General features: G+C 41.4%; 3 protein-coding genes and 1 long non-coding RNA gene across 4 annotated transcripts; all 4 read left to right on the forward strand.

Moving 5' to 3' along the window:
• Window positions 1-10,354: 10,354 nt before the first annotated feature.
• LOC310930654 (kunitz-type serine protease inhibitor bitisilin-3) lies at window positions 10,355-13,250 on the forward strand (the record flags this gene model as incomplete). Its single annotated transcript, XM_083893696.1, has 5 exons — window positions 10,355-10,418; window positions 11,597-11,788; window positions 12,622-12,798; window positions 12,923-12,967; window positions 13,165-13,250. 5 exons carry the CDS (start codon window positions 10,355-10,357, stop codon window positions 13,248-13,250), a joined length of 564 nt encoding a protein of 187 aa, XP_083749822.1.
• Window positions 13,251-14,964: 1,714 nt separating this feature from the next.
• On the forward strand, window positions 14,965-21,639 carry usp3 (ubiquitin specific peptidase 3; the record flags this gene model as incomplete). Its single annotated transcript, XM_083893697.1, has 15 exons — window positions 14,965-15,055; window positions 15,299-15,359; window positions 16,070-16,207; window positions 16,353-16,436; window positions 16,597-16,678; window positions 16,998-17,077; window positions 17,516-17,629; window positions 17,930-18,043; window positions 18,150-18,299; window positions 18,700-18,806; window positions 18,976-19,056; window positions 19,147-19,265; window positions 19,363-19,476; window positions 20,749-20,816; window positions 21,171-21,639. 15 exons carry the CDS (start codon window positions 14,965-14,967, stop codon window positions 21,637-21,639), a joined length of 1,872 nt encoding a protein of 623 aa, XP_083749823.1.
• Window positions 21,640-24,593: 2,954 nt separating this feature from the next.
• On the forward strand, window positions 24,594-38,730 carry fbxl22 (F-box and leucine-rich repeat protein 22; the record flags this gene model as incomplete). Its single annotated transcript, XM_083894055.1, is given in 5 exon segments — window positions 24,594-24,641; window positions 24,643-24,690; window positions 24,693-25,054; window positions 34,168-34,561; window positions 38,634-38,730. Coding segments are annotated over 4 exon segments (807 nt in total). The 3' UTR covers window positions 34,517-34,561; window positions 38,634-38,730.
• Window positions 38,731-39,338: 608 nt separating this feature from the next.
• LOC310930986 lies at window positions 39,339-40,862 on the forward strand. Its single transcript, XR_014592904.1, has 4 exons — window positions 39,339-39,474; window positions 39,551-39,648; window positions 40,595-40,644; window positions 40,726-40,862. It is a non-coding gene; the product is annotated as an uncharacterized lncRNA (long non-coding RNA).
• The last annotated feature ends 11,249 nt before the right edge of the window (window positions 40,863-52,111 follow it).

Consider the following 52,111-nt stretch of genomic DNA (forward strand, 5'->3'; position numbering starts at 1 on the left):
CATGGTCATTCCGGTCAAATAAGACTTTTTTATAAATTTTACAGTCTTTGTTTGATCCAAAGTTGAAATTTGGGCCACTTTTGGGAAAAGTTCAATTTCCCATCATCCCTCAATAACAACATGTCATCAAGGAACTGTGGTTCTATAGTCTGGAGAGACTTTAAAAAAAGAGCCAAGCTCTCGACTTGTCCACTCTCAAAGTCAGGTCAAACCACAGCACCTAACGAGTGGCTCTGCAGCAGCCGGGGTACAGGCACATGAAACGGCACAGGTCCTAGAAATTACAGCTTCGTCTCACTGTAATTCAATACCAAACGACACATAAAACGCATTGTTGGGACTCCCGATTTTATTTATGTTATTAAAAAGAATCTTCACTTGTGAAGTTGGAGCCAAAGGTTCTGCATTGTTTAAAAATGGCAAAGTAAAACGAGTTAACTAGAGTGTGAAAACTGCTTACGAGGCTCGACACATTAAATAGCACAGACGGGCACGCCTTCTCAGAGCTGGTTGAAAACCAAAGCATATAATAGTCTGGTGACTATAATCCCCTTCAACTATGTCACACCGACAAAGGAAGGCATATACCGAGGCCGACTGAAATTAGCTCTTTGTCTTTAAATGTGGGCAGCACGTTCAAACGCTTGCTCGTTTGACTGCAACGTTGATGATTTAATTGAAAAAGTTTAACGCTCATTCTTTTTTAATTTTAAAGACTCAAACCTCGTTTATTGTCAAAAAGGCCGTTTTATATCGTTGCACTTTACAGTTGGTTACATAGTAAAGTGAAATATGCACACAATAAGTGTCTGGTGGGGAGACAAACTGAATATCTGCCAGTGACAAGAGGGTGTAAGACGCAGTCAGTGACTCTTGACTTCTCTGACAGTCAAATGTTGCACGCATTAACTTATAAACTGAGTATATTATGTGTTTAATTTATATATAAATTGTTGTATAGTGTTTTCAGTAAAAAAAATCAAAGTCACTACAACTGACTGATGAATATATAATGCAGTAAAAAAAAAATGCAATATGTGTCAGTGATGCTGTATGTCAGGGGTGTCAAACTCATTTAGACTGAGGGCCACATCAGCATAATGGTTACCCTCAAAGGGCCAGATGTTACTGTCATACAGAATAAATGTAACTAAATGTAACCAAATATAATGTAAACTAAAGGTAACTACTCCGTAACATATTGCTAAATAACTTTCTGTATTTATTACTTACTCAATTTCGCTCGTCGCATGATGCATATACAATGATACACTGCGATCTAGTGGCGGTGCCGTCACTTTGTGGGTAACACAATCACCGTGCATTGTGGGAAATGTAGTTTGTGGTCAAACGCTCGCCTTCAAGCAGCATAGTTAACCTATTTTAACACATATTTTTAAGACCAACTAATCACTTGCAGGCCACATAAAATGACGTGGCAGGGCCACATCTGGCCCCCTGGGCCTTGAGTTTGACACATGTGCTGCATGTAGTGGGGTAGATGTGCAAAGGAGCTTTTAATACAAGAACCACTCTCACTCTGCAACTGTGTAGTACTAGAATGCACTAAGTGTTTCTCCGCCATGCAGACGTTAGCGAGAAGTGCCGTTGACCCCGTTTACCTCTGCTGCGTACTGCTTATTGTTCACTGTGTGCTCAGAGCCAGCAGGTCTGCTGGAAGAGCCCCAGTGGAAGTGAAGCTGAGCGGCAGTGTAGCGATGAGGGAGGCCGGAGATGTGCATCTTAGAGGGCAGAGAGAGCTGCACTGTGGATAAAAGAAAAACAGCAGCAGGGTGTAAAGTTACATCAGTTAATTAATATCTATTATTTCAAACTGAGTGCTGCCACACTTCTCGTGGCATGGACACGAAACAGGACATGTGATGATGGAGTCACTGTCGACGTGTTCGTCAGAGCTTAAAATGCCGGCAAGTAACAAAACGCCAGCTGTTACTTGCTGGTGTTTTGTTACTTGCTGGCGTTTTGTTATTTGCTGGCGTTTTGTCATTTGCTGGTGTTTTCTATTTGCTGGCGTTTTGTTACTTGCTGGCGTTTTGTTACTTGCTGGTGTTTTGTTATTTGCTGGTGTTTTCTATTTGCTGGTGTTTTCTTATTTGCTGGCGTTTTGTTACTTGCTGGTGTTTTGTTATTTGCTGGTGTTTTCTATTTGCTGGTGTTTTGTTACTTGCCGAAGTTTTCTTGTTTGCCGGTGTTTTCTCATTTGCTGGTGTTTTCTTATTTGCTGGCGTTTTGTTATTTGCTGGTGTTTTGTTATTTGCTGGCGTTTTGTTATTTGCTGGTGTTTTCTATTTGCTGGCGTTTTGTTACTTGCTGGCGTTTTGTTATTTGCTGGTGTTTTCTATTTGCTGGTGTTTTCTTATTTGCTGGCGTTTTGTTACTTGCTGGTGTTTTGTTATTTGCTGGTGTTTTCTATTTGCTGGTGTTTTGTTACTTGCCGAAGTTTTCTTGTTTGCCGGTGTTTTCTCATTTGCTGGTGTTTTGGGGTTTGCTGTGCGTTTACCCCTGTCGGCCACCGTAGTAAAAGACCTTTGTCAGCTTTTTTCTGACACCGACGATGCCACGTCAGACATGCATTCATTAGCATTTAGTCTGGTTTTTGCAGCCTGCACATGGCAACAGTTTATCTGTCCATGTACAGGAATGGTAGCTACAGAATCACCACCAGCACAGGGGTATACAGTAGCTGTCGATACAATTATGCTGCAATTATCATACTGTATGTAGAAACAAAACGGAAAGATTTTCCTGCCGCACAGCATTCAAATGTTAAAGTGTGTTCTAATATCAAACGTTAAAAATGAACGTCTGTGTGCTTTTGTTAGCAGGCATCAGGCTCATGTATGCAGAACAGATGACTAACGTCTGCTCATATTTTCCCAGACTAACCAACCACGGAGTTCTTTCTTTGAGTGTAAAGGACAGTTAAGATAATAAGAGAGCGATTGTGGAAAATTGCTGTGGCAAATGTAGAGTGAAGATCCTCCTATCATTTTCTTAAAGTTGACCCAGAAATGAGGTCTCTACGGCAAGAACGGCCTCTCGCATGGTTTACGTGGGGCCACCTCTAATGAATATGTTGACTGCTGCTTTGATTGTCAGAACTTCTAGATCCTGGGGCCAAACTAAGTTTATCGTTGTCATAAGTTTGCATAGATTCGGAGACAAAACGAGGTTGTGTGATTTGATGATTTACACTCACCAGAATGTCCGTTGTTTCCCAGAGTGAGCTGCTCGTTGGGCGACAGGTTGTAGTTCTGAACCTCGATGGGATGCAGAGTCGGGTCGAACCTCAGCAGCTCTGTCTTGATGTCTATTGGAGACTGGAAAGCTCCACCACAGTATGGATAACTGTTGGACCAGTGGTGCTCTCCCTGTGGCCCTGCAACAGCACCAGTGTAAACCATAGACACCGACAAATCTCAGCTTTACTCCGGGTCAAATGAGCAAATACACGAGCCCTAGTGTGAAATAGGGGATGGCTACCAAAGAGCACCGAGGCTTGTCCTGAGCTACTGAACATATTATCCGTAATCAAAGCGAAGTATCATTATCTATATACAACGCAGCATGGGAGAGGCCTGTGGCTTCACTTTTGGCCTTTTCTTAAGTAGTGAGAGTGAGAACCGGGCTGTTGTTTGCGGGAAGAGCCAGTGAGAATGCCGTCTCTCTCCAAATGAGGGGTTTCTATAAAGCACCGGACAGCAAACACACGGCCACATTTTTTGCAAATAAAGCCGTGCAGTGTACGACGTGATCTCAACTGTATTACGGCGTCTTTCTGTGGGGCGTCTGCAGAGACAATGAATCACCGTAGGCTTTGACGGGAGAGAGGATAATGCATGGAATAAATGGAAAGACACGGCATTTAAGGAAGCTGTCGATTTCTGACGCGTTCATTCGGTGTGTTCACTGGATTGTTCACTTGATCGTCATCATATCACTCATCATATCATCTGACAGAAATGACATGCAAAATGGAAAAAAAAAGAAAATCCACGAAAAGCTCCTTAAAATACCAGTGCATTCATCACTTCTGCACATTAACCCACTGATTCATTTACTTTCCAGAATCAATCAGAAAATCCACCATTCACTTTAGTGCCAGCTGACTGTGTCATTACTCGTTTGGAGCAAACCTCTTGGTTCAATTCAGGGCGAACACTCCCTATAATAAGACAGAAAGACACTCTTATGGTTATAAGAACAGAGGAATAATTAAGAAGGAAGAAAAGAGGTGGAGCAAGGTGAGCAAAACAGTCATTAGCATGCACGGTCCTCGGACAGAGGGTTGGCGTGTGTTGAGGTGAAGATAAATCGCATGACTCAGCCGTGCCGACGTCAACATGAAGTGCTACCAAACTTCAAGACTGCTGTGTGAAGAGTTCTCAGAGTTTGACTTTAAGTGAGAATGAAATCCAGCATGCTGTATTTAGGAGCCCCCCCCCCCACCAATATATATATATATATATATATATATATATATATATTACATCAACTCTTTTCCTCACGAGTCATCAGAAAAAAAAGCCTTCCAGTTGGATTCAATGTGATATAAAGATTTGTTCCTTTATGATTATCGTATTTATTTCCTCACCCAGAGCGTTACAGGATGAATCCCCCCGGAGCATTTGCCAAGGATTCTTTCCTTCACTCATGTTAATCCCTGAGATATTCCTAATCAGCGTTGTTCGCCGTGTCCAAATCTGCCTTTTTTTTTTTTACAGCAACCTAAATCATTTCCTCTCACTGCATTTGACCATAAATTACTGGGCAGAGAAAATAGCTCCCTTTTTTTTTTTAAATGTCTGATGTCTTTGTGTGAGAAGAAGCAACTTAAGCAGTATGAAAATGTCAATAAATATGAAGAAAAACAACGTTCGCTCTTTGAAAAGCAGCAGACTCTTGAGTGATGACACGATGACGAGAGGTCACTCTCTGAGCAGTGTTTATGTAAGCGACGGTTCAACAGCATAAATGAGACAAAGTCAGTGAGCCACTTAAGACATGATGTAATTGCAGAGTCTATACGGAACTCTACAATTACATGAGGTGACGGCAGGCAGGGTTGTCAGTGCAATATGTCTTTTAGGGGTTAAAGAGGGGACACAGAGGGTTTTTCTTTTCTTTTCTTAAAGCACAAAACAACATCTCTCTGACGTCTGTCAGACTGTAATAACTGATGCGACCAATTAAGTTATGTCAAATGATTTCTCATCTATAACACCACTTAACATGACAGCGTCTGGACACTAAACGGAGCATTTTAAGTTGTCAATAGCAGGTTTATTTATTTCAAAAAGAAAACAGCAACAACAACAATGCAATAGAACTACTTTAAAAGTGTCATTTTACTGAAGAGCAGTGTTGTGCTGTCAAGTGACTGAAAAAACAAAGGATGATTGTTCAAATTCATTAATTTCAGCGACTGAGTTGTATGTTGATTCCGTGTGATATTAAGGCAGAGGGCAAACGTACAGCGGATTTAAGGGAAGACATTTATAAATAGTAAAAGTTTAATTGGTAGTTGATGGATGTAACTGTAATTATCTTAACTAAGTTCATCTGGACGTATGCTTGCTTGACAAGATATAGAAGGGTTAAAAAGCAAATTCACATAAACTAAGTAACTTAACTGTACAGTATTATCAAGTTGAGTTTAGTCACATTTTTACAGCAGCATATTAACAGCATATTTTGTTTTTAATGTCAACTACTTTAACCCTTTAAGGTACTACTCAACCATTTGGTCGACCACACTTTATTAATAATAATAATAATAATAATAATAATGCATTATATTTAAGTCACTTTATCTCATTTAAAAATGCATCAAGCTGAACTCACTAACACTAAATTGATGTGACTTGTTCTGAATGTTGTACTTTATGAATTATGCAAACCAGGTTTATTATGAACAGACATCTCAACTGTTTGGTAGAGGCCTGTATTTAAAATACTTTTGGTCTAATTAAAAAAATATATATATATTTATATATAAAATAATAAATAAAATAATAATAATAAAAAATGCAAAGAAATAATTTTTCCTTTGCTTTTTTCTTGGTGCGTACCTTGAACGGTTAAATTTATAAAGTTGATAAACTGTGATTAGGGAGAGAAATGAGAGGAAAGTGTAAGACTTACCATTGTATGACCATTTAGCACCTGGAAAAAGACAGAAACACAATATTAGTACATATTTTATGGATAAGACTGCACAGTAAATGCAACATGACTGCATCTTTAAAGACAAGGCAAGTTCATCTCAGAGAAAAAAACAGTCACTTTTAATGTTTCCCTCTAAGATAATTATGAGCAAATTGGATGGAAGTAGACCTTGAACATAGTAAAAATGAGCTTTATTTATCACCTGCCATTACATTATCCACACACCGCCACCACTAACTCTTCCAACATCTTACCGTGCAGTGCGGTGAGCTGCAGTAAAATGATGGATGTCACGCTCAGAAAGTGCATGTTGATGTTCAGCCTGACGATGTTAGGGGTGAACCCGGCTCAGAGTCAGACGCAGCCTCGGACCAGGAGCTTGGAGCTCCCAGCCTTCAAAACGGCCGCTTTTATACTCGTGTTGTCGGGGCTTCATTGTAGCGCGCGTGGTGACGTCAGAGCAACAACAACACAAACCAGCCTCCGGAGTCATCTGGTCACTGGAGAGTGACAACTCAACAGAGGAGAGACCGCGTTCATGCCAAAGCCACTTATTTCAAACTCAGATGTGTGCGGGAAATGTGGCGCGGCACGCACACGTGCGCTGCTGTGATGATGATGTCACGCACACGCACACACACACACAGCAGCAGCAGAGAAAAGGCTGACTGTGACCAAGCAGGTTAACATGTAACTGTCTCCATGTCTGATGGCATCATGAGCAGATGATGCAGACACATGCAGCCTCATCTGTTTGTGCTCACTTCACTCACCACCACTTTATTAGATGCACAATAATAAAGTGTGTGAGTGGCACCTGCTGCTGCTGCTGCTGTAGCTCAAGGTTAAACATGGCGCTATGTATTCTGATAGATACTGCCATTGCAATTGCAATGTATTTATTTCAGTTTATCCAGATTTGAAATATGATGATGGAGCAACAGTGGTGTGCACAGGGGAGGAGCAGGGGGGGGGGGGGGGGGGGGGGCAACTGCCCTCTGGTGCCACTTATGGACAAAAATGTTGCGCATTGTCTTCTTGAGTCTGAAGATGCACATGAGGAAATGCCCTACTGGCTGCCAATCATCATGTGTAGCCTCTAAAGCAGGGGTCTAGAGCCACATGTGGCTCTTCAGCGACTCTGCAGTGGCTCCTTGTAGCTTTAGAGAACAAGGTGACAAATTAAAGTGTTTTAAAATGTTGTGCAACACATCCGACGTCGACGTAAAATGCAATATTAAGTACACATTTTTCTCAAGTATGAACGACACACAATCCAAATGTTTGCTTAATTTATTTCAAAGTGGGTTCATTTTAATTTCAATAATTTGTCACAAACAATGAAACAATGGAAGAACTAGGTCTACGTCAATATGTGTGTTATTTTTGCTCCACTTTATAAGAGGTTGGGTATAAACTGAACATTTTGTAGTTCTTAAAGTTCACAAATGAAAAGAACTATTGCTCTTTTATGCATTATATCTGCATAAAAACCTTTATTCGTGTTATCTCCATTTTGTGGGTTGTTTTGCGGCTCCAAATGGATTTTAATTGGGTGGAGAGGTGACAAAAATGGCTCTTTTCATCCTAAAGGTTGCAGACCCCTGCTCTAAAGCAAAATATATCTATATTTTTTAAAAACCTGATTGTTTCCAATGGCGTGTTTCCATCATGGTACAGTTCGGTTTGGTACAGCACGATACTGTTTGGAACCGTAAAGCCCTAGGTCAGGGCTTGCGTTTTGACTGACTACACTACCGTTACTTGGTAGGCAGGGTGTGTGTGGGCTGTATTCAATGGCCTTGTTGTTGTTGCTGGCGAGAGACGTACCGTGATGTTATACCAGTACGCAGACGACAACAAACGATGACATCGAACAGCTTGTTTTTTTCCTGCTCGGTTTGTGGCCGTCTGTCCCCTGTCTGTATGAGAACAGGAAAAAAAAGCCCGCAGCAAGAGAGTGATGCTTTTCTGTCGCCCCAATCAGCTGATTGTTATGGGTCTAGCTCCACCCCCTACCCTATCAAGACTCTGGTACATCAAGAGATGGACTGGTTGGGGAAGGTTATTGTGGTATTCCTAATGGAACAGTGATGCCTTTATAGTGGAGAAAAGGGACGCAGTGTCAAATAAGAGGCTCTTCCGACTTTGTTTCTCGACCGTGTCCTTCCGATCAAAAACTGTTGTTGTTGTGAAGTTCCCTACTCTACCTACATGACAGTGTGAAATGATATTCAGTGCTGTATAGAATGGATGTCCTGTATAGGTATACACATGAAAATGTGTGAAATGGCATTTGCACCAATGCACTAATACCTTACTCCTAATGAGTAATGTAGTGTATTGTGTTTAGTACTTGGGTTGTTTTTTATTATTTTATTATATTTTTATTGTCAAACAATTTGTGATCTCATATCCGTAAAAGGTGCTATATAAAACTTACTTACTTTACTGTTGCTTTTTATCATTATTATTATTATTATTTATCTTGAACCAGTCTTGTGATTCACCGCTGACCTTTAGCATCAGCATGTCATTTTCTCCTAGAGAACCACTGCTCAATCCATGTTTCCTTCTTCGGTCCATGTTCTCTGTTAAACCTTGAGGTGGCTGTGTGTGAAAATCCCAGGGGATCAACAGTTAAAGCGGAACTAGACCGGAAGTTCCTATTATCGCTGTTTTTTTTGGTGTGTATCTGCGTCATTACCTTGTTTATGAAGCCTGACGGTTCGAAAACAAACAGTTCAGCCATTGCTGAGAACGTTGTGTTTTATTGTAATCTCGGGGCTCAACGAGATCACTGAAAATCCCGTATTAGTTACGTAAGCAGTGGTTCTCCTGAACAACCGATCGTCCTGCTCCGGGCGGTAGTCCGGTGTCCAGTGTCTTCTGACTCTGGGTCTGACTCCGGTTTAAAGTCATAAAAGGGACTGCGGCGGGGAGTCGTGACGAAGCTATTTTTAAACACTGTTAAAACAATGTTTTGATAATGAGGAGCAGTGCATCCACCGTTCCAGAGGGGGGCGCTGCGCTTCTGAGAATGGATGTGCTGGATAGTACTGGCAAATCACAAGACTCTGTCTTCTGGGGGTGAAAGTTCACTCTGAAATCTCGCAGCAAAGAAACACCGTCAGAAAAGAGGATTTCTATCGGCTAGTTTACAGCAACTAGGAGGTTTTTGACAATAAAAACAAGTTAATATATGTAAGTAGACCTCCATAACTAACATTTATGTGCAACAGGACCACTCTATGTGACCTTTAATACTCTGTGTAAACCTCTTATGGCACCAGCAACCAGGCCATGATGAAAGTCACTGATCACGTCTGAATACCTAAATGTATTCAGTTGTTGCCATGTGATTGTCTGATCAAATATTAACATTAACACCGCAGAATATCAGTTGGGCTCTGTATACTGTACATCACCACAATCATACAGTATTTGTGTGTTGTGTTTTGGTACAGAAAACAGAATTTTCCATCCATTGATAGACAACAAAACACCTTCATTACTTATGTTAATGGCTGACTTTTGAGATGGACGTTGTTCATCTGTGATTGTTCATCTAAATCAGTTTGATTTCAAGACCAAGTTCAAAATGTGTCCAAAATGTAAGATTCAAAAACAATGTTCTCAAATACTATAACAGTATAAGGACAACTAGTTGGAATAGAGGAAAGGTAACGGGAAACAAAACAAAGTAGAAACAGATATTTGACATTAAGGCTTCACACAACTCTTGTTAACCTGGACTATCAAGTCGAGAAGTCAATAAAAAAAAAAGCTAAGGTTGCATTTTGATTGTGGTTTTGAATGCATGAGATCTCAACACACTTATATCCTGGCCCTATGTGGAGTAGGTGTCATGTTAACCTGGAGCTTTATTTCCACTGAATGAGGCTTATTTATGAACAAATCCAATACTAATCAACATGGTGCTGCATATTAGGTCACATCCAAATATAAGAAATTGCAAACCTTATTTTAGAGTATAAGACAAACAGGAAGATGTCTGTCTCGTGTCTCGACAGTAGTTTCGATTGCAGGTGCCACCATTATGTAGATGATAAAGTGTCCAAAGGTCAGCAGTGACAACCCACTCCCACTGTAGTTTACAACCATCAGTCACTCCAGCGGAGACAGGACAAAGGCAAGCACCAAGATGAAGCACCTGCTGCTTTTGGGAATAGCGTTTGCTGCAGTCCACGTCAGCTACTCCGTTCCAGGTGAATCAATCCACTTTTTTTTTCATTATATTTCTCTAAAAACCTTAGAAAACCCAAGTAGAACCTTCGCCAAAATTCAGTTTATAGACACAAGGTTAACTTTTAAGTACAGGCCTGACGATCCACACGCGCGCGCTCATATTTAGCCTGAGCTTTTTATTTTTTAAAAAACACAAAAAAACAACGACAAAGAAACAACACAACTGCAATTCAACTGTGTTTTACACATTTTGTTTTATAGTTATCTTGTATGCGTCGTGTTTTAGATTCACTGAAACTAAATCAAGGAGATAACGCTTTCACCTTCAGTCTCTTCAGAGCAACATGGCGGATACATTGGCACAGTTTCTTCTCACATGGGGGACCTAGCAAGGACGGGGGGAATATAAGGGGAAATATATATTCGTTTTAGAAGTCAACAGGCTTTTTTCAGTTCATCACATTAGGTTGTGTCTCTTTGCAGGATGTAATTGTAATTTACCCTTTTTTTTTTAACTGACTTTATAGACATGTTGTAACATGCACCCAAAGACAGCAATGATTGTCTTTAGCCAAAAAAAGAGGGTATTACTCTTTTTTTTTTTCTTCACTGTGCTGGAAATGTTATTTACACACCTCTAATGATTGAACCAAGCTGACTGGACAATCCCTCCTCTGTAATTCCAGACTTTTAAACTCTTGAGATTATTTCTGTCTGAGTTTTAATCAGCACGACGAGCTAAAACTATGTCAGCATGCAGCTGTGTCTCATCTCACAAGTGTGTAGCGTATTGGAAAAGTTTAAATCTTTTACCAACTAGTCAAGAATACCGAGTAAGTTCATTTCCCTCCAAAATCCAACGCCGTTTTTGGGTAAACGAACCGTTTGAAAGGTATAGTGTGGGCGCGGACGCACTGAAAATTAATGACTCTTTTTATTGCTGTCATAAAGCGAGGGAGTGTATCTCTGCTGATGAGGCTAGTTAAGCATTAGTTATGACAAACAGTTGTATTTGTCAATGATTTCGAGTGAAGCTTTTGTCAGACGGTCACTTCACCAGCCGACCAAAAGCAAAAGCAACCTCTCAAGTAAATACCAATATATAGTATAATAATATATAATTGTATCTGTAATATAACAGCCTGAAAATCAAAATGTTCAAATCATTCTCAACTAACTGTTTTTTATCCTCCAATAGATTTCTGTAACTTGCCTGAAAATGAAGGCGATGGCCAACAGTTCCTGTTTGCTTTCTTCTATGATCCCGCTAAAAGTCACTGCAACCCCTTCATATACAAGGGGAACGGAGGGAACGCCAACCGTTTTGAAAAAGAAAGAGAGTGCATAAGAAACTGCTCTAGCAATCCGGAGACTATCTACCCCATGGATGGTAAGACAATTTTATGAATTCAAACTCTAGAGATAAAGTAAGTGCAGTGTTTCCTGAGGACTTTGGATCATCAGCTAAAAACAAACATGTAAGACCAAAGAGACTGTGAAAGAAAACCCTACTTTTGTGGAAGAGGAGCTTTAATGCTAGTTAATTTAATAGATTCGGGAATAATGTTGTGTTACTGGTCCACTTCAGATTTTTCAAAGATACAGTATTTGCTCTCTTGAGTATTAGCTGTACGCCACCAAGTGGTGGAAGAGTAGGACTACAAACAAGTGTGGAAAACAAATAAGACAATCTAGGGGGCCGGTCTAGAGAACAAAAAGTGGGAAATAAAACAACTGTTCACAATATTGCACACCACCGTATACTTAATAATAGTATTTGTGATGCAAAATGAATGTATTAATATCAAAAACAGATAGTTATTTTAAATAACATAAATAATAGTGCGGACAACTGCAATTAAAATTCGTACCAGGAGCCGATTCGGGCAGTGCCATTCCTAATTATGACCAAATGTCTTATTATTACTGTTATAAAAAACATTGCTCGCAAACATATATTATATTCTATCACCTCGCTGGCAGCTGTGCCTCGGCTACACACTGTGTTTAAAAGACAGTGAGGTCATGGGCCATGATGATTAAGGGGGGCCGCATGTGGCCCCCAGGCCGCCAGTTTGAGACCCCTGATCTATAACACTCATAGTCTGATGTCTGAACTGTTTAGACACGTGTGTGGTTTTTTCATGTCTCTGATTATGTATATGCTTCTGTGCTGTGACTGCGTCTGATGGTGATAATGAGGGAGGCGTTTTCTCTTTACAGCATCGAAAGCATGCAGCTTCAAAAAGGCCATAGGTGAATGCGGAAGTCAGTTGATGAGATATTATTATGACTCCGTTCATGACAAATGCAAAAAGTTCATTTGGTCTGGCTGCATCGGGAATGGAAACCGGTTTACCGACTATGGCAGCTGCAATACTACGTGTGCCGGCATTCACGGTGAGCACGGATCCCTCACTTCTGCATACATTTCCCTGGCTGCGTGTCAAAAACATTATGTTCATTTATTGTGGGGTAATAAGCCAATTTTGAACATGGAAATGACAATTTTCCTGGTTCCTAGATGATGGTGATGAACTGGAGGAGGACGAGCCAGACACTCCTATTGGTGAGAACTTATGCAGCATTATTCAAAAGCCATGTGAAGCTACAATGTTTTTATTTTTTAATATTTTCAAGAACCTCCGTTTTAGTTGTGCTTTTACATATTGTGTATCAGGTTCTAACCAGCTCCAGTTGTCCTGTTGTGTTATACTGTTGATCATTTACTATCATTTCATATAGACTGACCCTTGTCTTTAACAGCGATCATCTGTGGCGTTTTGCTCGCTCTTGTCCTCTTCGCCATCCTAACAACGGTGATCGTCTTGGTCGTTCAGTCAAAAAAGTGAGTCCATTTTTGTTTGTCTTCAGTTTCCCATGAACAATGTTAAAACTTAAGGTCTTCACGCGTTGTCTTTATATGTTTTGTACTTTAGGAAAAAGGGCTCAAAAAAGGCACCAAAGAAAGTCAAAGAAGCGAGGACTGATTCATCTCATCAGGATCAGACAATTGAAATGGCATAAACAATCAAGTCACCTCAGCACTTTTGACCAGCTGGGTTTTTTCTTTACTAGTCTTGATGCCAAATGTATCAATGAGGTTTTTTTTTTACAGACATACATACATTTCTGTTTCATGCTCTATTTTGTTTAATCTTGACTACGAGTGCAAAGTGATGTTCTTAAGGTGGAAGAGCTTGTCGATTAAGTCATAGAATAGTAATAGACAGTAATAGAATCCCTCATGACATAATTTCTTAATGCCTTTGTTTCAGCTTTTACTTTTGTAGGAAAATGAACGCACTTAATTCTGCACTCAGCGTTTGCCATTGACCGATTGACGAAATTGGGAATCCTGCAAATGTTAAGCATTGTATAAAAACAGTCTCTTAATGCAATTAATTATGATTTAGATGAAGGTTTGAAGGAGCAGAAATAACCACATCAAGTTCTGACACTCATCTTCTTGTGTGCTGATGTAAACGTGTTTGACTGCATGATTTTAGTCATTTCACAGATTTACTAAAACATGGCTTAAGTCTTCTGAATTCTTGTGCCACATCAAAACTCATATTCAGACCTGTTTTTGTCCAGCTTTGTTTTTTTTCTCCTTGTACAGAGGGACAGTATGCACACGTTATGTTGTTATATTTTTCTCCTCAGCGTTTGTCAATCCCCATAAAGATTTCTACATTCAAAAAAATGCTCATATGCTTTGTATTTGGTAAATAAAACATATAAAATGAAGCGCAATTTTGCTGAATGCTTTAACTGTGGGCAACGTATGGAGATGGACTCTTTTTATTATTATGTTCTATTGTTATAGGCATAAACATTACTATATACATACCAATATAGCTCAGAATTATCTTTTTACTTCTTTAATTTGACATTGGTTTAGTGTGTGTGGGTTTAGTGTTTAGTTTTTCCAGACAGGAAGCAATACAATTTGGGATAGGTTTGGTGAATTTGCGTGTGTGTCAGTGTGTGTCATATGACATGAAAACGGCTGTGTAATGATAATAATAGTAATAAAGTAATTAAATATCTCCTTATTATATGTCAATATGTCAACATGTATGCATTTTGAGCTGTATAACTAATATATAATGGTCCAACAGCGACGCCCAGTGGACAATGGAAACCGGAAGTAGTGTTGTGTAGTAGTTGTTTTCCTCCACGGTAAACGGCCGAGCCGGCAGATAGTACGTCATTTCCTCGTTATTTCCATTAGTTTGTTAAAAACGACAGTCTAGTGCTTTATACACAAAAGACAAAGTAATGGGTTGATTTTACAAGTACGCCAGGTTGAAAAGCACCACTGCTTATTTGCCGTAAACCCTCAATTTGCGAAATTACTCGCGAAACCTAGCAGCTACTCGGTGTGTTAGCGTTAGCAAAGACAGGAAAACGTGTATCCGCAAGCAGGAGTACTTGGTCGGCTAACGTTAGCTGGCTCGTTTAGGTTTAACTGGCTGCGTATTGTTAGCTGCGCTTATTCTCCGGTACCACTGGTGCTGTAACATTGATAGCGTTAGCTCACTCGTCCACTGCTGTAAACCGATGGAGTGCCCTCATCTTAACTCGAGCGTGAGCAGCGCTGTCGAGTCTCCCGGGTTTCCTAACGGTACTCCGTCCTCCTGGTGCTGCACCGGTAAGTAAAGGACACGACTCACACTCTTATTTAAAGTTAACGCCTGGACAACAGTCGTGTGATCCCGTCTAGCTACTTGCACGTCTGTTAGTCTGATGGAGACTATGGTTAGAAACTTGCTCTCACAGTGTCAAATCACTATTTGTTTAAAGACTGTGACACATCCACGAATTATTCATTCACAAATCACAGCAGTATAGTGTCTCACCTCAGGATTAACGCTGTGTCTTATTTTATTTCCAGTTTGCAGGTCTAACAAAAGCCCGTGGATTTGTCTCACCTGTATGATGGTCCATTGTGGACGGTGAGTTGGCAGCTTGGCTTTATAACGATCCTGGAGGGGTTATTATTCAGTGGACATGTATTCGACAGAGCCTTTGTCTATTCTTCCTACTAATTATATTATCTTAAAAGTCACAGAGCTAATTCTTGTTTTCATCATCAACGAATCTGCTGATAATTGTCTCAAATAACTATTTGAGCCATTCAGTGTCAGAGAATCTTGAAAATCATGGACTGGTGTTTACCAAACTTCATAATCGTGACGACCTGTCTTGGTCTGTCCGCGAGCCAACAATATACTTCTTTCTTTTTCGTATAATGGAGAGGGTACTAAATATCCACATTTTATTGTAAAAAAAAAAAAGCATTTGTTATACTACCCATAAGTATGTTTGGTAGTATGTAATCAGCAGAAGCTTACTACAAATAGAAAGAAGAATGCCTCCATCCACCATAAACCAGATGCAAACCAACAAAAAAACTTGACACGGACATCTTTTCTTGCCACTATAGTTCTGTGACACACTTCAGAAAGGGAGGGGTGAGCAGAGGAGTCTTGTGTTTATTGCACTCTACAGTATTACTATGTCACTAATGCTGTCTAAACTGAATCTAATTACTAAGTAATTCATTTTTGCGGCTCAACCTAAAGGGTCAATTTCTCTCCAGGACGACTAAAGTAGGAACCGTGTGTTGATAACTGTGTTGGAAAATGATTTTGTTTTCATCTAGATATGTTAACGGACATGCAAAGAAGCACTTTGAAGAGAGTCAACTCCTTTGCAACAGTCAAAGGAAAGGGGAGAAACAGGAGAAGGAGAAATCCCATCACTCTGTCTGCATGGACTGCAGCAACTTCAGTGTGTTCTGGTGAGCGTACTTCATGACTAGTCTATACATATACAGTAGATCTCATAGAATATTAATCTGCACATGTGTTGTCATTGTTTACATTTTTAGTGCATTTATAAGGTTTTTATACATGTATGTGCCATTTCTAATGTGGGTTTTATAGTTACAGATGTGACGAGTTTGTTGTCAATGACACTAAACTGGGGCAGGTGCAGAAGGTGAGGGAACAGCTTCAGAGTTTTGAAAAGTAAGTCCTAATTTCTACAATGATATGGTCTTTTCTGTTGCTGTTGCTATTTCATGTATTACTTGTGTGATGCCTGCTCTTTGTGTTCTGTGTTTTATTTCTCTGTACAACTGATATTTTCACAGCACTTAACACATTAAATGTTTTCCCTCCTTTCCAGCTCAGCACTGATGGGTGACAGGCAGAGGAAAAGAAAATTCCAGGAAGGACTTGCTTCAGATGGCAAATTGTTAAAAGACAATGTAAGTGAGAACTTATTACTGTACGATAGTTCTGACTTGTATGAAGATGCAAAGGTGCTGTCACAAACTGTGTACTACCACTAACTACTTATACGAACTTTGGCCAGATTTTCCTCTTGCAATGCATTATTCACACTTCAATTTGATGATTCACAGCAGCTTTTAACATAATTTCGTACCATTGTGTGTGTATATATATGTATTTTATGTATGTATGTATGTATGTGTATATATATGCACACGTATATCGCACGTTATTCATTTGAAACTAAAAGTATTTATACCGTATATAATAAACTATGTTGCTCTTCTCTGTCAGGATGGGGCAGCTTTAGGTGCTACAGGCCTGCGTAACTTGGGTAATACATGCTTCATGAATGCCATTCTGCAGTCTCTCAGGTTAGTGCTCTGGTAAAAAAGGATTTGCTGCAGCATAGTTCAGTAGCTCTGCTGGGCTTCATGTCCACTCACCTCTTATTAGTTTGGGGCACAGTCAGGGGGATTACTTGGAAACATGACAATGAAAATCCTTACAAATATTTGCTTGTATCCAAGAGTATTATATCACTTTGCCTTATATAAAGTACATCTGGTTTTACTGCTGACAAGCTGCCAAACCATGTCATAGATAAAAAAAAAAGTGTACACTGTACACTTGTCATTGTTGAAAGTACATTATCTTTGCAGTTAACAGTAAATAAGCATAACAATTTAAAATTTAAAAGTAACAGTAAGTATAATGAGGAGAATTAACCAAGATCATCCTTTTGACATTTGAAGATTGTGATTCTTGCCTGTTACAGTTTTGACATTTGAATTGGTGCGTGTCTTTGACAGCAACGTCAAGCAGTTCAGCTGTTATTTCAAAGAGTTGCCTGCAGTAGCTCTACGCAGTGGTAAGACGGCAGGAAGGAGGATGTACCACACCCGCAGCCAAGGGGACAACACTGTGTAAGGTCCTTTTCTGAAGGGGGATTTGTGGGCTCATTGCACCGATCTGAGATTAGAGATGACTTTTCAGCACATTTAAAAAAACAAAAAAAAAAAAGTAAAAAAAAATTCTCAGAATATTCTCTTTTTAAGTATATAGAGTGTAATATTACATTACACTCTGGCACAAACATTTATTATTGTGTGTTTATGTGTTCAGGAGTAATAAGGCTTTTTCGGTGATTAGCTGATGGTTTAGATATACTTCAGATTGGGGCAAGGTCATGTGGTGTGGTGACAGTGTTGCTTCTTGTTTACCAGATCTTTAGTGGAGGAGTTCAGGAAAACCCTTTGCTCCCTTTGGCAGGGCAACCAGACTGCCTTCAGTCCAGACTCCTTATTTTACGCCATATGGAAAATCATGCCGAGCTTCAGGTATGTCTAAATTGCAGCGTTGTCTTGATACTCATAACAACAACACAAAGAGTATTGTAAGTTACATTTGCATTAGTGTCAATTAAAGCCGTGTTTGTATTTCCAGGGGCTATCAGCAGCAGGACGCCCATGAGTTTATGCGTTATCTGCTGGATCACCTCCACAGAGAGCTCCAGTACAGTTGCAACGGTGCTTTATTCCCGGTCTCACCTCAGGATGGGGTCAGACTCTCCACAGCTGAGACCAAATGCTGCATGTAAGTCTATCCATCAATATAATTCGTTTTGTGTGGTCTTTTTTTTCCATGTCATGTTTCATGGTTGGAAATGTATCTGCTGTTTTAAAGCTGTATAGCTTCTGATTAAATACACACATATAGCGCAGTAACAGTCATGCTTTCAGACTATTTATGTGATCATTGTCATTTGGATTGGAATGATGTGATTAAAAGTTGGTCTCATATATTAACAAGCTGTCAATGAGTTTAACTGTATTTAATAAACCTTCAATAAACCTGTTCTAAAAGACAATATTCACAGCAGATATTTGTTGACATGAGATAGTAGGATAGTAGGATGTTATTTACGAATAACATTAATTAGGCTTCGATGCCAAGGTTTTCACACCCAGGTTTTCCGTGTTTTGGTTCTTCACAGAAATGGGAGCGCTAGTGTTGTCACGTCCATTTTTGGTGGAATACTTCAGAACGAAGTCAACTGTCTGATATGTGGGACTGAGTCTCGGAAGTTTGATCCATTTCTCGGTAAAGACAACTTTTGTTGTAAATAACAAAAACGCAGCATTTCTTCTCTATACGACAGGAGTGAGTGATGCAATGTAAATCACGTCGTTTTGATGCGAGCGCAGTAAATGAAGCGTGGTCTTAATGACGCAAGACATTTGATGATTTATTGTCTTGTTTTCACTCACAGATCTGTCCCTAGACATTCCCAGCCAGTTCAGACAAAAGAGAAGTAAGGACCAGGAACCCGGGCCAACATGCACCTTGCGAGGTAATTTCCACCTTTGATGGCAATGATTAATGATAGTGATTAATGTCAGTGGAATTAATGACAGTACTTTTTTTCTTTTCTTTTTTTAAGACTGTTTACGTAGCTTCACAGACCTCGAGGAACTTGATGAAACAGAACTTTATTATTGCCATAAGTGTAAAAAGCGACAGAAATCCACCAAGAAGTTCTGGGTTCAAAAGCTACCCAAGGTATGAGGTGACATTTAATTTACCAGTTTGATTGATTGATTATGTCAAACTAGTTTTTTTTCTTATGTGTGGCAAAATGTTTTGTTTCCAATTATAGGTGTTATGTCTGCACCTAAAAAGGTTCCACTGGACGGCCTTTTTGAGGAACAAGGTTGACACCTATGTGGAATTTCCACTGAAAGGCCTGGACATGAGAGGCTACCTTCTGGAGGTGAGCTCCAAAGAGAGGAGATGTTGATCACAGGAATATTACAGTGTAAAATGCTTTATATGTAGACTGTGTTTTTTATGTCTCAGCCTTGACAGAATAGTATACACTTACACAGTGAGATTTCCAAGTCTGAAAATAATAACATTTATGAAAATGCACATGCAGCCTAACAGGAAAAAGTCAATAATTAGCAGCATAATAGGTCAGAATTCACGTCAGTTGTGCAACAAAGATTTTTTGTTTTTCTGTCAAATGAGTTCTTTTTATAGGTGTGGCTTAGTAACTTAAAAAGGATCCACTGGTCATATTTTAGAAATATAATGAGCAAAACGACAGACGGCCGAGTTTGGTAAAACATTTGTATATGACAGTGAGCTATAATGACAGCGTTGTAAGTTGGGCAGTGACTGCTGCAGACTGTATATAAGAGAAGAATATAGAAGATATAATAGAAGTCTTGTTTATTTACTGAAATTATAATATCTCCTTTGCCAAACTGGTGATTTAGTGAAACTGGATTTTACCCTTTCGCAGTCAGCTGCTGATGGACTTGTAGTAAAGAAAATAAAACATGTCTTTCAGAGAGATTACATTTAGCTTCTACTCATGGGGGGGATTTTATTGTTTGTTAAATTGACTGTTATTATGGCTCTGTCTTCCAACAAATTCAACAAACATTTCAAAGTCCAAGTTCTTTGTTTCAAAAATGTTTACTGAAAAAGTTCTTTGAATTCAAAATAGAAAAATGGCTGCAATCATGTGTACACCAAAAATTAATGTTTAGTAGATTTAACAGTAGAAACCAACACCAGAGGCTACTAATGTTAAAAAAATAGTATTGTTTTAGACCTTAAGGCATATTTCAGTCTCCTCTGTACTGCTCCTCTGTATAGCCGGTATGTAAAAATGTCAGACTGCCTATAATGATTGTCTAGATATTGTTCAAAACAACCTCAGTGCAGCAGTGCAACAGAAAATGCAAAATCTCATAAATGAGTCTGTTTTTGGCTGCTGGCAAACCCCAGGTTTAGTACTGTATGTTATAATTTGGAAACATATTATGTTTTATTTTTGTGTCTGTTCTCGATTCTGGCAATAAAGTGAACTGATTATAGAGAGAAATGCTCAGAACAATCTGCATAATGATCAAACACATTATGAAACACCCTGTTAACAAACTGTTAACTGACTGTCAGAGCGGAAAGTGGTTGAAAGAGGGAAAAAACCCTGGATTGTTTTGTGCTAATTCTCGTCTCGCACTAATGTTTGCAGCCAGAGAACTCATTACCAGGAAGTTGCCTGTATGACCTTGTGGCTGTCGTCGTACATCATGGTTCTGGGTGAGTAGATGTTCAGCATATTTCTGGCTTGGTATTAGGATGAATAATTTAGAGCTCGTAAAGTAGGAAGACACAGAAATTCTTTTTGAGGAATGGGTTTGATGATGGAGAAACAATCTGCGCAATTGAGGAAAGATATTCATATTCATTGTTTCTGTGATTTAAATTGATTATGTTTAAAAATTGAACAGCAGTCTCTACCTGTAGTGTCTTCAGACATTTATTTTGAAAGCTTCCATCACGCTGACAATCCATGTTTGCTGCTGTTCTACATTTGGCCTCTGAGTGGCGATGTTGCACTGCTGCACGGTGTGAAGCCAGAGAGCAGATTAATGGATGCGTCTGTGTACACAGGGTTGGATCAGGCCATTACACAGCATATGGCAGCCATGAGGGCCGCTGGTACCACTTCAACGACAGCACAGTAACTCTGACCAGCGAGGAGACAGTGAAGAAGGCTAAGGCCTACATCCTCTTCTTTGTGGAGAGGACTGTCCAGGCGTCCTCTGACAAAACTACCAGTCCCACCGCAGCCACAAACAAACCAGAGATGGACACAGCAGCCGCAGACGGCGTCTCTTCAGAAGCAGTCGCTGAGGACGCAGTTGCCGCAGATACAGCGGCAGACAGTTTTTTGAGCGAGGCAACAGCGACGTCACACGTTGATCCTCTGAACGAGGAATCCTCAGATGATGCCGGCGCACCAAACGCAGGCACAGACACTGTGGCACTGGACGTCGCTGGCACGGCGCCCATGGAGGCCACAGCAGATGGTGATACCTCAGAGGAAGCTAGTCAAGCTCCACAAACAGTTACACAATGATTCAGTCTGGCTTCACCTCAGCCACATCTCTCACAATGCTTGATCACAATAATGCTAATAATTCAGTTGTATGTTTAATGTATATGCAACAGTTTTTTTTTTCTTTTCATGATCTGCTTGATCACAACATTGATAATTTGCTGCTTGATTATTATTTTTTTTTTTTAGAATGCTTTTATTTTCTTGATGTTGTACAGTATCCTTCAGTGGAGGTAGACTTCTTCATATCTAATAGATTACAAAGGCGATCGATCAGTAGTGAAGTGAAGCTTTAGCCTTGGAAAACTTGAGTTGGTCCAATGTGTTTCCTGGACTGATGAGCTGCTTTGTGTTGAGAGGGTCTTCTCGATTTGTCTGACTCTGAGCAGCATAACTCAAAAGTAATGGATGGATTATGATGACAGTTTCGCGGGTGTGTAGGTAATGGCCCAAGAAAGAAATGATTAGATGTTAGTAGTGATCCAGACTCCAATAAAAACAACAACAAAAAACACAAAAAACAAAGCAATTGTTATTCATGCAAGATAGGACAGTGTTTTGACACTGTGGGAAACTTGCGAGTGCTTTTTCTATTTTTATAAAGTTTCCCACTTGATATTTCCGTCCTCTAAAGAACCTAATTTTAAGTACATTTTTACAGGGGAATTTTAGGACTTAAAATCTAAGTCATTTTACTAAAAAGTGTTCACTCGGTCTCTAGAAAAGAAGAAATGTGAACTGAATTTCTGTTTCTTTACTGATATTGTAAAAACCTCTGCAGTCGCAGCCTTTAAGACCAGCAAAACCTTGTTCTTGATGTTTTCACTGTTTAAATCTCTCAGTCTATTTGCTGCTGGATGTTGTGTTTTTATATATAATTTTTTTTTTAATCTTCTTTGACAAAATTGAAGAGCAAATAAAAAAATTAAATAAAGACAGAAGCACACTTTTACAAATGTCAAACTCTAGTCTTCAAGTATTGACATTTTTTTGCATCTGTAATTTGAATTTTGAACTTGGCAAATGCTTTCCAGAAGGTACATTAATTATATTTATGTCCAGAACAACCTTAGCAAAGAGCAACATTTTTATCCTATCTTTTTTTATTCTCCCCACACACGAGCTCCCTCGTCGTCCCTCTGACTTAGACGGGAACACGCTCTTCTCTGTGAAGCTGCTGCAGCTGCTCTTCACATCACCTTCCTCACAAGTGGTTGTGGGCTTGCTACTCCTCTCCTCCAGTAATGACAGAAGTGCTCCCATTGTGTTTCTTCACATCAGCTTTGGTAGAGGACATCATGACACCATGAGTCACAGTACACGGTGTGATCAGCACTCCCAGCTGCATTATTTCCCAGCGTGTCATGCATTTTATTTTATTTTTTTTAAAGACTTGCAATAAGAAGTGGAACATAAAAAAGCTGCTAATGCAGTATCGAGTGATGAACAGAGATACAACCGTAATTGTGCTTTTCCATCCGACTCAGAGTTCACCGTGTTCTGTCACGTAAAGTCCTGCGTGTGTGTGTGCTAATTCCTTTTCCAACGTATCGAGATAATAACAGCCAATCTACTTCATGACCTCGATCTGAAAGTCTTATTGTTAGCGATTTTTCACTTTGCGCAAAGTGCAATGAGTGGTGAAGTAGTAAATTGTGTCATTGACTGTTTGCTTTACACATTACATTTTCAAGGAGGGCAAAATACTCGTGTCAAAAGTTCACACAGGCTGGAGAAGTTTATCAACCCCCTGTATGTCTTTGTTATTTTGTAGAATCCAAAAATGTCTTATTCCCTATAATACTAACTTTATTGCATGTCATTAACCTTGTGCTTTCTCTCCCTAGTTTGTCTCTTTCTCTCCGAGTCCTCATTTTGCAGGTTGCAGGATCCAGATCCAGTTTCAAGGCTATTATTTTCTTCTGTCTTTACCTCATCTCCCTCTTGTCCTTTCTCTCCCCCACCTCTTCTTTGTCCCCAAATTTTCCTTTCACCCCAACCGGTCGAGGCAGATGGCCGCACATCTTTGAGTCTGGTTCTGTCAGAGGTTTTTTCTCTCCACTGATGCCAAGTGCTTGCTCATTACGCGAACTGTTGGGTTTCTCTGCTCTCCGTGATGTTGTTTAACCTGTAAGGTTTCCTTCAGTGCGGTGAATTATTACTACTATACAGTTGAGGTGATGTTTGATATGGGTTTTCCCCGCTAATTAAATTTAATTACCTAATTAGAAGTTAATATGGTAATTAAAAATGATGTCTACCCCTCCCTTTATGACTAAAGCTGAATGTGAAGAGTCGAGCTGCAACTAACAATTATTTTTCGTAAATTGATTAATCTGTCGACTATTTTCTCTATTAATCGTTTGGTCCATAAAATGTTAAAAAACATTGATCAGTGTTTGTCAAACCTGGAATTTACAATGTTCTCGAATGTCTTCTTTTGGCCACAAACCAAAATGATTCAGTTTTAATGATTTCTTTGTTATGTGGAGCTAAGAAACAAAGAAAATATTGAATTTTGAGAAGCTTAAACAATCGGAAATCTTGTTTTTTATCATGAAGAAAAAGCTTCAAACCGATCAATCAATTATCAAAATAGTTGACAATTAATTGTTTCAGCTCTATAAACGTCGAACATGTCAAACTGCAGAAACATCATTTTGCACATTAAACGGCAGAGAACAAAAGAGTAAAATAGCCAATGAAACGTGCATTGAAGCCTCAACAACAGCTGCATAATTTAACACGGGGACATATTCATTGCAGTTGCAGGACTATTGTATTGCAGTGCATCACTGTGTGTCTGTATTAGAGAACTGGGCCAGGATAGTGTAAACATCTGGCTGCCTGTTGCGAGCCATGACAGATGGAAAGGGGAGCGTATGGCTCAGACACTACCATCTTTGACCGAACCAACAGTTGTCTTCCCAAAATAGCCCGACACTCCACGGCCTTATATGTGCAGGGCCTCCAGCATGTGTCTGAGAAGGCATCATGTATCTAGGCCACACAATACATGCTGCAGGGCTCATTGTCGCTGCCTACCAGCAGGCCTATCGCTCCCTCAGGCCTCTCTGTCTGTCTTGGAACTGCTCACGATGCACCTCACCCAGCTCAACCACGAGTGCCTCCTCCACCTTTTCTCCTTCCTGGACAAGGATAGCCGCAGGAGTTTGTCCCTCACCTGTCGCGAGCTGCACGAGACCTTCCTGGACCCCCGTCTCTGGGATCTACTCCACTTCAGTTCCCCGTGTGAGCTGAGGAGAGACAACTTTGTGCTGGGACCCTCGCTGCGTTACTTGACCGTTTGCTGGTATTCCAGCCGAGTCCTGCAAGTGTGCAACGTCGAGGACTGGCTGAAGACCTCGTTTCAGAAGGACATCTGCAGTAAACACGAGCGCCTGGTCAGCACTTTCCTGGACCAAGTCTGCCACACGTGAGTGTTGATATGAAATGAATCTGTGTGAAAATGTTACCTTGGAAAGATTGGGTTCAGAGCACGAGGTTAACAGCACACAGCAACAACCTCAATTATGCCCATTATCAGACAGCTATAGCTCAAAAACATCCAGGAATTCTGAGAAAACCAGGCTTGACCTAGTCGGATCACATAAACCGAGTCAGTTTTAAGTCGTTCAGGGTTCAGATTCAGTGTTAATCGTCTTATATGTTGAGAGATGGATGCAAACTTTGTTGATGGTGAAGTGGAGAAGAGGCGCGCTGCTCATTTTATTTCACGAATCCACTGAAGTCACATAAGGAAGTGAAGAGAGTTTATGACCGACACACTGCTGTGATAAGACGGAAGGCAGAAGGAGTCTAACCCGTAACCGCTCCTCTGAAACCAAGCATACACAATCCATGTAATTACTTGTCACATGCACAAATTAATAAATATAATATTAGAAATTAGATTTTATTTCAGCCCAACGGACAAACACTGGCACTAAGTACTGCACACAGAAAGAGAGAGGAAATGTTCAGAGTAATTTCTGAAGTTCACTTTATCTATAACATGTGTGACTACTATCTGTGATTATTTGAATCATTATTTAGAGCAGGGGTGTCAAAGTCAAATGACCTGGGGGCCTATGAACATCTAGTGTGGTCAGCAGGGGACACTTTCGACATCAGTTCATTTACGTAGGGTGCAAATCGCCAAAATGGACGCCGAAATTCAAAAAGGCCGACTTCCTGTTGAGTTGAGGCCACGGACTTCCCACCACGTTTCGGGAAATTTGGTGGAACTCAATCTTTGCCAAAGTTATAGGGCACTTCCTGTATATTGGAAAATGGTCGAAATTCGCCACGGGTTGCCATTGGTCATGCCGTTTTAAATCCGCAAAACCTTTCGACAATCTTGCTAACATTGCTCCTACAGAGAGTTGTAGGAACGGGCATAGATTTCCTACGTAGATTTCTAGAAACGTGCATAGATTCGCAATTCGCCGAAATTCAAAAAGGCCGACTTCCTGTTGCGTTGAGGCCATGGTCTCCCCACCAAGTTTCAGGAAATTAGGTGGAACTCAATCTATGCTGAAGTTATAGGGCACTTCCTGTATCGTGGCAAATGGGTTGCCATGGTCACACCGTTTTGAATCCACAAAACCTATCGACAACTTTGCTAACATTGCTAACAAACATATTATTCTGTCACCTCAGCTACACACTGTGTTTAAAAGACGGTGAGGTCGTGGGCCATGTTTTCATTATGACATAATGTTAAAGCGGAACTAGACCGGAAGTTCCTATTATCACTGTTTTTTTTGGTGTGTATCTGCGTCATTACCTTGTTTGTGAAGCCTGACGGTTCGAAACAAACAGTTCAGCCATTGCTGAGAACGTTGTGTTTTATTGTAATCTCGGGGCTCAACGAGATCACTGAAAATACCGTAATAGTTACGTAAGCAGCGGTTCTCCTGAACAACCGATCGTCCTCCTCCGGGCACTAGTCCGGGCACATCCGGTTACGTACATTGAACCGCAGAAGAAGAATAACGTCCGTTGTGGAGGTGTTTCACGAGCAACAGTGTCTTCTGACTCTGGGTCTGACTCCGGTTTAAAGTCATAAAAGGGACTGCGGCGGGGAGTCGTGAAGAAGCTATTTTTAAACACTGTTAAAACAATGTTTTGATAATGAGGAGCAGTGCATCCACCGTTCCAGAGGGGGGCGCTGCGCTTCTGAGAACGGATGTGCTGGATGGTACTGGCCAATCACAAGACTCTGTCTTCTGGGGGTGAAAGTTCACTCTGAAATATCACGGCTGAAAAACACTGTCAGAAAAGAGGATTTCTATTGGCTAGTTTACAGCAACTAGGAGGTTTTTGACCATAAAAACAAGTTAATATATGTAAGTAGACCTCCATAACTGACATTTATGTGCAACAGGACCACTCTATGTGACCTTTAAGTGGGGGGCCGCACGTAAGCGATTGGCGGGCCGCATGTGGCCCACGGACCGGCAGTTTGACACCTGTGATTTTCGAGGATAATGAACCAAAATTTGTCCATCTCTTCCAAATGCTTACTTAAGTACTTAAGATATTTTAATGTTCATAAGGGGGAACAAACTTAAACTAAAGCTGACCCATAATTCACAGGTTACACCAGGTTAACTGAGCATCACACACATGTTGTTTGACACTTTGCTTAAATATATATATATATATATGTAAGACCAACTGTCAGTCACATTATTCCAATCCAAATACAAAACCGTCACAGAATTTGACAGACATAAAAAGAACAAAGCTGTCGGTGCCCTGAGACTTTGTAATAAAATAACAGCTTAGAGATACAGGGACGAGTGATGAAGTGGAACCACAGCCTCAACACCTTTCACTTTACAATCATTGATGCATGATGATTTAATATAGATATAGAACACATCGTTCTTTATTATGATAATAATAGAACAGGCTTGTGGTCAAAATGGCAATAGTGTAGAATTTTTTTTTTTTTTTTCTCTTTAGAGCATGAACTTTGTTTATTTATTTATTTATTTCGCGATTGGTTTTACCTGCAGTTAATTTTGATTATTTGGATTTTGGATTAATTTGCTGACTGCACAGATGAAGTTATTACTCAAGCCTGAATGTTGACGTGGTCTGGAGCAAGTTAGCTGCACGGAATTATAATCTATAGCGACTTACAGTATGTGCTGGTGCGTTTATGAAACCAAGTCGAGGCTTAATCAAGCCAGGATAAGTGGAACATACCACCTTACTCCACAACCTAGAGCAGGGGTGTCAAAAAATGTGGCCCGCAGGCCAGAACCGGCCGGTCCAAGGGTCCGGTCCGGCCTGCGGAATGAATTTGTGAATGTAATCATAATGTGATATACTATATTTTTTTATTTTCTGTAAGTTATAATTGTGAATTTCATCATTTGTTTTGTAAAAAGATTAAATCTAATGTAAAACAAAGGGGAACATTTGGAGATGTTGTTGTTTATAGGTTATTATGCTATTAATCTGCTGGGCCGGCTCACTTGAGATCAAATTGTCCGACATAGACAATTGATAGAATATAGAACATAAACAAAACATAATACCGTTCAGATTAAATCAAATACATTCAATTGTGTTAAATTTGTCTTGTGCAAAAAAAACCAGCTGCAGAATAATACACAGCAAGACAAGAGAGAACAATATATATTTACATAATATAAATAACACAATATCAAATAAAATGAAAATATAACTGAATAAAAAGGTGAATATTGCACCTGCCCTAAAAAAGAATAGTGTGTGTTGATCCTTAACCTGTTAATGTGGTAGACATTAGAATGTATGAGAGTTTTTAGACGGTATCATCATAAAAGGTTTTATAGGTCATTTTTTCTTCTTTTACATCCATGACTTTCACCGCTGTCCTCACCGTGTATAATCAGAAATACATGCTCATGTCATCTTGTTTTTTCCCCTCTCTCTCTCTCTCTCTCTCTCTCTCTTGAATTCAAGGTTATATAAAACATCCCCACTCCCACTGACAGTGAGAGGATGGAGAAGCCACTTAAACAAAATAAGATGTCGGACTAGGAGAGGAGTAAAATGTTTGATGCAGTTAAAACTGCGTATGAGAGCGTAGTCGCTCATTTATCCAGGCCCTGTAGCTGCTTTTAAGAGGATGTGAAGGAGGAGGAGGAGGCTGGTGCCTGAGGTGTCACTGTTCACTGTGTTACACATGAGGGCATTAAAAAAAAAAAAGGTCTTGGAAAAGGAAAATAATTAACATTTGATCAAATGAGGCTCAAACAAGGGTTTCCAGGGTCATTAAAGCGGAACTAGACCGGAAGTTCCTATTATCGCTGTTTTTTTTGGTGTGTATCTGCGTCATTACCTTGTTTATGAAGCCCTGACGGTTCGAAACAAACAGTTCAGCCATTGCTGAGAACGTTGTGTTTTATTGTAATCTCGGGGCTCAACGAGATCACTGAAAATCCCGTAATAGTTACGTAAGCAGCGGTTCTCCTGAACAACCGATCGTCCTGCTCCGGGCGGTAGTCCGGGCACATCCGGTTGCGTACATTGAACCGCAGAAGAAGAATAACGTCCGTTGTGGAGGTGTTTCACGAGCAACAGTGTCTTCTGACTCTGGGTCTGACTCCGGTTTAAAGTCATAAAGGGACTGCGGCGGGGAGTCGTGACGAAGCTATTTTTAAACACTGTTAAAACAATGTTTTGATAATGAGGAGCAGTGCATCCGCTGTTCCACAGGGGGGCGCTGCGCTTCTGAGAACGGATGTGCTGGATAGTACTGGCCAATCACAAGACTCTGTCTTCTGGGGGTGAAAGTTCACTCTGAAACATCGCGGCTGAAAAACACTGTCAGAAAAGAGGATTTCTATCGGCTAGTTTACAGCAAATAGGAGGTTTTTGACCATAAAAACAAGTTAATATATGTAAGTAGACCTCCATAACTAACATTTATGTGCAACAGGACCACTCTATGTGACCTTTAACATATACCACAGGGAAGAAAACTGTTTTTCTTAACATGGCACACGGCTTATAAGTGTTAGTGGTTCAGCAGGGAACAAGATCATCAGAAGCAGATGGTGAAATCTGGAACCGGCTCTAAAAAAGAGAAAACTGACACATCTGTGGGACATGAGACTGATTCTATTAACTAACATAACTGTGGTCAGAGATAGATATCAAATCATATTCATGGAGTGATGTGACTCTTTGGGATCGGGAAAGGTCAGCGAGACGCAGCTTTATTGGCGTTTGGCCTCGTGTTTGCACGTGGTAGTCGGTGCTGCAGAGACATAATGAGGTCCCTGGGTGATTTTCTTCATCGGAGCCAGTAACTGTCATCAATGTGAGGGAGAAGAGGGCCCGGCTCGTATGGGGTATATAATCGTATGACCCCCGTGAGGATTTCCTGTATTGCGAAAACCGAGACGCACGAGCTCCGCGACCAGTCGAAACTGGATCCACCTACTTTGTCTGGGACTGGTATCGCAACGGGAGGAAGACACACACGCTCGCTGCATACTGATAAACCCTCCCAAAACAGTCTGAGTGGGAAAGCGAAGAAGAAAGCGAGTGCACACGTGACACACACGGTGGGAGGGGACACGCAGGAGCTGTGGGGGTGATAAAGAGTGATTTAGCTGCAGACCCTCCCAGTCAGCTGCAAACTGGTGATTTACACAAGCAGGTGGAGCCTACAATTGGCTCTTTGTTGCCGTTGGAGGAACGAACATGTGCGTCTGTCTCTGCCTGCCTCTTCCTGGATAAGAAGCCACGAAAAACTCTGACGCCAAGCTCGTGTGTCTTGCTCTTTTTCTTTTTCTTTTTTTTCCATCTCCATGGAAAAAACTATAAAACATAATCAGTCAGCCTCTTTATCCTGACACTTCCAGTGTAGTTTTCCCCCCCCCTCTCTCCGCACCAGACGACTGCAGTAAATCCACGATCAAGGACGCGGTTATTTCAATTTTTCCGAGTCTCAAGGTCACATTTTTAGAATTATACAACGTGAATTAACATGCTAAGCATGCCGTGCCGCGTGGGCAGCGCAGGAATCTTTGGACTGGTTTAAACATTTTCTGAGTGGTTTCGCTTCACGTTTGAATAAAGTGATGCTTTTAAGCTTGTGAGTGAACATTTACGTCAAAGTGTCACCAAAGAAGCAAACGGTGAACGATTCCCCAGACGTATGTAGGCATGTTTGAGAGACAGAAACCCGTCCTCTTAACTGACCAAAGGAGTGGAATGTTAAATACATGTCTCAGAGTTCACTGCATAATTTGATCCGATGGAATAACCCACCACGGAAGAAACCAAATAGACAATTAGAGAGATGATTACAGGTTTGTGGTGCCGTGGTCCACATGTGCTCAACCCTGACCAGACTGTGCTGCACACAGACAGTTCTGTGACACCATAGATAGATAGATAGATAGATAGATAGATAGATAGATAGATAGATAGATAGATAGATAGATAGATAGATAGATAGATAGATAGATAGATAGATAGATAGATAGATAACTTTATGCTAACATATCGATACATTTAAGCTAATAGATAGATAGATAACGTTAAGCTAACATACAGAAACATTTAAACAGATATATAGATAGATAGATAGATAGATAGATAGATAGATAGATAGATAGATAGATAGATAGATAGATAGATAGATAGATAGATAGATAGATGGATAGATGGATAGATGGATGGATAGATAGATGGATAGATAGATAACTTTATGCTAACATATCGATACATTTAAGCTAATAGATGGATAGATAACGTTAAGCTAACATACAGAAACATATAGATAGATAGATCGATCGATAGATAGATAGATCGATAGATAGATAGATAGATAGATAGATAGATAGATAGATAGATAGATAGATAGATAGATAGATAGATAGATAGATAGATAGATAGATAGATAGATAGATAGATAGATAGATAGATAGATAGATAGATAGATAGATAGATAGATAGATAGATAGGTAACTTTAAGCTAACATATAGATAACATACATTTAAGCTGATAGATAGATAGATAGATAGATAGATAGATAGATAGATAGATAGATAGATAGATAGATAGATAGATAGATAGATAGATAGATAGATAGATAGATAGATAGATAGATAGATAGATAACTTTATGCTAACATATCGATACATTTAAGCTAATAGATAGATAGATAACGTTAAGCTAACATACAGAAACATTTAAACAGATAGATAGATAGATAGATAGATAGATAGATAGATAGATAGATAGATAGATAGATAGATAGATAGATAGATAGATAGATAGATAGATGGATAGATGGATAGATAAGAGGTGCATTCAGAGGGAGGATTATCAAAGGTTCATTAAAGTTTAATGACTATCATGTTCGCCTTCACATTAGCTGCAATTATTAGAAAGCAACCCAATCTCTAAATGGCAGCAGCACTGAGCTCATGTATCAGCACCTTGCTGCTGCTGCTGCTTCTTTTTTTCTTCTTCTTCTTTAATTTTAATTAATGTCAATACTTCACAGTCACATCCTCTGATAAAATCCCAGTGAAACGGGATCACGTGCACTGACGTGTGCTAACCCGTGTTCAGAGGTTACTAGGACATTTGCGAGCGCCAGGACTACGTGTGGCTCACATGTGGGACAGTGGTAAGATTATGTAAGTGTTTATGTAATCTGCATCAGTAAACGTGAGTGACATCCTGCTGCCATCGGGGCTGCCAGTGTGGTCGCTCTGCACTCACTGATAATGGGCGGAAACACATGCAACTATGTTTTTTTCTTCTTTTTTTTTTGTAATTCCCTGAAAAACTCAAAATGAGACGATGTTTTTACCTCACAAAACCACGTTAAAGCCCAGATAAGTCCAATGGGGCACAGCGTGAAGAACAATAGCTTGATCTACATTAATTTGGCTCCATATCATATTTTATATTTAAGCTTTTATACTTTTCTTGAGGCGACCATCCCGTTTCTGCAGCATTGCATTTCACAAAGAGACACAAAGAAGATAGAGTGAACGGTAGAGGGGAGAGTCTTGTACAAGAGTGTCAACATCCTTTCTGGTATGTAAAGGCCACTGCAGTCCCCTGACACACTCAGGAATGGGAGGGAGAGACGGACAGACAGAAGGATTCCTGCATGTGTTGCACTCTTCACTCTCACCATTAGATGTCACTAATTCTTAGACAAAATCTTCATAGTGTCAACATTTTTTGCAGCATGGATTGTTGAAGCGGAACATGCCTCACCTCACTCTCCCCTTCTAAGTGCATTGTAACTATGTGAGCTTTCAGTGAGCATCAGAGCTCAAAAGATAAACGTGTGGTTTTTTTTCAGCAAAAACTGGGGATTTGACTGACTGTTTTAGAAGGTCAAAGACGTCACCTGCAGTCAGTACTAGCTGTCAATACACCGGTGTACACTCATGTTCTGTGCTTTACCCTATATTTAGCTCTGAATGGGAACATCATTTACAAAATTGACATCATGTTCTATTGAAGAAGACCTTAAACGAGCCATGGAGACATTAAAGCGGAACTAGACCGGAAGTTCCTATTATCGCTGTTTTTTTTGGTGTGTATCTACGTCATTACCTTGTTTATGAAGCCCTGACGGTTCGAAACAAACAGTTCAGCCATTGCTGAGAACGTTGTGTTTTATTGTAATCTCGGGGCTCAACGAGATCACTGAAAATCCCGTAATAGTTACGTAAGCAGCGGTTCTCCTGAACAACCGATCGTCCTGCTCCAGGCGGTAGTCCGGGCACATCCAGTTGCGTACATTGAACCGCAGAAGAAGAATAACGTCCGTTGTGGAGGTGTTTCACGAGCGACAGTGTCTTCTGACTCTGGGTCTGACTCCGGTTTAAAGTCATAAAAGGGACTGCGGCGGGGAGTCGTGACGAAGCTATTTTTAAACACTGTTAAAACAATGTTTTGATAATGAGGAGCAGTGCATCCACCGTTCCAGAGGGGGGCGCTGCACTTTTGAGAACGGATGTGCTGGATAGTACTGGCCAATCACAAGACTCTGTCTTCTGGGGGTGAAAGTTCACTCTGAAATCTCGCAGCAGAAAAACACCGTCAGAAAAGAGGATTTCTATCGGCTCGTTTACAGAAACTAGGAGTTTTTTTACCATAAAAACAAGTTAATATATGTAAGTAGACCTCCATAACTAACATTTATGTGCAACAGGACCACTCTATGTGGGCTTTAAGTTTCAAATATAGTCTTCCCTTCAAATGGAGGCCTTCAAAAGCAGACGTCCCCCAGTATAAGTGCTTCCTTTGTCCTACTTCCTATGACTTCACTTTTGAAACTGGAAGATTATGTTAATTTCTATATACTGTCTTCGATCACTCATCACAGGGACACATAGAGACAAAGAAGCATTCACTCTCACTCTCACAACTTGTTCAAGAAACAAAATAACAAGGTCACATGCCAGAACATCTTTAATGGCTAATTGCTCTTTGATTACGATCATGTGAGTCATCCTGTCACTGGAATAATAATGTCACCTGTGTTGTTGTTGTTACCTCAGGTGTCCCAGCCTGCTCGAGTTAACCCTGTCCGGCTGTGGACACATCACCGACCAGGACGTGATCTCTGTGCTGCGGAGCTGCAGGAGGCTGCGCTTTCTCCACCTGGAGAACTGCGTCCGCATCACCGACTGCAGCCTGGAAGGCGTGGCGGCACACGGGGACAGCCTGGAGGAGGTGAAGGTGGACTTTTGCAGGAACATCACCAGGGCAGGGCTGCGGGCTGTCGGGGAGAAGAGGCCGGGCATCCGGCTGAGCGCCGAGAGAAGCGCTGAGCTCATCCCTGACAGCAAGCCCGAGAAGAAGGTGCCACTTAGGAGGACGCTGCAGAAAGTGCTGCAGTTCTCCTGAGCAAAGAGCTGCACTTGTGGCATGTGGACATCGTTTTAATAGGCTGTGAGTTTGATGTACAATTCTGTTGTGTTTGTGTTTTCTTATCCCTTTTATACCACATATTTTCTCCTTGAATATGAATATGTTTATTCTCTATTCCACGTTGCTCTAAGAAAGGAGTTTATTCCTAAAAAAAAATGTCTTATTGAACCTTAATTAACACAGCATTTTAGTTATATTATTTTTATTTATTTATTTGTCACGTGTGACTAACCCACAAACAGAGACGGCACATGGTTTGTTTCATCCATAAAAATTACAAATAGTGCTCTGTTTTATAAAAGGGGTTATGTGCTGGACTATTTATTGGCCAGTGCAGTTGCCAGGCAACCAGGAAGAAATTGTCTTCCTGTAAATGACAAATCATCTGTTTTTTCCACATACTTTTTTTTTTTTTTTTTTTTTTTGCGTGTGTGTGTATGAAAACAAATGAAGTGCTTTGTGTTCATTTCTTAACTTTGGAAGCATCAGGCCGCTCCAGGTTCTTATTGACTGGTGGTGACAGGCTGGTGTAAGTCATCTCACCTCACGCAATTAAATTGCTTTGATAATTTAATGAAACCATCGTCGGTCTCGAGACAGTGTTTCCGCGCCTCCACGGGACAAAAGAACAAAAGCAACGTGGTTGCACTCATTTCTGTTGTTGTAAAACGTGTCGGTGCAGGGACGAGCCGAGCAAAAAGTGGCACTGTGCCCGAGCTGCGATTGGAATCGTATCATATAAGAGTGTGAGACACGTGAAAATGTGTTGATTCAGGGAGTGTATCTGAATGCCATGTGACTATTCCACTGCAGGCTGCTGCCACAGAGTGCTCCACATCCGGTTATGTTTAAAGATTGACCATATGTTCTCGCAAAAGGTCAACGTGGGCTTTTATGTTATTTTCTGTCCTGGCTTTTTTTTTTTTTTTTTTTTTTACTAGTAGCAAAATCAATTTTCCCCTTTTTATCCTCTTTCTGTGACGGACATTAAAGTTCTCTTCTGGTTTATTCATCGTGATAAACCCACAGGAACTCTTTTTACGTTTATAAAATTTGTAAAATAATCCACGATGATTATGACAGTAATAGTGCACACCATTAGCATTCATTAAGCATTGATAAATATTGAATTCATCATTTATAACACATGAATACTCATTAGTATGTAGTTTATAAACACCGTTAAATACATGTTTTACTGTGTCCAAATAGCTGCTGTACTCAAGCAGCCAATCAGCATCCACCTCCAACAAACAAGCTATTTGATCGACTGTGTTTCGCTCAGTACATGCCAACACTTCAGCACATGAGCAAAACATTTAGAATTGTGTTTATAAACTGCATACTAACGAGTATTCCTGTGTTATAAATGATGAATTCAATATTTATTAATGCTATTAGCGTGTACTTATTATAAAGTGTTAATTAGTATATAACAAGTCGTTCTATCTCCCCCCAGGGTGGATGACATGCACTGTACCTGAAGCCCAAACCAAGAATAACTCTGTCTGTTTTCAATGGGTTCAATGTTTAAAGGCCACATAACATGTTTATTGTTCTTTAATTAAAAAAAAAAAAACCACAGGGTGCTGTAAAAGCACTTTGTGTTCCAGGTGCCACGTGCTCCAGGTGGGGAGATTCCCTTCGACAAACCTCAAACACAATTACAGAACAGAGTCAGGTAACAATGCAACATTGTCAAAGCGTTTTTTATGGTCCTGTGATCTTCAACAGGGCAGTCAGATGATGTGGCCGTGGCTGCGCAAGCCGGTGCGAGGCAGCTGCAATCTCCGATGTCTCGTGTCACACTCTCTATCGCACCCCTTTTCCACCTATGGTCCCAGCTCGCTTCGCCTCGGCACGGTTTAGGTTGGTTACCTCCGTATTCATGCAGCTCTTTCTGAATATAAAAAAAAATGGTGTATGGAATTTTCCCAGCACGACCTGAAGCAAATTCAATGAAAAATATGAACGAGCAAGCATTTTCCTACGTGTCGATATTAAAACGACACATTATTCAGTTCCTGATATTCATGCCTCAAACCTTTATTTTTGACGCCAACGGAATCTCTGATGAGCGTTCGCGTCTTGCGGTGACCTTGTTTCCTGCACGCAGACATGTTCATGCAAGAGCTGCGTAATGTAAAACCACCAGGATCAAATGAGGACCTCCACATGTGTCTGAACACACTGTGCAGGGTAAAAAAAAAAACGCTCTGCCTGAGGTGGAATAGACTGGGTTTGGTGGTTGACACTAACTCTGTCTTCAAACAGACCACGCTTTTCAATTACATCCCTCCTTTATGAGAAGAGTCTGCCAGAGGCTTCTAAAAGAACCTAAGTTTAATATTACGCCAGCACTTCTCTGGTTTTAAGTATCAATCAAGAGGAGTTTTCTTTTAATCTTTATGAAACTCACTCATCTCATTCATCTAGAATCATGGGACCACAATAGCAAAAACCCTTGACTTGCTGCAGCTGCTCACTAGGTTCAAACACTTTCCAATGAGCCAGTCGTTACGACCTTAAAACACCGACAACGCTGCGTTTCAAAGAAAGGAACTTCCCGGTACACATATGTACAAAGCACCCTGTCAGTCAGGTTTTATCAACCGTTTGATAACTGTTCCTGAGGCTGTGATGGAAGCGAGAGGAAGTTTATATTATTCAGGAATTGAGCGAGTTGTCGACAGAGTCGGTGTCACGATGTGTCTCGACAGGAAACAACATGTAACGTGCGTTCTGCCATTAGCAGAGCAGATTGTCCGTGTCATTAAAAAGATGCTCTTTCTCAGAATGACAGCAGGCCAAAAAGAGTGTTATCTTTGGGATTCATGTCGCGAAAAAAAAGCCGGTGTGAGGCTTTGGTAACACACAGGTCTTTCCCCTGTGTGAAATATGAGCTGATGACGACAGGATGCTGGCAGTAACTGAAGCAGTGATGGTAAGAGAAAAAAAAAAAAAAAAAAGGGGGCAGCTGTACAAGCCCTGAAACCCAAAATCAGCAGTTTCCTGACAGCCTTATAAGGTCAACAGTGGTAGGCATTTCCAGTATCCATCCACTGACGACTCACCCTTGGAAGGGAGGAGTGGGAGCAGAGTTTGTGTTTTCATCTCTGTTTTTTTTTTGGGGGGGGGGTTCTAGTATTTGTGAGCTCGTATTGATCTCATCTGCCACATAGGACGCGTGAGAGTCATTAATCAGTAACTGTGCTGCTTTTTTGTGACCCAAAGCTTTGTGTCGTAAGAGTCTCAGCGGGTCGTCGCCTGTAAACCGACTCCACGACGGCGATGAATAATGCAGCCCGAGACGGTGGAGCATGTGTTGTCTTCTCTTTAATGAGACGGCGCATAAACAAGTTGTAAATTCTTAGGGTTTCTATTATCGCGCATAAATATTAATGTGAGCATAATCCGATCCCCGTACTGTTGTTGCACTTTTGTAAGATTGTGATAAAGATGAAGTCCCATGTTTCACCATATGCTCCTATAGGTTAGTCCAGCACACAGCGCACATATGTATTTGTCCATACAGTCGGATTCCGGTCTGTCTGTGTGGAAGATATTCCGATGTGCCCACATGAGTATTGGAATGCAGAGAAATCTTATCTGGTTTTTCAGACGCATGAGGTGACAAGTGTTAACACCTCTGAACCTGAGACGTCTGCTCAGAACTCCCTGTTAAATACAGAAATACTTTATCACCGTGCAGGCAAGTTTCTGTGCTTTCTGTGCGATCTCACACCTGCTGCAGTAGGTGTGAGCCATGTCCTCGGGGCCCGTTCTGCACATACAGATCCTCTTTAATAATGTACAGTAGCTGTGCTTCAGTGTATTACTCTTGTCCGGTTGGTACTTTCATTCTCCATGTTTCCTGCATTCCTCCCTCTTTTATATATGGTTCAAATCTAGGGAATGTGTAGATTAATCACAATTTTACGGCAAAATGCACAATGTTAAAGGTCCAGTGTGTGAGAATCTAATGGTTGAGGCTGCAGATCGTGACAATTAGAACCTGAATTCCCTTTTTATTGACCAAGCATGAGCACAAATACAATACTTTTTTTTTCCTGACCTCATTTTGAAACGATAGAAAACAGAGATGGAGGAGAGACGATGATGATGATGATGATGATGATGCAATCCAGCATCCTTCTTCCAGGAGAGAGCGGGACAGAGACAGCTTGAAGACACGGAGATTCCGGGGAGACGGTGAGACATTGTTTGTGTCTGTCACCGCACGATAACCAAAAAGCCAATCGTAAACGGGGAGAAACAGACACGGCTTAGGAAATGCCACACAGATGGCGGTTTGACTCAGTTGTTGGCGGTCTTTCCCCTACGCTGGAAGACCAAATTCAAGATTTCATTCCAGTTTTAAATGCAAACCTTGCTTCTATCGCTCAGTATTAATCCTGTATATTACACACAGGTTATTGCAAATCTGTTGTAAATGCAACCATAAGTTTGCTTTTATTTTATATTAAGATGCTCCAGGATGTGTTATTGACAGAGAAGCTCCAGAAATCCACTTTTTTTGTTGTTGTTGTATTTTTATGTATTTGTGCACACATTTTTGTCCTCTTTCTTTTTCTGATACTTTCTCTACTATCTAATAATTCCAAATTTGATTTCCCTGTGGTTTTTCCCTCCTCTAACTTGTTTTGGCCCGAGGCAAACACGAAATAGGAGGCAAGAGCACACAGAAGTGGGGCTACTGCTCCCCTGCGAGACAGAGGACGGGTCTATTTGTGGAGCTATTTCTGTGTGTCTGTCAGCCAGAGCGTCAACACGGGCCACAGAGCTGCGGCCGGAGAGCATGTGAAGGCGTAAACTGGAGCACCAGTGAAGGTTGCTTCGTGGCTGGGCTTCAGGCAAAGACAGAATCAGAGCTTGGTATTGTACAGCATGTGCAGTTCGCCCCACGTGACCATGTAATTAGACAAGCGGAGCGATTACCCTCATGTGTCTGTCGACCACAGCTTTTACTACAGCGAGGGTTTCTTACAGGTCGCCTGCTCAAATGGTCACAGTCTGCAGGGGGTGTAGGAGGACAGCCAGCCCCGCCTCTGACGTGAGCGCGGACCACCGCTGAATGAGGCATGCGTGTGAGTCACAGCATGGGCACATGTGTGCGTGTGCGTCTCATAATGACAGGCTTTCAACTCCTGTTTATCTGCATAATAATGTTTCTCAGCTCGGAGAACAGGAGGAAAAACAGCAGACAGGCCACTCTTCGACTTTTTTCCGTGCCTCGGGCAGCAAAGGCAAAGGCGACTAGACAATGCAGGAGCACATAATATGTATAAAAAAAGTGGATTTTGGGTTATATAAACCCATAAATACTACATATTGTACCTTTAAAGTGGACATATTATGTAAAATCAACTTTTTGATAATTCTAATGCTTATGTTTGTGACTCTGGAGGCCCTATCAATTGGCAAAGTGTGAAAAAAGACGACTCGCTCGTGTTTTTGTGGTCCGTCTCAGTCTAAGTACAGGAGATAAAACACGCGATGTTGACTTCCGCACTCATTGCTACGTCACAATTCCTGGAATTGTTGTCTCGCGGCGCTCCGCTGAGAGCACAGACGAGGGCAGCGAAAGTCCGCAAAGTGTTCTGTTCTTGGCTGCACAGTGCAGCACAGAGTTCTACGCAAACGTCCAGCGTCAGAGGATTTACGTGTCCAGTGGATACATTTTATATATGACGGCAATGTGCCGGCTAGAGACGGCAAATGATGGCTTTTCCGAATGCTAACCGCTGTTAGCTGCCGGAGCCTCAGTGACCCTGACGTAGTTTCCTGTGTCTCATTTGCATTTAAAGAGACAGGCACTCAAAACCGAGCGTTCTGAACAGGGCTGTTTTGGCAGAGTGATTGAACTGCTGTGGTGCTTCATCCTTAAGGTATTCTGACCAAAGCATGTCACAGACATGTTTATTAGGACACCAGGGAACTAGCTTTACTTGTAGAAATAGGGTATAATTTGTCTCCTTTAATATACACTGATATGAGTGTTTGGTCACTGACTTGATTCTCTCTGTCTTACAGGAGCCATGAGTCCACAGAGAGGTGGTCGTCTCTGCTGAGGTCATCTTATGGTGAGCAGAAAGAACGACATCAGGTAAAGGTAACAGTAAATAGTCTCATAATGCCACATGGCTTTTTTTTTACCCTCACAGACACAGACTGTGTACACGTGATTGTCCTGCCTGCATTCCAGACCTGTTACCTATTGAAAATGCACGGTGCAGAAACAACAACAACAACAACCGACCGCACAAAAGAAAGAATGGACAAACATTCCACTTGCAAAACTGCAACAACTGGTAGGATTAAAAAGTGAAATTAAAGGAACTGGTGGTGTGATCCAGTAGAAAAACCTTGTTTCAGCTTGTTTTTTTAGTGTGTTGCAGGTATTCATTTATATTTAAGACATGTTAACAAGTGTTAAACGTGTGTTAAAACACAGGCTGAAACACTTACAGAGTGAAAATGGCAAAACTTGCCTCTGAAATGTATCGAGTAACAAAACATAAAATGGACATACAGGCCTCTTGGTAAAATACTGCACTGTAGTACTTATAAATAAAAAGTATTTCATTACACTACATGTCGTCACTGCGCTGCACACCTGACCCTGACGTGCAGTATTTCACAGTGAACCCTGTGTCCTGTGTCCTCTGACCTCTGACCTCATTCCCATGATTCCCTGGGTCACATAATGGCTCCGGTGTGACATTTTAGCCGGATCTCCGTGAATGTTTGAGAAAATGAATTCTCTGACAGGTCAAGCGAGACCTCACATTTCATACTCTTGTGTCCTGTTACATTCTGACTCAAAAGGCAGGTGTCAAAGGTCAGGTCAGGTGTGGTACAATTAGACAGAAGGTCTTTGTTCCCAATGCATTTCCTGCTCAAGTGACTGAAAACTTTTACTCCTAAGGATCAAATTTCAAAAAAACGGCATTTTCCTCGTGGGTTGACTAAAATATTTGAGTTGGGGTTTTTTTTTTTAACCCTAGCTTTAGTCACTGTATGCACTTCAGTTCAATAAACACACGCCTGCTCGCACTGACAGGTGTTTATAAGCAGAATACACAGGTTCATTCATGACATGCTGCTGTTTAAATGAATTAATTCAGCCACTTCTTCCTCATCTACTGGAATGTATTAATAATTATTATTCCTCTAATTCCCAAAACACTTCATTAACTTTGAATGTTAGTCAGTTGAAGTTAATTTGTCAATATTATGTATTCAAATCGTGTGACTACAGGTACAATTTGTTCTGAATATGTTTTTTTTTTGTTTTTTTTAATCAGGTTACATAAGAGCTGCCGTGTTCCAGTCGTGTTACGGAATTAATTCAGACTCGTGTTGTTGATATGGCTGCAAGCGAAACACTGGGGCTGAACACTTCCACACGAAAAACAAGTTCAACGACTAACCTGCAGTGAATCAGAGGTTTGGTGATTTTAAAACGTGTGAAGTTGACAGTAACGTCTGAAACGAGAAATATCACTTGTTCCCACAGTTCAAAATGGAACTCAGTACAACACACGTTCCCTTGTCCCAGAGTAACCTCTGGAATTCCATTAGACGGTGGATGGAGATGTGGAGTTTTGTTTGCAGTAGCATTATCTTTAAGTGACACCCAGTAAACATTTACAGTATTTACAGTTCAACTGAACATTTTCCTTTCACTTTATTGCATAACGTTTTTCCTATGTTATCAAATGGGTGCAGAACGATGCTTCAACCGCTTAATGTGTTATCGTTATAATTATCGTTGCCTGCTAAATTGTTATCATAATCCATGACTCCCTCACACAGGCAGCTCCTGAGGATAAGGACAAATGAAAGGTCACCGTGTGTTAAGCACCAGTAAGTGCACAGTCACTTCACTTCCTCGAGTGTTTCCTTATCAGGTGCAAAGAAAAAAAAACTGTTGCGAGACACAGCGTCATTTGTCATTTTGGGTCCAGCTGGTCATTTGTGGCTCTGGTTCCTGTTTCCCTTCCCTTCTCAGCTGTTGAATGTCATTACTCCTCTTACATCAGTTACCTTAAACCCCTCCGCTATAACATAAATATGTCAATGAGATGCGGCTGAAATTGGATTACATCATTGCCGGTTCAGTAATTAATTAGCGTCAAGTGGAAAGCGGCGCTTCCGTTTTAAAAATTTCCATTCGTAAATATGCGCTAATCCAGTAATTTGCTTCTTGTAAAGAAATCCGGCACACTGATGCAAACACACTAACGTAAACCAGAGTGTGCATACGTTTACAGTCAGGTATATGCGCACAAAACGACACAAACCCACTGACCTGCTGAAAGGACACCGCCCCCCCCCCCCCCACCACCTCTCTCTCTTTCCTCAGAAATAGCAGCTCCTAGGCTCAGCCATCTGTGACGCTCTGAACCTCCTGACCCCGCGCAAAAGCAGACGTGTAAATTAGCCTTTTTCTGAGGATCAGATGTCAAACCCATGTGCTTCGCTTTGTTTTGAGGCCCTTTCCCTCGAGAGATCACACCCCTTTACCAACATGCGCTAGTGTCTGACAGGTTCACAACTAAAAAAATTAACCATCTTTCCATGACATCACGTGTCCTCCTTATGCAATAATGTGGCTCCCTGTCTCTGCTCCCTGACTCAGAATTGTGTATATATGCATACCCGCAAAAAATATTTTTGTTTTTTCATGCCATTGCTATTTCCAAAACATTATGTGCATGTATTAATGAGTGAAGAAACTGAGATGCTTCACCTGGTGAATTAACCCACAGAGTCACTATATGGTCACAACTTAAATTAAAACAATTTAGACTGCGCGACACAGGAGATTCACACATGCATATGTGAAAACAATTGTGCTGTATGGGAACAGAAAAGCAGCCTTGAGGCTTCTGAATATGAATAAAAAGCTGTAATGATCAGTGTTCTTGGTTGGCTCGATTTGTGCCAATACATAATCAGCTGTGTGACCATTAAACTGTTCAACCAGGGTCAGAGCTGAGCTGCGGCCGATGTTGCCCGAATTCAGAAAGTTAATGAGCCGTGGGGGGGGAAGGTTTGAAGCAAAATAAGGTAACAGCAACTTTGTCCTGACTGCGAGGTTTGTGCCTGTAGACTCTCCCCGCTCCACCCACCCCCACCCCCACCCCCCCATCACCACTACTCTTTAGGCTGCTGGCAGATTCATTTGTGCTTGACCTAGTTAACGTCTCTGGAGAGATGGAGGAGTAAACACGCGCGCAACTGCTCGTTTTCCAGAAAACGTGGAATTTTCCACACTTCACCCGCCCAGTTCACATGCCGGGGCCAGTGTCCACAGACAGAGGACTGAAGCTCTGCGGGGGGGGGGAAATCCCTGAAGTCTGCCGCTTGATAACATATGACCTTTTAATATGCCTGATTATTCTAAAGTCATCAAATTGCTTTTTTTTTGCCTGTAGTTAAAATATATTTTTTTTATATATATATATTTAATTTAGCCAGATCTTAATGTTTGCCCTAAAGTCTCACAGTATTTACAGGAAAAGTGACTCACATATTAATAATTGTCTAAATCCTAAGAAAAAAAAAATACATTGATAAAAAAAAAAATTTGTGGATCCCTCTGTCTGGATCTAAATCCATGAACACAGCACGTGTGAGCCAGCATGCCATAACATAATAATAATAATAATAATATGATAAAAATGAATCTAAACAGCATTAAAACAGTATTTTCACCCTCTTTTTCCTTCAAAATGTCACAAATTCAGGTCACACACTTGCCACCTCTTCTCTTATACCACCTTACATCAGCACTGACAGGTGAAAACATGCACAAATGTGATCATTACTCATTGGATTGTGCAGATTGGCTCACAGGAACACTCCAATACAGCAAAATCTTTACTTTGCGAGGAGTCAAAATATCAATATATCTTCATATTTTGCGAGCGTATGTAATAGAATTGGCAAATACGTGGTCTGGTTAACAGTACACACAGTTTTTGTTTTTTTTACAAAAGATAAACAAACTTAAACATTGCACCTCAGGAGTGAAACTGAAATCTGACAGCGACAGTATAAAATCTCACCTCATTATCGTGTTAGCTGTGATGTCAGCGGCAGCTTAAAATTGCCGCCTGAAACTTACAGCACTTGCTCATAGCTGTGACTTTTCCTGACGCACACACAGCTGAGCGGGCTTCTCTTTTGACTGGGGGGAGGGAAAAAAAAACATGTAAATTCTCATAATGGGCCACGTGTTGTCTTCATTTCATGGCAGAGAAACACTTACACAACAATATGTGAAGTTTTTTTTTTTTTTTTTTTAAATACCTATAAAAAAAAAAAACTCAAATTGGGATGTTGTGTTCAGTGAAACGTGACGCGGAGGAGTGATGATGCTGGTGCACATGTGAGTACTTATGGGTAAAGAACTGATGACATAAGGGACAGATGGGCGGGCGGGCGGGCGGGAAAAAAAGGCCGAGGTGATTGACTGAAAGAACGACTCAAGGAATTAGCGGAAGAAGTATAAATATGTACTGAGCGTAGAGTGACAGTAGGTGTGTGTGTTTGTGTGTGTGTGTGTGTGTGTGAGAGTGTGAGAGAAAAACGTTGCTGGGGGCAGAGGCATGAGAGAGACAATGAGAGACAGACAGAGAGAGAGAGAGAGAGAGAGAGAGAGTCACGTGTATTCCAGAATAAGCACAGAGCTGCACCAGGGCTATGCAGCAGCAGCAGCAGCAGCAGCAGCAGCAGCAGCAGCAGCAGTAAGTCAGATTCCCTCAGGTTCCTCATGCTCCTTCCACATGTACTTTCTGCAGCAACCACACTCTGACACCTGTCCTCCTCCTCCTCCGCTGCCGCTGCCGCCGCCGCCTTATCTAACTTCACTCCTCCGAGCTGTTCTCGCTCTGCATCTCACCCGCCTCGTGCACAGTGTCACATGCGGAACCCGAACCTCGCTGTTTGCAATCATTCGCGGATGAATGATGTTTCCTGACGAGACTTCATCCCCTGCATGCATATATACATAACGTCAGCGCACTAGCTCTCAGACGTTGCCGTGAACGTATACCATTTTATATGCACTGCCTCGTTTCAGCTCCTGCATAAACAGAGGTCCACTACCGCAGGGTGCAGCCGTCACTTTAAGTGCCATCTTGACCGTGTCTGTTGCAAAAGCATGTAATGGAGGAGAAGCAAACTCCTCTCTGGCCTTTGCTGATCAGCAAGTGAACAAGATGCCAGGTAGTTTTTTTTTTTAAAAGGTTGGGATGTCAGCCAAAGAAAAGAACTGCAACCTTAATGTGGGCCTCACAAGGTTATGCAAGTGCAGTGCAATAAAATCCCCCCCAAAAAAACAAAAAAAAAATCCATGACGGCTCTTGTTAAAGCTTTTCCGTCCATGTTGGTGTGGAAAGCAGAAACCTCACACCTGGGCTGTGACCAAGGACACGTGTTACACCCACAAACAAAATCCACCACCTAAGATCTGGAAATGTCTGAGATCTGACTCACAGCTCACGTAACTAATATTATTTATGACATTCAACAGCTATCACTGGCTTTACTCGTGTGATAGAAAACATTTTTTTTATTATTATAAATGACACGAAGACATAAGTAAGAAAGATAGCAATAAATTGCACTACATAAATAAAACCACATGTCTTTTTTCGTAGACAACAAGTAGCTGGGTATGAAGTAGTGTTGTGTCGGTCGTGAGTGATTCGTTCGAAAGAAGAATTTGAGTGAACGAACTGACTGGGATCACTTCATGCACTGATTCGTTCCGTTCCCAGTTCAGTTGAGCTCAGCAGCGAGCGGGTGCGGGCCGGGAGTGGAACTGCCACGTTCTGTGAATCACTCGTGAAGTTGTTCGCCGGCGCCGTCACTCACTCGCGAATCTTCGGCAAATGACGCCAGCCAACGTGCAACCGAGCGGGGAGGGAGTGACTAGTAAGAAGAACTGTGAGCTGTGATTCGTTCGCGCTGTCAGTCACTGACTCAGTCATGATTCGCGAACGAACTGACACGTGGACGTGAATCTCGTTCGCGCCGGGCCCATGCTAAGCACCGAACGATTCGGTGAACGAATCTTTTGAACAAATCATTTTAATGAACTGATTCAAGTGATTCGGTACACTCAAATGAACTGCCATCACTAGTATGGAGCCCCTTTCCCACTAGCACGGCACACCTTGGGATTAGTGATAGTACCTGGTACTTTTTTAGCGAGCTGAGGCAAATACTATGCGTGACGTCATCAGACTGCCAGCCACTGATTGGTCTGAGTGCCGTCACAGGAAGAAGCACGAGCAAGAGTAACCCTAACCCCGGATTTCCACTGGACGCGGAACGGCGCGTCTCAGCAGCGGCCCAGAAGCGGCTCGCCGCGCCGCAGCGCTATCGATAGGAATCAGTTCTATTTTTTCCGTTGCCGCTGCTGAACCTCGTAAATTTCAACGAAGCAGATCGCACCAGACAGGAAGTCCGACACAGAATCAAAGTCAAACATTTCCGCCCCCCTTTCAAAATAAAACACAATAATCAGGTCATATAGCCTGTCACAACTTCACATCAACATGTAAACAGTCAATTAATCAGAGTGTCTCGGAGAGTCATAATGTACGACGAGAGACTGATTGTTGAAGTGGAGAAACATAAAATAATTTATGACACCAGATCAACAGTTCTTCCACGTCGGAGAATGAAAAGAAGCTGTGTTGTTGTTGTTTACTTTATACACACAGTCTATCGCTGGATCATGCGAACTCGCGTCCGTTTGAGATAATCGCGCGATCTTCCGTGAATACCGATGGCTCCCAAGGCTCCGCGCCGCTGCTGTAATGCGCCCGGTGGGGATTGACGCCGGGGAGAGGACGAAGCAGAACCGCGCCGTGGCCGTTCCGCGTCCAGTGAAAATCCAGGGTAAGAAAGAATAGAAAACAAAGATGATATTGTTGGAGGATTTGGAGAAGAGGAATCTAGAAAGTGACTGAGATAATATCCGAGAAAGAGATAGAAGAGGCAGAAAAGAAACTACAATCAGTCTGAGGTTCACAGCAGCTGTCTTCACCAATTAAAAAACGCCACAAACCTTCTGTGGTGCAGCAAAGAGCAGCTCCTCTGATGAGGTGTCAGGTCAGAAGTAGCTATTAACTAACTATGATCATCTGCTCCTCTCTGAGCGAGGTTGGATGGCTCACTCAGAGAAAATTATCGGCCCATATCACACCACTTCTAGATACGATCTCGCGCTGAAACACCCACATAATGATCCCATAAAAGTGCGAGCAGAGGGAGCGTGGGTAGTTCTACATTGGACATGGATTTGGCAGCCAGCCTGTTGTCAGCCATCTCATCAGCTCTCCACGTGAAGACCCACACCCAGACTTGGTCAGTCTACACTCTTTAAGGCCACATTATACTTCTCCGACTGCGTATGCGTTATCCGACTGCAACACCACGGAGACGACTCGAGCCTTTATACTTCTGCGTCGTGGTGACGGACACGCGCTGCAATTTCCCGCCCGATCAGTAGGGGTCGCTGCGCAAGGTTGTTGTGCTTCTGGCTACAGTGAGCAATGGCGTCCGAGAGAGAAAGAGAGAGAAAGACTGTTGTTGTTGAAACAGTGGCCGTTTCTCACTTTTCTGTGTCACGGAGCGCAGTTTTAAGATAATTTAAGGCGAGAAATTGGCCATTTAGAGTCTAACCATGTGCTGATATGACGTATTTATAGTTTGGCGGCGATGTTATCTGCGGGGATCAGCTCCGCGTCTGTGGACGCTCGGGTGCGCACTGTGAGCCGGCACAGAGCAGCTTCGCTCGGCCTGTCCTGAGGACCAATCGCAGCTCTTGCCGTCTCCGTTGTCCCTTGACGGAGTGACGGACACCTACGTAGAGCACTATACGCAGGAGTATAAATTGGGCTTTAGAAATAAGGGTTCCAAAAGGGTCCTTCTACCAGGGCTGAGGTTCTACCTGGAACCATTTGCTTCTGAAAAACCCTTTCCCGAAGAAAGGGTTTTTCAAGGGTTCTTGTTAACACTAATGGTTCCAGTAAGAACCATTTAGATCCAGAGAACCCTTTAAAACCCCTTTCCTGAATAAAAAAGGGTTTTAAAAGGGTTCTTGGTGGAACCTTTATAAAAAGTTTCTACCTGGAGCCAAAAAGTGTTCTCCTATGAGGACAAGCCGAAGAACTTTATATGGTTCTACTTAGCACTTTTACTTCTGAGAGTGTACCAAGAAAGAGGTCTGCATCGTGTCTCCATGTTAGGACGGCATTCACGTATCTGTACTTTAATTTTTGTTTATATTTTTACTCCACCACACTACCTTTGCTACTCGTTACTACCAGATAAAATCAGAAATATAGTTGGTTAATGGTCTGTTTTTCCACACATATTTCACACCCAGTCCCACTCAGCAGCATGGGGTTGAGTGTTTTGCTCAAGGACTATATAGACTAGCAGAGCAAGGAATTGAACCCACAACCTGCAACTCACCCTACCAATGAGCTACCATTGCTCAATCCTTTATTTCTTTTTTTTTTTTATGATTTTACTTCTAAAACGTACCTGTATTGGCACAAAACAAATCACTACCTGTAGGGATATTGCTAAATCCATTAAGGCTCGATCGGCATTGCGTGAACTCAATCGTGTAACAAGAGTAGACCTACCAGTTTCTGTCAAGTTCTCTCCTGTCCAACCTCCACAATAAGACGACATTACACCTATGCTACAACCTCGGAATGTTGCATCACATGAAAACAACATGTTTGCTGACGAAAAAAAAAAGCTTTAAAGGGGAAATAAGTAGTTTATAGTGCCATCTAGAGGAGAGGCTGAAATTTACAACAAAGACCTGCTGCTCTGCTCACCCCCTCCCTTCCTTGAGCGCTACGGTATCCGCAGCTGGTCAAATGTCGTCCTCGTCGTCTTTCTCCGTGTCAGCAGATGAGGTTCGTGAGGCGAGGGAGAGGGCGAGCTACCGCGGCCGTAGCAGACGAAGCGGAGAGAGAGGAGGCGGGACTTCCGCTACAAGTAAAGAGACGCTTGTTTTGTTCTCTCGTGTTTGTCCTTAAAGGCTCCGGTAGAAACATGGCGTCTCACTGCTAACAGTGGCTATGCAACCGTGGTTCGCGGTCATGTTATTTTACATGACTTTTTGAAACACTACGAAAATGAACTATTATACAGCGACTAGACAATGCAGGAGCACATAATATGTATAAAAAAGTGGATTTTGGGTTATATAAACCCATAAATACTACATATTGTACCTTTAAGGCTTGATCGGCATTGCGTGAACTCAATTGTGTAACAAGAGTAGACCTACCAGTTTCTGTCAAGTTCTCTCCTGTCCAACCTCCACAATAAGAGGAAATTACACCTATGCTACAACCTCAGAATGTTGCATCACATGAAAACAACATGTTTACTGACGAAAAAAAACAGTCTGTGCAAACTGACCAAAGTTCCAGCTCAACGTGCTGCGAAGGCAGCGCTCAGGGTGAGCTCACGGTCCTCTGCATCACGCTTAGCCCTCCTCATCTGTGTGTGGTGGAGCACTTACATAACCCAGTTAAAATATACCCCAGTCACATGTAACGTTCAGCCCTGCAGATAGATATCCCACTGTTGCTAGAGCTGCTCTGGCAGCCATTCAAACATTAGAGTATCTACGCACATGCAAAGAGAGGGAGATGGAGAGACAAAGAGAGAGAGAGACAGTTTTACTGCCAGACACTCAACTTCCTGCATGTGAACTGCAGCGTCTTCGTGGAGAATGGTCAGAGTGCTGAAACGCATGTGACTGACAGAAACTGCCTGGACGGGAGAGAAACCACTAAAGGGGGAGTGGAAAAGTGCATGTCGTTATGACCGGGAAGTCCAGCCTTTTAAAGTTAGCAACACCAACAAAATGAGATAAAGAAAACCCACCCAGTATAACCTCTGCTCTGACTGCATAACCTCCAACACCAGTTCTAAATGCTATTGGCTGAGCTTTGCAACACGCAACTGGCACTGATACACTGCTGCTGCTGCTGCTGCTGCATGCCCACACTACAGGCAGTCACATTTCTGGTGTGTGAGCGGGGTCAACGAGGCAGAACTAACCCTTACTGTAACAGGATGACATATCTGGAGGAGTGAACCGCTGAAGTGTGAAGTGTGAAGGGAGGGTGGAATATTCCATCCATATGGACAGATAGATAGATAGATAGATAGATAGATAGATAGATAGATAGATAGATAGATAGATAGATAGATAGATAGATAGATAGATAGATAGATAGGAAGTACTATACTTGTTGGGCAGTAGGCTATAGTATGAATGGCAGTACAGGTGAATTGGTGCTAATTATGGAGAAAGTTAAAGCTTTCGTGACCTTTGACCCATTTTGACTGAAACATTATGTGTTTACATATTTTATTTTGCCAACACTTTAATTTGTAAAGGTTTGCCGTTTAATTAAAAACAATTAATGTGAGATTTGTGTGCCCTTGTCCTTTCTGGATGAAGGACAAGAAAGACCCCAAGCTAGCAAACAAGCTACACACGATAGATAGATAGATAGATAGATAGATAGATAGATAGATAGATAGATAGATAGATAGATAGATAGATAGATAGATAGATAGATAGATAGATAGATAGATAGATAGATAGATAGATAGATAGATAGATAGATAGATAGATTATACTGTACGCATTAAGGTTTTAATCCTGATCCACGACCTTGAAGATCTTACAGGAAAAAGTTATGTAATGGTGTGATTACACAGCTATGAATCACCACATGGACTTAATATTTTGCAACAAGCACACGCTGCACATCCAGCTCTGTGCATGTGTCTCGAAAGGTCTGATCCAACGCCGTCACGGCTCACATGTTTGTGTTTACGTTTGTGTTCCCAGCAGCGGTTTCACTTTGCTGTTCACAGAGTTAGGAACATTCCAGTCGTTTTTTTTTTTTTTTTTTTCACCCTACCCTCTCAGCCCAAACCAAACCCCCGTGCCTGGGTAAGCGATTCGTAGCAAACGGAGATAATGTGAATAATGGCGTGGAAAGCCTGTTGAGTTTTGTTTGTTGTTTTTTTTTTTGTCCCAATTTAGTACCTGCACACAAACACACACACACACACACATGCACGTCACTGTAGTCCCAGATTTGGGTAGAGGACAGCATATGGCCAATGGCCAGGTTACACCGAGCTGAGTCATACACACAGCTCATGCACGGTACAGGACAGCTGCTAGTAAGACAAGACACACAAACATGTTCCCCTGCCAGCAGCACCTAAACTCTCTCATACACACACACACACACCCATATCTACTTGCGGCACACACACACACACAGGAGAGGACACGTTTTCTCACTGCAGCGGAAAGTCAACTGAGGCCACCAGCAAGTGTTTCACACCCCAGGGAGAGTTTTTTATTGGCTAGCCGACTCAGTCTGAAAATGAGAAACAAATTTTTTTGCAACGTCTTATACAACGAAATGTTCTCACAGGCACGAAACCCTCGCAAGCTTTCGAAAC

This window comes from Microchirus variegatus (assembly GCF_963457635.1).
Source record: "Microchirus variegatus genome assembly, chromosome: 8".
Classification (NCBI taxonomy): domain Eukaryota; kingdom Metazoa; phylum Chordata; class Actinopteri; order Pleuronectiformes; family Soleidae; genus Microchirus; species Microchirus variegatus.